The following is a 67,798-nucleotide window of genomic DNA, read 5'->3' as shown; positions in this document are numbered from 1 at the left end:
GACCCCCGCGACGCCCGCTCACACCCACACTCACGCTCAGCCCCCCCCCCCCCCGCACTCAGCGACACGCGCGCCCCCGCCCCACGCGCTGCCACGGACACGCGCGGCCCCGCTCCCACGCAGCCCCCCCCGGCCCCGTACCGCGGCGCGCGGGCGGCGGCCAGGCGGCGGGCGGCAGGACCCCGCAGCGCAGCCCGCAGCCCGCCCCGCGCAGCGCGCACCCCCCGCGGTTCGTCACGTCGTGCAGCCGCCGCGGCCCCGCCGCCGCCTCCACGCACTCGAACATGGCGGCTGCACCGGCCCGGCCCCGGCCGCGGCCCCGAGCCCGGCCCCGGCCCCGGCCCCGGCGGGTGCGGCGCGGCCCGGCCCAGCCACCGGCGCGGGGCGGGGCGGGGCCGAGGGGAGAGGGGCGGGGCCGAGGGGAGAGGGGCGGGGCCCGGCGGGGGGCGGGGCCTGGCGGGCACAGGCCGCGGGGGGGGGGCGTGTCGCGCGGTGGTACGCGGTGTCACACGCACACGCACGGAACACCCCCCCCCCGCACGGGTCCCGGGAGCGGGGGGGTGCGCTGACCTGCCCCCAGCCCCCGCCCCAGTCCCTCCCAGTGCTCCCAGTCCCCGTGTCCCCTCCCCAGTCCCTCCCAGTCCCCGTGTCACCTCCCCAGTCCCTCATAGTTCTCCCAGTCCCCGTGTCCCCTCTCCAGTCTCTCCCAGTTCTCCCAGTCCCCGTGTCCCCTCCCCAGTCTTTCCCAGTTCTCCCAGTCCCCGTGTCCCCTCCCCAGTCTCTCCCAGTTCTCCCAGTCCCCGTGTCACCTCCCCAGTCCCCTCCCAGTTCTCCCAGTCCCCGTGTCCCCTCCCCAGTCCCTCCCAGTCCCCGTGTCACCTCCCCAGTCCCTCATAGTTCTCCCAGTCCCCGTGTCCCCTCTCCAGTCTCTCCCAGTTCTCCCAGTCCCCGTGTCCCCTCCCCAGTCTCTCCCAGTTCTCCCAGTCCCCGTGTCCCCTCCCCAGTCTCTCCCAGTTCTCCCAGTCCCCGTGTCACCTCCCCAGTCCCCTCCCAGTTCTCCCAGTCCCCGTGTCACCTCCCCAGTCCCTCCCAGTTCTCCCAGTCCCCGTTTCCCCTCCACAGTCCCCCCCAGTCCCTCCCAGTCCCTCCCAGTTCTCCCAGTCCCCGTGTCCCCCCCCAGCACCCAGCCAGGGGATCAACGCCGTGGTGACGCTCTCGTGTCCCCCTGTGCCCCCCCCCCCCGTCACCTCCATCTCCCCCCTCCAGCCCCCCCGTGCCCCCTCTGTGCCCCCCCTGTGCCCCCCCCGCCCCGTGCCCCCCGCGCGTGCCCACCCTCGGGGTGCTGAGGGAGGGGACCCGCTCGTGCCCCCGGTGCCACCGGGTGACCCCAAAAGGGACCCCCCGCGCGCCCCCCCCCCCCCGCAGCCAAAGGCTCCCTGAGACCCCCGGGCGGCGACCCCCGCCCGGCTGCTGCGGCCTCGCACGGCCCTTGCACACCCCCCACCCCCCCACCCCCCCCACGGCCCTTGCACACCCCCCCACCCCCCCACCCTCACACCGCCCTTGCACACACACCCGCCCCCAAGGCCCTTGCACCCCCCCCCATCCCCTTGCACACCCCCCCACACCCACACGGCCCTTGCACACCCCCACACCCCCGGCACCTTCGCACACCCTTGCACACCCCCACCCCCTCCATATGGCTCTTGCACACCCTCCTACCACCCTCGCACACCCTCGCACACCCTTGCACTGCCCTTGCACGTCTCTCACACACACCCTCTTACGGCCCTTGCACACCTTTGCACCCCCCCACACCCTCACACAGTCCTTGCACACCCTCTTATGGCTCTTGCACGGCCCTTGCACACCCTTGCACACCGTCCTACAGCCCTCAAACACCCACGCACAGCCCTTGCACACCCTCATATGGCTCTTGCATGGCCCTTGCACACCCCCCACACCCTCCCACGGCCCTCACACACCCTCCTATGGCCCTTGCACACCCCTCACATGCCCTTGCACACCCTCGCTCTGACCTCACACGGCCCTTGCACACCCTCCTATGGCCCTTGCACACCCTCACACGCCCTTGCCCAGCCCTCACACGTCCTCGACGGCCCTCGCACACACTCCTATGGCTCTTGCACACCCGTACATGGCACTCACACCCCCTTGCACGCCCTCGCACGGGGCCAGGCAGCAGGGAGCCGTGCAAGGGGGCACACGGGTGTGCCTGGGTGTGCGTGGGGTGGGCGTCTGTGCAAGGCTTGCACGAGGGGCTGGTGCCCGGCTTGCACGGCCGTTGTGAGCTGCCCAGGGCCAGGCACCCCGCGCCCACACTCCCGCGCGTGCGAGCCGTTTGCACGCCCGGCGCACGGGCTCTGCGCTGGGCCCCGGGTCCCCCAGGGCCCCTTGCACACGCGTGTGCCAGGCCCGTGGTGTCCCCACGGCCACCCGTGGGTCACGCCATCCCCAGAGCGTCACGGGACAGCGGGCATCACTCCCGGGGCATCGTGGGACACGGGGCGTCACGCCAACGTCACGCCAACATGCGTGTGCCCCCCGTGGGGGGGGCTGGGGGTGCCGGGGGCACCAGCACCCTGCGAGGGGCCTGGTGCAAGGGGGGGGGGCAGAAAGGCACCTCCCTGCCCCCCCCCCGCACCCCTGGGTCCCTCCCATGGGCCGGGGGGGCTCTGCCATGGGGGGGAGCGTGCACGGGGGGGGGTGAGGGTGTGCAAATGGGTGCGAGGGTGCACGAGTGCGACTTGGAATGAATGAGTGTGCAAGGCCGTGCATGAGCGTCTGCGCCCACGCGTGACCGGGTCAGCACAGCGGCACGTGCGATCGCACACGCGTGTGGCCGCCGGCGTGTCCCCGCGTGTGCACGGGCGGGCGCGGGCGTGCGAGGCCGGTGCCGGCAGCACCCGCCCGGCTGCATTCCTGCCCCCCCCCACCCCCCCCCATCACCCGCCCGTGGGCGCAGTGCGTGGGGGTGGGGGGAGGGGGGGGGCTCGCTCTGAGCCGGGGCCTCGTGGAAACCCTGGGCAGGGGGTTCCCCGCCGCGGAGGTGCCCGGCTGGCACGGCCTTGCACGGGGCTGCGTGGCACCGCGTGGCACCGCGTGGCACCGCACGGCTGTACACGACATCGCACGGCTCTGCACGGCTCCACATGGTGTCACACGGCTCTACACGGCATCACAGAATCAGGATCACAGCAGGGTGGGGGTCGGAAGGGACCCCCGGGGATCCCCCACCCAACCCCCTGCCCAAGCAGGGTCACCCAGAGCAGGGGGCACAGGACCTTGTCCAGGCGGGGCTGGAATATCTCCAGAGAAGGAGACTCCACAGCCTCCCTGGGCAGCCTGCGCCAGGGCTCCGTCACCCTCAGAGGGAAGAAGTTCTTCCTCGGGTTCAGCTGGAGCTTCCTCTGCTCCAGTTTGTGCCCGGTGCCCCTTGTCCTGTCGCTGGGCACCACTGGGAAGAGTCTGGCCCCGTCCTCCTGACCCCCACCCTGCAGATATTTAGAGGCATTTCTAAGGTCCCCTCTCAGCCTTCTCTTCTCCAGGCTGAACAAGCCCAGCTCCCTCAGCCTCTCCTCGTAGCAGAGATGCTCCAGTCCCCTCCTCATCCTCGTAGCCCTGCGCTGGACTCTCTCCAGTAGCTCCTCATCTTTCTTGAACTGGGGAGCCCAGCACTGGACCCAGCACTGCAGATGGGGCCTCCCCAGGGCAGAGCAGAGGGGGAGGAGAACCTCCCTGGACCTGCTGCCCACACTCCTCCTCATGCACCCCAGGATCCCGTTGCCCTTCTTGGCACCCAGGGCACGCTGCTGGCTCATGGTCACCCTGTCGTCCCCCAGCACTCCCAGTCCCTCTCCGCAGAGCTGCTCCCAGCAGGTCCCCCCCAGCCTGTGCTGGTGCCTGGGACTGTCCCCCCCCGGGGGCAGGACCCTGCCCCTGCCCTGGCTGAACCCCATCGCACGGCGCTTTGCTCCCTCGCACGCCCTTGCACACCCCCGCCCGCCGTGTGCCAACCCCTCCTGCCCCGGCGGGGAAACTGAGGCACGGGGGGAACACACACACGAGAGGCCACGCGGGGAGGGGGACATGGGAGGGACACAGAGGTGACTGGGGGGGACACGGGAGACACGGGGGGACACACAGGTGGTGCGGGGGGACATGGGTGGAAATTGGGGACACGAAGGGGATGCAGGGGGACATGGGGGACGTGGGTGGAAACGGGGGACACGGGGGGGACACGGGGGGACACGGGGGGGGACACGAGGGGACACAGGGGGACACGGGGGGGATACGGGGGGGACATGGGGACACGGGGGGATGCAAGGGAACATGCGGGACACAAGGGGACACGAAGGGGACAAGGGGGGGACACGGGGGGACACGAAGGGGCCGGGGGGCAGGGGGGGCCACCCCGCGGGGGGCGGGGCGGGGCGGGGCCGCGGGGCCCCAGCCCGAACAAAGCCGCCATTGAGCGCCAGGGGAGGGGGGGGGATTTTCCACCCAAACCTTTTTCCATGACCCCATCGGCGGAGGGGCCCCCCCCTCCCCCCCGCCCCTCCCCCCGCCCCTCCCCCTCCCCCCGCCCGGGGGTTCGTGGGCCCTGGGGAAACTGAGGCACGGGGGGGGGCCACATGCGTGTGCGGGGCGTGGGCGGGGGCGGGCGGGCTTGCACGCGCCGGTGCAGGCCGACACGCGCGGACACGCGTGCTCGCAGCCCCCCACGCGTGTGTGCTCGCTCGCACGCTCCCAGCCCGGGGCACACGCGTGTGCGGGCACGCACTGCCACGCCGTCCCGCGGGTCTCCCCCACTGACCCCCCCCCGTGCTCACACGCACGCGCTCCGGCACACGCTTCCCCCACGCGTGTTTGTGCTCACCGCCCCCCCCCCCCTCCACGGCTGCCCCCTCCCCCCCCTGCGCACCCCACCCCTCCCCACCCGCTCACCTCGCGTGGCCGTGGGCGCGTGTGTGCGTGTGTGTGTGTGCGTGTGTGCGTGCACACGTGTGTGTGTGTGCGTGTGCGTGTGTGTGTGCACACGTGTGTGTGTGCGTGTGTGTACACGTGTGTGCGCGTGTGTGTGTGCACACGTGTGCGTGCTGTGTGCCGCCCGGGCCCTGCATGCTCCGTCATGTGACGCCGCCCTGAAACTCGCCACATTTTTTCCCAAACCGCAGGATGATGCCGGCGAGGACACGGCACGGCCAGGACACAGCATGGTGAGGACACGGGACAGTGATGACACGGCACGGCGAGGACACGGCACAGTAAGGACGTGGCACAGCACGGCGAGGACATGGCACAGCATGCGTGTGGCATGGCACGGCATGGCACGGTGAGGACACGGCATGGCGAGGACATGGCACAGGAAGGACATGGCATGGCACGGCAAGGACATGCCATGACATGGCACGGTGAGGACACGGCACGGCACGGCACAGCTCTGCCACCTCCTGACGGGGCCACGGCCACGCGTGGCGAGGGACGGGCACACCGCGCCGCTGCGGGGGCTGGGACGGTGCCCGTGCGTGGGCGTGGCATGTCCTGGGCGACACGCATGGCGTGTCCCGGGAGATGTGCTTGCACACGCATGGCGTGTTCTGGGTGACACGCTTGCACACGCATGCCGTGGCCCGGGTGACACGTTTCCGTGCTGAGGGTGGCACACACACGCAGCCGGCTGGGACACGCGGGCTGGTCACGCGTGTGCCACGCGTGGTGCGACACGCTGCCACGCACACACAGCAGCCGCGTGTCACACGCGTGAGCTCTGCAGGGGAGGCAGAGCCCGGTGCCACCCCCGGGGGACCCCAGACCCCCCCGAGCACGCCTGTCCTGTCCCCCCCGGCACCCCATGGCCTCCAGGTCCCCCCGCTTTGTCCCCCCTCCCATGTCCCCCATGGCCTGGGGTCCCCCCCCGCCACGCCCCCGTGTCCCCCCCGCGTCCCCCCACCTCTCCCCCCTCCCCCCACCTCATGCCCCCCCGTGTCCCCAGTGTCTCCCAGTCCCCTTGTGTCCCCTGTCCTCCCCCGTGTCCCCCACGTCCCCATTGTCCCCCCACTGTCCCCGTGCCCCCCCGTGTCCCCCGTGTCGCGGGGCCGTCACCACGGCAGCGCTCCCGGTCCCCACCCGGGGCAGCGCGAGCCCGCGGGACCCCTGGGACCCCCTGCCCCCCCCCCCTCCCCCGTGGGGTGTCCCGCGTGGGGCGTCCCGCGTGGGGCCAGTGACAGCTCGGGGAGGGGGGGTGTGAGCAGGGTGCCGGGGACAGCAGGGCGGCCCCAGCCCCCGCACCCATGGGTGCTGCCACGTGCGCTGCCCCCCCCGCCCCCCCGGCTCAGCGGCTTTGGGCCGTAAATCCCCGGGCGGGGGGGCCGGGGGCGGCACGGCTATGGGGCTGGGCTGGCCGGGACCCCGGCCCTGCCGCCGCGGGGGGCCCCCCATGGCCTGCCCCTGCCCCCACCCCCCCTGCTGCCCCCTCTGCCCCTGCCCCCCCGCTTGCTGCTGCCCCCTCGCCTGCCCCCACTCCCCCTGCTGCCCCCTCTGCCCCTGCCCCTCCGCCTGCCCCCCCACCTGCTGCTGCCCCCCTTGCTGCCCCCCCACCTGCTGCTGCCCCCCTTGCTGCCCCCACCCCCCTGCCTGCTGCCCCCCTACCTGCCCACCCTGCCCCTGCCCCCCCACCTGCTGCTGCCCCCCCGCCTGTTCCCGCCCCCATCCCCCTGCCTGCTGCCCCCCCGCCTGCACCTGCCCCCCCTGCTGCCCCCCGTCCCCCTGCCCCCCCGGCTGCCCCCCCCAGTGTCACCCCCCGCCTTGCTGTGCCCCCTCCCTGTGCTGCCCCCCCCCGCGCTGCCCCGCCTGCCGCCCCCGGCTGAGCATCAAGTGAGGGGGATCCCGGGCCCCCCCCGCAACCCCCCCCCCGGGGACTCCGCAGCGGCTGCGGTGAGTATGGGCGTGCCCCCCCCGGGGAAACTGAGGCACGGGCGGGGCTGGAGCCCCCCCTCCCGGGCTCCCAGTGCTGTGCGGGGGGGCTGCACGGGGCCCGCCGCGTGCGGGGGAGGGAGTGAGGGGGGGGGCGCAGAGCGGGGTCCGGCGCCGCGTGGGTTTGCCCTCACGTGCTGGCGTGCTGGGGGGGGGGGGGGGGCTACCCCCGTGACAACCCCCCCCTCGCCCCCCCTGCCACGGCAGGGCTCAGCACCCCCCGCGCCGGGCTCACGCGGAACGGCACCTCCCAGGGCACCGCCGCCCCCCCCGCGCAGCCGAGCAGAGCCGAGTCCCCCCGAGTCCTCCCGAGTCCTCCCGAGTCCTCCTGAGCCCAGCCCAACCCCGCCCCACCGAGCCGAGCCTGCCCGAGTCCTCCCGAGTCCTCCCGAGTCCTCCCGAGTCCTCCTGAGCCCAGCCCAACCCCGCCCCGCGAGCCGAGCCTGCCCGAGTCCTTCCGAGTCTTGCCGCGTCGTCCCGAGTCCCCCCGAGTCCGCCCGAGGCCCGCCAAGCCGAGTCCGCCCGAGTCCCCCCGAGCCCAGCCGAGCCGAGTCCCCCCGAGTCTTGCCGAGTCCCCCCGAGCCGAGCCCCGCCGAGCGATTCCGAAAGTTGCCGAGCGGCTCCGAAGGCGGGGGAAGAGCCGGCGGAGGAGGTGCTGCGCTGGCGGGGCCGAGTCCGGCGGCTGCAGGCGGGGGCGGGCTCGGTGCTGGGCCCGGCTCCGTTCCCGGCTCTGCTCCCGGCTCTGCTCCCGGCTCTCAGCGCCCCTGGGGGGGCCGGGGGGACCCCGGTGAGCGCAGCGGGCGCCGAGCAGGGCGGGAGCCCGAGCAGCCCCGGACGCGCTGGCAGGGCCTGGCCTGCCCCTCGGTAAACGGCTGCGGGGCCCAGCAGTGCCCAGCGCCGAGCCGGTGAGACTGGGCCAGGCCGAGGGGCTGCGGGCACCGGGGCCAGACCCTGTCCCCACAGCCCAGCAAACACACCCGAGCCCACGGAGGTGGAGAGAGAAAGGGCTTTATTGGGAAGGGTCTGTCGGAAGGGGCAGCCCCTCGCTGCGGACGGCTCCCACCACCCCTCCGGCCTGCCTGCGCCCGACGGGGCCGCGGAGCGACCGCGGAGCGACGTCTCCTCCCGGGAGCGGTGTCCGAGCGGCGCGACGGAGGCGATTGCCGCCAGCCAGCATGGCTTCACCGAGTGCGAACCGGCAGGGAACAACTGCACCCAGAAGAGGCTGGGCAGAAGGTGACTGCCCTGGACCTGGCAGTGCAGGACATCCTGAAGAACATCAGCTCCTCCTCCCGCTCCCCCTGCAAAGGCAAGGAGATGCACCGGGGGCTGCGCTGGTGGGAGGCCCTCCTGGCTGGCTTGGTGAGGTCCTCCTGCTCCCTCCATCCCTGGTCACAGCACTCAGGGGACTCCGGGGTGCGGTGGGGTGATGCACTGTGGCTCCCTGTGTCCCAGGAGCTGGGCCACCTGCCTCCGCACCTGGACCTCCTCTGCAGGATGGCCCAGCTGTACCACACAGAGCTGCAGCACATGGAGCACATGGCCTCAGACGCCCTCAAGTCTGTGCAGGTCACCAAGGTGAAATGGTCCGGGGCACCTCAGGGCCCTCTGCCACTCTCCAGAGCCCACAGACGGCACAACGCGCCCGCGCTGCTGAGTCTTCCTGCACTACAGAGCAAAAGTTCCTGAGCTGGACTCGAGGGGCGACAAACATCCTTGCAGCAAGCCAGGTACGAGGTCCATGAGGACTTCCCGCTTCTGCAGCCGGAGGAGCCGCTGGTGGGCGAGTGCCTGGTGGGATGCAGAGGCAGGGATGCGGGCACAGCCGCAGGTGTCCATCCCTGCCGCTTCCCTCCCACCCCAGGCGCCAAACTGGAGGCCGCCAAGTCCCAGCAGGAGCATGAGGCCATGGTGATGGAGAAGATGGAGAAGGCCAAGGCTGCGGCACAGTGCTCCTGCCTCTGGGTAAGGGAAGAACCTTCCTCTGGTAAAACCCAGGGCAGGGATGGAGCTGCTTTTCTCCAGGCCGTCGGCCTGCAGAGGTCCATGGTGCAGAAACGTCCCTGAGGCCACAGCCTGCATCCTGCAGCAGGGCCACGAGCTGAGTCCACGTGCTCTCCCCTGGGCAGGACATCCCCGGCAGGCTCCTGGCGCAGCAGAAGTCCTCACTGGAGCAGGATCAGTTCCTCCATCAGTGCATGGAGAAGGAGCAGACACTGTAGGTGACGCTGGAGCTGAAGCGGGCTGAGCTGAAATTTCGCCAGCCCCCCAACACCACCAGGTGCTGTTGGCTTTGTGACAGCCGTGTCCAGCGGGCCACCACCCTTGGGGGGGACACATGTGCATCATGAGTGGGCCAAGAGGGCCCTCGTGCCTCTGTCCCCCTGTAGCTGCCAGTTTTCGCAGGAGGGCCCTTGCTCTTTGCTTGGCATGGGCAGCGGTCCCAGCATGGAGCTGGGCTGCAGGCAGCACCTCTGCTCTGCAGGCAGTGGCGGGGGGCAAGCTGAGTGGCTTTTGCAACAGCCTGGGGGGCTCTGCAGCCCTGTGCGGTTGCAGGGATGTGACTGGGCTTGGCTCCAGGCTGCTGGAGGAGGAGCTGCGGAGGAAGCTGGAGCAGGAGGTGGCTCGGCTGCATCAAATGTGAGCCCAGGTGAAGAAGAGCCAGGAGCTCCTGCTCGAGTTTGAGGACGCCCTGGACCACCTTGTCGCCCGTCTGCACGGCATCCCCGTGCCTGGCCAGGTACGTGTGCGGCCCTGGGGTGAGCACAGCCCCAGCCCGGGCTTGGTGGTGCAACGGCACGGCACGGTGACCCTTGGTGCAGCCTCCATCCCCCCCGAGTTGCTCATTCTCCCCACCGAGGCTGTTCTTTCCTCTCCGGCTCCAGGACGATTCTGCCAAGGCCAGCGGGGTGCAGGAGAAGATCCAGCTCTGTCAGCAGAAGCTGCGGTACCTGGTGCAGCGCGTGGCCAGCTTGCTCCCTGACATGCAGAGCCTCGATGAGGACAACGAGGTGCGTGGGGCTCCATCCCTGCTGTGGCCTTTGGGGACCCACGGATGGCCCATCCCAAGCCGTCCTCCCAGCTGAGAGGGTGGAGGTGGCCCCAAGGAAGAGCCATGGAGCAGCTCAGCCCCGGCTGGCCCTGGGCACTGCAGGGGACATGGAGGTGCGGCACCGCTTGGCTTCCAACACCCACCTCCCCTTCAGCAATTAACCAGGGGTGTCTTTCACAGACTTTCGTCAAGGTGAGACTGTACCTGGAGAAATCAATTGCGAACCATCCACAGAACCTGAGGGTTATCTTGGAGGACACAGGCAGTAGCATGCAAGGTAGGAGAGCACAGTGGGGACACGTCCCACAGGCACTGTCCCAGCCCCTGCTCGCTGGCATTTCTGGGCGTCCTTGCCTGTCTCACACTGTCCCAGCAGAGCCCAAGCCCTGCGTTGTCTCCAAACCTTGGGGCTGACCCTGGCTCTCAAGGGCTCACCGTGATGCCACCGGCCTTCCAAAATGTGCCAGCTCTCCCTTTTCTCCCGGAGGTGGCCCCACAGCCTCTCCTCAGCCTGTTCCCCTCTCTTCTCTTCTCCAGACCCCTTTGACTTTGGGGAGAAAGATGATGGCCTGGTCCCCATGTGGGAAGGCATCAAGAGGCAGGGGCTGCAGCTGATTAAGAGGATGAAGAGAAAGAAGAAGCAGTAGCCATTGCTTCAGAGGACCTCTGGGTGCCCCAGCCCACCCCGTTGCCCTTCGCATGCCCCAGACCCCCCTCCCCCGTTGCTCTCTATATGCCCCAGACCACCCCGTTGCCCTTTGCATGCTCCAGACCCCCTGTTGTACTCTTGGATGCCCCAAACCACCCCATTGTTCTCCGCATGCCCCACACCACCCTCTTGTACCCTGGTTCCAACACGTTTAATAGAGCTGATCTTTTTCATTCCTCCCACGCCTGTGGTGAAGCTGGAATGGGGGCTCCTAGATCCCATCTGCCACCCGCGATGCGCAGGGGGCAAACCCTGAGGGGTGCTGAGCTGCCTTTGGAGGCAGCCCCAGCCCCACGCCTTGTGCCCCTGCCCCTCGCCCAGCTGCTCTCCCCGCAGAGCTGGGGATGGGCTGCGCTGGCGACAGCTTTCCCGGCCAGAGCACAGCTGGGGGCAGGCTGGCTTTCTGCCCCTTGATCCCGTGGGGCCAACACCTTCCTGGCACCTCTGCCGCCCAGACAGCTCAGGGACCCCCGTGGGCTGGCACGCGTGGCAGGCAGCTCTGGGGAAACGTGGGGCAGGGCCTGAGACCCGTCCAGGTACCTCAGGGTGGGCGTCTTCGTGGCCGTGCGTGGCAGCGGAAGGGCAGAGCCTGCCTGGAATGGGAGAGCCGGCTCTGAGGTGGAGCCCCTGGCCTGGGGCTGTCTGACCTGGCTGTGGACCCGCCGGGCCTCTCCCCTGCCCTGCTCCCTGCACACACCTTGTGCAACTCGCACTCCCAGCCTGAAACTCGCAGCAAGCTTCAGGCCTCCGCTTTGGGCTGCGGGCAGGGGCCGGGAGGGAAGCTCTGACCCAGCGGGGCCCAGGGCCGCAGCGGGTGCTGCACCAGCCCCGGGGCTCGGCGATGGCTCCCCAGCCCTGCGGCTGGCTCACGCACATCCAGCCGTGGAGCCCACGGTGCCTTCTCCACGAAGGCACTCGTCCCCCAGCGCTGCACACGGACGGCGCTCCTTCCCCCGCTACAGCCCACCCTGAGGCCTTCTGCCAGGGACCTGCCCTCCTGCCTGGACACCCAGGAGACTCGCACCTCGCCCATGTCCGCAGGGGCACACCAGCCTCAGACCAAGCTTTCCCTGCCTTTTCTGCTCGCTCCCTCTGCTTCGTGCTGACATCACTTGTCACATCAGCGTTGCAGGGAAGGAGCGGCAGTTTCTGCCAAGCCTCCCAGCAGACTCGCTGGCCGCCCCAAATGCTCTTGGTGCCTTTGCTGAGACCACAGCTATGGGGGATCTATTGCCCAGCTACAGCACTACTTGGGTCTTGGAAAAGTCATAATGAAAATAGTTGAGGTTTCGGTGCTTTAAACGGATGAACCTGGCATCTGCCAGACAGCGCTGTGTGGTCCTTTGGCTCAAACATCCATCCCCACCCTGGCAGAAATAGGGAGGCTGCAGCTCGTGCACTTCCCGCGGCCCCTGCACTCCCCGAGTCCGAAATGACTGACGTGCCACAACAGCCCATTTCTGCTGCGGCACAGAATGGAAATTCTGAAGTCGCAGCTGATGAGGAGGAAGGAGAAATGATCTCCAGCACCCAGCCCCCATCTAACTCACCTGCCTGGCCAGCTGGGAAAGCAGGGGGGGGTGGTGGTTAATCACTGATTACCGGCACCGGAATGCTGGCACAGCCCCGCTAACAGCGGCTGCACCAAACCCTGCCAACTGCCCAGCTCCTTTGCAAGCAGCTGCACAGCCGTGGAGGCCGGCGCTGGCTGTAAAGGGGATGCTCTTGATGGTGCCCTTGCGGGTGGAGGATCCAGAGAAGTTTGCTGTCACTGGGGAGGGAATGCAATATCCCTTTAAGAGCCTCCCACAGGGGCACAAACCTTCGCCCATATTTGCTCCTGCCGCACTTGCTCAGCTTTGACAGACAGTCTCCCTGCCCCAAGAGGTGAAACTGTACCAGCCCCTGGGTGTTGTTCTCCATGGAGGAACTTCCCTGGAGAAGGTGGGGGAAGCGGCAGCCACAGTACGGCAAGCACCAAGGAAAGCAGAACTGGAGATTCCGCTTGGAAAACGTCGGCGAACGAGTAAAGCACCAGCATTTTGGTGTCAATAGAAACCAGAAATCAGTCTGGAAGACTGACTTTTCAAACTCTTCCACAACAGCCACAAAATGACAAGCTCCAAGTTGAAACCAAGTGTTGTGGCTGACCTGAATGTTTTTCTCCTTTGTCTTTCATCCACTGGTAGTTACAGGAGGGAAAAGGGAGATTTCTTTCGGAACAGAACATGTCTTTTCCTCTGTCCTTCTTCTTTACCAGTGACCTGAATGTTGGTGGGTTAATGTGAGGGTGTTTTAGTGCTGTGTCACTGTCGTGATAGCTGTGCTAGAGGCACCAGGGGCTGCAGGACAGGTAGAAACAGCCAGTGGAGATCAAAAGGGCTCAACTGTCTCTCCCAGTGCCCTTCTGGAGAAACTGCCCAGCACACGGCTAGACAAGTCCACAACACGTTGGGTGAGCAACTGGCTGACGGCTCGGCCTCAAAGGGTTTTAGTAAATGGGGTGACATCAGGCTGGCGGCAGTCACCAGTGGCTCCCCAGGGCTCGATTTAAATGCCACTCTCAGTATGATTCTGCTCTTCCTGTTGAAGAAAAGGGGGAGAAAAGGGGAGAGATCGTTCTGGGCACTGTTGGCAGACACGGAAAGAACAACGTGGTCATCAGGCCCAGTCAACAGGGGTTCACAAAGGGAAAGTCCTGCCTCACTAACCCGAGATCCTTGATCAAAGGATAAGGTCAGGACACAGGAGGTGGATGCACCAGTAGCAAGTTTGCTGATGATCCCAAATTGGGAGGTGCTGGTGATGCTCCTGACCGACAAGAGGCCTTGCAGGGACATCTAGAGAGACTGGAGCATTGGGCAACCTTCAATGGCACGAAATGCGTCCAGAGGAGGACAACAGAGCTGGTGAAAGGGCTGGAGGACATGTCCTAGGAGGAGCAGCTGAGGACTCCGGCTTTGTCTGGTTTGGAGAGAAGGAGGCTGACGGGAGACCTGACGGCTCTCTGCAGCTTCCTGAGGAGGGGAAGTGGAGAGGGAGGTGCTGAGCTCTTCTCCCTGGGACCCTGTGGCTGGATGCGTGGGAATGGCTCAAAGCTGCATCAGGGGAGGTTCAGACTTGATGTTAGGAAGCGTTTCTTGACCGAGAGGGTGCTCAAACACTGGAACAGGCTTCCTAGAGAGATGGTCAATGTCCCCTCCCTGTCACTGCTCAAGAGGCCTTTGCACAGTGCTCTTAATAACATGCTCTAACTTTTGGGCAGCCCTGAAGGGGTCAAGCAGTCGGACTGGATGATCGTTCTAGGTCCCTTCCAAATGAAATACTGTATTCAGTGCTACGCTGTGCTTTAAAGAAGACAGCCCGGGTTGATGGTGTCAAAGCCTGCAGGGCTCACGGAGGAGGCCAGGTTGGAGTCAGGGGTCTCCCCTGGGTGCTGGTGGGGCTGCGGCTGGCCACAGGGCTGTTGTCCCCCTCCCCAGCAGCGCAGGAGAACTGCATCCTCCGGGCCTCTCAGAGCAAAGACTCTGATGAGAAACCCAACTGGCTCCCTGCAGCACCTGCCACAACAGATACCTTGCCCTGCTCACAGCGAAGGCTCCCTCAGCACGTCAATGCCTCGGTCCGTCACTAATGCTTTGGCCCTTCTTTTTGCATGGCTGCTTCTGCTTGTTATCTGCCACGGGATCTCATCCCTCTCGCCCCTCTGCTCCACAGCAAAGAAGTCTCAAGCTCCCACAGCCCCCTCTGGGATGGAGGAGGAAGGAGATGAGTCAAAGAGTGCTCCAAGGGGCACTAAGCCAGAAATAAGGCCCCAGGGATTTTGGCTCGGCCTCAGTATTCTCGTATTCTGCTGCCCCGTGCTCATGGTTGGAGCTTTCCTTGCTCTGCTTCCCCGCAGATTTGCACTTCCCTTTCTTGCACTTCCCACTGCAGGGCTTCTTTGCCTCTCTGCAGAGGGCCTGCAGCCGACCGAGGCACTTGGCTTTCCAGGCTTCAAAGTCAGCCTCAATGCTGCCAGGCGTGCTCTAGGCCACGTTGCAGTCCCCCTCGGCACGAGCCACGATACGGCTGGCACTGAGCACCCACAGCCACCTGGCAATGTTTCTTCCCACCTAGGACAGGACAAAGGTGAGAGGGAAATTAAAGAAAGCCCGACGTAAACAAAGCAGGCAACTACGAAAGCAAGGGCCAAGCCTGGAAGCAGAGCTCGTGAGCTGCACAGGACTGCGAGGCAGGGGCTTCGGGGCTCCCTCTCACCTGCTGACGCAGAGCACAGACGCAAGGCAGGCTGAGCACCCTCACCCCCTCAGGCTCCCATTTGAAAACCCCTCTGCTGTCGCACCGATGGGGTAAGAGATGAGCCCTGGCCACAAGCGCCTTTGTGTGACGCTTGTTGCTCAGAACAGCCACGTGCTCAGCGCATGTCCTGCGGCCCCAGCTCTGCAGACGTAACAGCCTGGTCGCCAGTCACGCCCATCTTCTGACTGATGAAGATGAAACTAATTACCGGGCTAAGACATTGTCATATTTCACACCAGGAAATAAATAACTCAGTAAGGATTTATCAAATGTGTCGCCGTACCTCCCAGGCTAACGCAGTGCTTCTGGTGCTCCTCTCCCATTTCAGAGGGCAGCACAATCGCTGCACAGCTGCGCTTCGGAACACTGGACAGCAGGAAGAGAGCTGTAACACACGGACAGTCGCAAGAAGTCCAAAGACAAGATTTTTGCTTAGTGGGTTAAGAACCTTTGGTGGGGGATGCTGCAGGTGATAATCCCAACGGTGGGGAACAGCCATCCGCCCGGCAAAACCATCTCAAACTAGCCAAGGGAGGTCAAGCTGTCCCCCCTCCCATCCCGTCCCCCCCCACCTAAGAGAGACATGGGAGTAAACCAGAACTGGAAGTATCACCGTCTGCTTGTGCTAGTTTTGAACCCTTCCCCAGGTGCACGCTGGCAGAGACAGAGCAGGGGGTCGTGGTGCGGCCACTCTCACCCCAGGTACAGAACTGGCTGATACAAAGCCACTGCCAGCATCAACACATCCTACCTGATCCTCGCCTAGTAAGTTACAACATTCAGGTATTTTCTGCTCAGGGTTGATGGGCCAGGCTTGCTTAAGTAGAAGGGAAGCAATTTTCAACACACAGCTTTGGGGGTTTCCAGCGTAACAAGAGAGACGTGCAAGCAAGGAGAAAACAGCCTTCACAACCCCAGCAAAAGCTTGTCTTTATTATTGACATTGATGAGGTACCTCCCTCCTCTGCTAAACAGCCACCTGGGTCATAGTCTCCCATGCTAATGGCTTCCACAGGCCAGTTCAGGGAAAGAACTGCTCCAGCCAGGCCTTTGGCAAATCTCGGGGAGGGAAAAAAAAACAAAACAGAGGTGTAGAAAGTTATCAGTTGCTTCAACCCCGCTACCATAAGGGTCAAACAAACCCTGCCCCGGCCAACAGTCACAAGACGTCTCCCAGCACGGGCAGAACAACAACACATGAGAACCAGACACTGGACCTATAATTCTTTGCAGTTAAAAAAGGGAAGTCCGCTGGCTGAATGAAAAGAGTTACGGGAGTTGGAAGGACTCATGATTGTCCTGGGTTCGGCCAGGACAGGGTTAATTTTCACCAGAATCCAGGAAGGGGCACAACCGGGTGGGCTGACCCAGCCCCAACCTGGCCAAACAGAGCCCGGTATTCCATACCATGTGCCATCACGCTGGGTTCCGGTGGGGGGGGCGGCACGATGGGAACTCACTCGTGGCTTGGGAGCGCGTGGTGCCGGTCCTGTTCAGGAGAGCGGGTCTGTTGTGCGAGTTTGTGTGGTATTTTCTCCTTATCTGTATCGTTGTTGTTGCTGTTCCCTTTGTTTGCTGTTCTGTTAAACTGCCCTTATCCCGACCCACCAGTTTCTGCCTCTTTCTTTCCATTCTCCTCCGCACGCCAGTGGGGGGAGGGGCGGCCGCGTGGCGCTTTTGTTGCCGGTGGCAGCCGAAACCAAAACATTAATTTGGCGCCCAAGCGTGGAGCAGGGATAACGGCAGGGCTGAGCAGCGGGTGTTAAAACTGCTTTCTTAGATTTTTGTTATAATTTGTTGTACGTATTTACTGTGTTAAACAGTCACTGGTAAAAATGTTTCTGTCTTTCATCAGATGGTTGTGGTTTTTGAATCCGTACTTGCTGTACTTGTTCCCTGTGGTGCTGTTCATCATCACGGGGAAAAGGATCAGGATGATGATTTTACTGTACTGTACGATATCGACTTATGACATGATAGCATCACTGTTCATGAAATTAGGCTTGTGTTTGCATGCGGCACTGCGGTCATTTCCGTACCTCGGATCCTATGTCTTAGAATTTGTTAATAATCAAACCCAATCTGTGAGGAAAACCGAAGGGGATACCTTCCCCCACTCTTTCGCCCCCCCTCTCTCCTTCAGGCTGGTGCTAAGGGCTTTTGAGAATTTCGAGTACCCGTGGGATGCTCAGGCCAGCACTCTCCTTTTGTTCTGCCTCCTGAACGGGTTGTAGGTCTTGTTTAGGGTTAAGCAAGTCGTTAAGAACATCGTGCAGAGACCTGCCCCGGGGCTGGATAGCTGTGAGTGGCTGGGTGTGTGGGACAGCATGGGCAGGTGTCTAGAGCAGTGGGCACCCCCGGTGTGTTTTAAACTCACCCCTGAACAAATACAGAATCCGGACAATCTGGTAAAATATCTGCAAAAAGTGTGCTGCCACCCTGGGAACTCCAGAGAGACACAAATCACCGCAACATGCTGGGGTCTGGCCCACGCCTACCGAGCCCTGTTCAACACTGTTCAGTGCCCTAAAGGGGAAAGGGGGGGAAGCAAAGCGGCAGGCACTGCGACAGGCGCTGCCCCCCCAGCCGGCCCTGCAGCCCCTCCAGCCCAGCAGGCAGTCACAGCCCGACTGGCACTGCCGCTGCCACAGCTGCAGGGTCTGCCTCGGTTTCCCTGGCAGGCACAGCAGCAGCTCCAGACCCAGTTCCAGCTGCAGGCATCACGGCTGAGCCCAATGACCAACCTGTGCTGGTAGCAGTTGCCCCCGTAAAACTAAAGAAAGATGCAAAGAGAGCAGATCGCTCCGGGAGGGATGACGATGAGCCAGGGTCATCACGGGAGATAGGGACAGAGATCATCACCCGGTCCCTGTCCCTGGGTGAGCTGCGAGACATGCGGAAAGATTTCAGCCGCCACCCAGGCGAGCACATTGTCACCTGGCTGCTGCGGTGCTGGGATAACGGGGCCAGAAGCTTGGAGTTAGAGGGCAAGGAAGCCAAGCAGCTGGGATCCCTGGCCAGGGACAGGGGCATTGACAAGGCCATTGGGAAGAAGGAACAAATCCTCAGCCTCTGGAGGAGACTTCTGTCAGGAGTGAGGGAGAGGTACCCCTTCAGTGACGATTTTGTATGTTATCCTGGCAAGTGGACCAATATGGAAAGGGGTATTCAGTACTTGAGGGAATTAGCTGTGTGGGAGCTGGTTTACTGTGACATAGATGATGACCAGGTACCCACAGACCCAGATGAAGTCCAGTGCACAGCATCTATGTGGAGGAAGTTTGTGCGGAGTGCACCATCCTCATATGCCAACTCACTGGCAGTAGTAGACTGGAAAGGTAAAGAGGCACCAACAGTGGATGAGGTGGCTGTCAGACTCCGGCAATATGAGGAAAGTCTCTCTTCCTCCCTTGTCTCAGCCGTGGAGAAACTGGTCAAGTGACTAGAAAGGAATATGTCCTGCTCCCCACCTGTGCGGGCCCGCGTCTCAGCTATTAGAGGCAAGCGTTTCTCTGCTCAGGAGAGGGAATACAGAGGCTATACACCCCAGGGCACCCTGTGGTTCTACCTGCGTGACCACGGAGAGGACATGAGGAAGTGGGATGGAAAACCCACCTCAAGTCTAGAGGCACGAGTGCGTGAGTTGCGAGGTAAAACAATCACAAAAGGGGATTCTGTTAGGAAAAATGCCGCTCCAGTTTCCAGGAGCCAGCTCTCCAGACCAGGTAGACAGTTTGATCTTGATTCCGATCCTCTGGAGGGGACCTCCAAGTCATTTTTACAGCAGGTGAGCAGCAAATTCTCTGACGAGGATTAGAGGGGCCCTGCCTCCAGCCAGGTGGAGGAAAGGGACAACCGCGTTTATTGGACGGTGTGGATTCGGTGACCTGGCACATCAGATCCACAAGAGTATAAAGCTCTAGTGGACACTGGTGCACAGTGTACTTTAATGCCATCAGATTTCCAAGGGTCAGAGTCCATTTGCATTTCGGGAGTGACAGAGGGGTCCCAAGAGCTGAGTGTACTGGAGGCTGAAGTGAGCCTCACTGGGCAGGAGTGGCACAAGCACCCCATTGTAACTGGCCCCAAGGTTCCGTGCATCCTTGGCATAGACTATCTTAGGAGAGGATATTTCAAGGACCCAAAGGGGTATCGGTGGGCTTTTGGCATAGCTGCTGTGGAGACGGAAGAAATTAAACAGCTGTCCATTTTGCCTGGTCTCTCGGAGGATCCTTCCGTTGTGGGGTTGCTGAGGGTGGAAGAACAGCAGGTGCCAATCGCGACCACAACGGTGCACCGGCGACAGTATCGTACCAACCGAGACTCCCTTCTCCCCATTCATCAGCTGATCCGCCAGCTGGAGAGTCAAGGAGTGATCACCAAAACTCGCTCACCCTTTAATAGTCCCATATGGCCAGTGAGAAAATCTACTGGAGAATGGAGACTGACAATAGACTACCGTGGCCTGAATGAAGTCACACCACCGCTGAGTGCTGCCATGCCAGACATGTTAGAACTTCAATATCAGCTGGAGTCAAAGGCAGCCAAGTGGTATGCTACAATTGACATCGCTAATGCATTCTTCTCCATCCCTTTGGCAGCAGAGTGCAGACCACAGTTTGCTTTCACCTGGAGAGGCATCCAGTACACCTGGAATCGACTGCCCCAGGGGTGGAAACACAGTCCCACCATTTGCCATGGACTAATCCAGACTGCGCTGGAAAAGAGTGAAGCTCCAGAACATCTGCAGTACATCGACGACATCATTGTATGGGGCGACACAGCGCAGGAAGTTTTTGAGAAAGGGGAGAAAATAGTTCAGATCCTTCTGAAAGCCGGTTTCGCCATTAAGCGAAGTAAAGTCAAGGGACCTGCGCAAGAGATTCAGTTTTTGGGGATAAAATGGCAGGATGGGCGCCGTCAAATCCCAATGGATGTCATCAACAAAATAGCAGCTATGTCTCCACCAACCAGCAAAAAGGAAGCACAGGCCTTCTTAGGTGTTGTAGGTTTTTGGAGGATGCACATCCCAAATTACAGCCAGATTTTAAGCCCTCTGTACCACATGACCCGGAAGAAGAATGATTTTGAATGGGGCCCTGAGCAACGACAGGCATTTGAACAGATTAAACGGGAGATAGTTCATGCCGTAGCCCTTGGTCCAGTCCGGTCAGGGCAAGATGTTAAAAACGTGCTCTACACCGCAGCCGGGGAGGATGGCCCAACCTGGAGTCTCTGGCAGAAAGCACCAGGGGAGACTCAAGGTCGACCCCTGGGGTTTTGGAGCCGGGGATACAAAGGATCCGAGGCCCGCTATACTCCCACTGAAAAAGAGATTCTGGCAGCATATGAAGGCGTTCGAGCTGCTTCAGAAGTGGTGGGCACTGAAGCACAGCTCCTCCTAGCTCCACGATTGCTGGTCCTGGGCTGGATGTTCAAAGAGAGGGTCCCCTCCACGCATCATGCCACTGATGCTACATGAAGTAAGTGGGTCGCGCTGATCACCCAGCGCGCCCGAATGGGAAACCCCAGTCGCCCAGGAATTCTGGAGGTAATCATGGACTGGCCAGAAGGCAAAGATTTTGGAGCTTCGCCAGAGGAGGAGGTGACACGTGCTGAAGAGGCCCCACTGTATAACAAGCTGCCAGAAGATAAGAAACAGTATGCCCTGTTCATGTTCACGGATGGGTCCTGTCGCATTGTGGGGAAGCAGCGGAGGTGGAAGGCTGCCGTGTGGAGCCCTACACGACAAGTCGCGGAAACTGCCGAGGGAGAAGGTGAGTCCAGCCAGTTTGCAGAGGTGAAAGCCATCCAGCTGGCTTTAGACATTGCCAGTCGAGAGAAGTGGCCAGTACTCTGTCTTTACACTGACTCCTGGATGGTGGCCAATGCCTTGTGGGGGTGGCTGCAGCAATGGAAGAAGAACAACTGGCAGCGCAGAGGCAAACCTATCTGGGCTGCCCATTGTGGCAAGATATTGCTGCCCATCTGGAGCAGTTGGCTGTAAAAGTCCGTCACGTGGACGCCCACATCCCTAGGAGTCGGGCCACTGAAGAACATCAAAACAACCACCAGGTAGATCAGGCTGCTAAGATTGAAGTGGCTCAGGTGGATCTGACTGGCAACATAAGGGTGAACTGTTTATAGGTCGGTGGGCCCATGACACCTCGGGCCACCAAGGAAGAGACGCGACATACCGATGGGCTCGTGACCGAGGGGTGGACTTGACCGTGGACACCATCGCACAGGTTATCCATGAATGTGAAACGTGCGCTGCAATCAAGCAAGCCAAGTGGGTAAAGCCGCAGTGGTGTGGAGGACGACGGCTAAAATATAAATATGGGGAGGCTTGGCAGATTGACTATATCACACTGCCACAAACCCGCCAAGGCAAGCGCTATGTGATCATAATGGTGGAGGCCACCACCGGATGGCTGGAAACCTACCCTGTGCCCCATGCCACTGCCCAGAATACCATCCTGGGCCTGGAAAAACAAGTCCTGTGGCGACATGGCACCCCCGAAAGAATCGAGTCGGACAACGGGACTCATTTTCGTAACAGCCTCATAGACAGACACCTGGGCCAAAGAACACGGTATTGAGTGGGTGTATCACATCCCCTACCATGCACCAGCCTCTGGAAAGATCGAGCGGTACAATGGGCTGCTAAAAACCAGTTTGAGGGCAATGGGGGGTGGGACTTTCAAAAATTGGGATACCCATTTAGCAAAGGCCACCTGGTTGGTTAACACCAGAGGATCCACCAAGCGGGCTGGTCCTGCCCAGTCAAAACCTCAGCGCCCCGTAGAAGGGGATAAAGTCCCTGTAGTGCACATGCGGAACATGTTAGGGAAGACAGTCTGGGTTAGTCCTGCCTCGGGCAAAGGCAAGCCCGTCCGCGGGATTGCTTTTGCTCAAGGACCTGGGTGTACCCGGTGGGTAATGCGGAAGGATGGGGAAGTCTGATGTGTACCTCACGGGGATTTGATTTTGGGGGAGAATAGTCCATAAATAAATTGTATAAAGTTAATTGTTAAATAACCCTGTTACTGTCTGTTATCACTGTTATAATTGTTATGTGTTGTACCAGTAGTAGCATAGTAAGAATTGTCCAGATTAAAGAAGGATGGACTTTTTGATGAACCCTAGCAGAGCACAGCGATGATGGAACTGGACCTGGTTTTCAACAACTGGCATCCAGCAACTTCATCGAGATTGATGTCTCCAACCTGCAGACTGTGGGCACGGGCCGCACCAGATACATCAGCCGTGAGCTCCGGATGCAGCAAGTGACCGCCCATCACCACATATCACCTCTCCTGCCACGGAAGACCATTACGACAGATGGAGCCTGAAGTCATGGATTAAATGAACTCAACGGACACTTTAGAGTGATGATCCATAGACTAAGGGAATGATATCTGGAGACAGGAGAAGTGGTGGTGATCAACTGGACAACGGGGGACCTGGGCACGAGGTAGATGGTATGGAATAAGGGGTGGATAATGTCCTGGGGTCGGCCAGGACAGGGTTAATTTTCGCCAGAATCCAGGAAGGGGCACAGCCGGGTGGGCTGACCCAACCCCAACCTGGCCAAACAGAGCAGGGTATTCCATACCATGTGCCGTCATGCTGGGTTCCGGTGGGGCGGGTGGCACGGCGGGAACTCACTCGCGGGTCAGGAGCGCGCGGCGCCGGTCCTGTTCGGGAGACCGGGTCTGTTGTGCGAGTTTGTGTGGTATTTTCTCCTTATCTGTATCGTTGTTGTTGCTGTTCCCTCTGTTCTGTTAAACTGCCCTTATCCCGACCCACCAGTTTCTGCCTGTTTTTTTTTCCATTCTCCTCTGCACCGCGGCGGGGGGAGGGGCGGCCGCGTGGCGCTTTTGTTGCCGGTGGCAGCTGAAACCAAAACAATGATTTTACACGCACACACACAAATTCAATTTCTTGGAGGAAGAAAGCTCCCACACCAGAAGTTCCCTCTAACAAAACCTGCTAGCAAATTCAGAGTATATTGCAGGAGTAAACCTTAGGCTTCATCATCACTGTCGCTAGTGTGTGCCCCGCTTCAAACAAAGGCACTAGAATAAGTGGCATTTTTCTGTAATTTTCACTCATCTTTCCCGTTGGGCAGTGACTTCTCATGAACATTCTGAGGAGCGTTCAGACATTTACACACTGCGGTGTGGTGTTTCTAAGACAAGCAACACAGTCGAGTCTCAACAATATTTCAAATCAACTTCATGTATGTGGAAAAAAAAAAAGCACCTTGTACCCCTGCTGTGCCAGGCTGAAACCCACAGAAACTCTTCACCCCAGCAGCACAGACCGCCTCAGCCTGCGGGCCGCCGTGTCCACTCACTGCTTTGTCTCCTGTTCCTTCGGGATTCCAGTCGGATTTCTCACCCTATGAAACACGCGCTGCCTTGCATTCAATCCCTTCTCAAAGCGATGTTCACCCCATTTCCCCCAAAGCATTTCAAACTCAAATGCTGTGACCAGACTCTCAGAACTACGCAACTGCAACAGGCAAAGCATTTCAGCTCCCCTCCCACCTCCAGAAACACACTCACGGAACGGCTTCTCGGGGCTGGGCTCTGCTACAAGAGCCTCAGCTCTCACACTGGGGAGACAACAAGAGCTGATTGCCAGGAGCCTGGTGTTTCCGAGCTCTGCTGGGCACCTTAGCAGCTCGGGGCGGGGGGGGCTGTGTGTGTGAAAAGCCAACCCCCAGCCCTTGTCTGCTGAGAACCAGGCTGCTGGCTGCCTCTCGCCTAGCACTGTCCTTCCTCCGGTGTCATCCCTGCCCGGCTGGGTAGTACAGCAGGGAGGAAAAGGCACTTGGCCCTGCAAAGACAACTGCTCCCCTCAAAGCCGACCCTCCTCCTCTGCTCCAGCCATTCCCGATTCCCTTTCTACAGGCGATAACTCCTTTCAGCCTCCTCCCCAAACCAGCTGCGAAGCAGCCAGCCGGAGCTTTGCGCTGAGAGAACCGTGAAGGGGAACCACTCTGGCTGCCCCAAACCTGCAAAGTGAGCGATGCAAAGCTCAGCATCCCTTTCCCAGCCCAGTTTTGACCGTCTGATGTTTTCCAGGTGGCTGTCGGCAGTGGAGAAGGACAGAGAGGGAGGGCAAAGCATCTGCAAGTGCTGGTGGCCATGCGGGGATGGGAGAAGTTGCTTTCGGGAGGCATCTCACCTTCCTGCTCCACCCCATCCCAAGCCGACGGGTCCACAACCCCGCAGCTCTATGAAATCCTGAGACCGTGCAGCAATTTCCTGAATGGAATAACCACTCCGAGTTGGTCGGAGTGGCCATCGGGAATGCTGCAATGGCCGGGGAAGGGCGATGGGATGCTCGGAGCATCTTGCCGCGAAGCTGGAGGGGAGTAAAGAATGTCGCTGATCTGGGCATTGGCGTACCATGCGGGGAGCTGGTCAGGCTAACGAGGGTTTATTGAAGCACCCGAGGGCTGGAGGCTGTGCCAAAGGCAGACCTTCCTGAAACGCCCTGATGTTCTCCAGGAGATGTGGATGGAAGTCGGTGCCGCCCCGTAAGGTGCCTTTTCCCCGTGGTTTGCACCCCAGTTTGCATTTTGGCAGCTTGTGCTTTTCAATACCCCCAAACGCTGCAGAGGCCTTTGGCCCCGGCAGGACGTGGCGTTTCGAGCCCAGTTCTCTGTTTGCAGAGTTTTGCTGGAAAACAGCGCTGGTTTGTCCCCATCCGCTAAGTTTTCCAAGCGGGCAGAGTCTCGGGGCGTGTCGCTTTGTGCGAGCGCCTGGGTGTGCATCAGAGCTGGTGACTTCATAAAGGGTCCCGCTCTGTGTCCCTGGAGTCGGAGCACTCTGGGTGCCACTGAGCTCCTCTCGGTGAGGGCTGTCCCAGTGTCACGGAGGAATCCGGCCCCTGACTGATCTTTTGCGTTCTGTTATACCCTCAAACCGGTGGTGGACGTGAGGATGGACCGGAGCGGGGGTCGCCAAATGACCCTTCTGGAAGAGTTACAGGTGGGACGGCCAGGGCTCTGCTGAGGGGCCGAGTAGCCCCCAACCCTGGGAACACTCTCCCCCAGATCCCGTTGGCATTTCTGCGGAGCGCAGGAGGCTGGGCAGGGGGAGATGCTTTGTGCCGGGGAGGGCATCCGTGGTCAGGTTTGGCGTCGCTGGTCGTGGGACGGAGGCAAAAGGTTTTGTGAGAGAGGAGGAGACTTTCCCTGTGTGGCCTGCGGGGCGTTGGAAAGCTGCAACTCCCAAATCGCTGCATGGATTCCCAGTCTGACACCCATGTGAGGTGCTGGAGGTTCCTGAGGGCCTTTGGAGGCTGTTGGTGACCATGTCCTGTGGCCAAGTGGCATCTAGTGAGCCCTGCAGGTACCGTGTCTGGAGACGGAAGCTTGGTGTCCTCCAAAGCGCAGTTTTGGTGGGGTTTTTTTCCCAGTTTGGAAATCTGCTTTTGTGTTAGTTTTGTTTTATTTGGGTTTTGTTTTTTTTTTTTTCAAAAAGGAACTGGAAAAACAAAGCAGGAGCGTTGTCTTTGGTCTCAAACCCGGAGTCTTCTCCTCCTGTAGCAGAGACTTCCAGACTCCCATTGTGTTTATCATAGGTGATGTTGTGGGCTGTTTTATTTGGGTATGGGAAGAAAAACCTGCACAAATCCATGTTTTTAGAGGTGTGCCTGGAGGAGGAGGCAGGTGGAGACCTGATGCTCATGGACTGGTGTGGTCGCAGGGGTGTTGGATGGCCGGGAGGCCGTAAGGGAGCTCTACACCCCGAGTCCCACCTCTTACCTTCTTCTCATTGCTGCACAGAGACCTGACGAAGAGGCAGTGATTGACCAGGGAAGAACGAGCGCTCTGGTCAACATCCACTATGAAACGGAGGCATTGGAAGGTGAGTCTGTGCCGAGATGCTGGCAGAGGGGCCACCAGCCCAGCGCCTTTTCCCGTTGCACAAAGTCCCTACAACGTCCCTTGCTCGGTGTCACAGCATGTGCAGCCAGGCGTGCCGTGCTTCTTCATAGAGCAGCCCAGTTATTTCACGTTATCAATACCGTGGGTTTTAAAGAGAGGGCCAAAGCCCCTCCGGAGGCCACGGTGTGAGTTTCAGCCACGGGGCTGGAGCACTGAGGGCTTGTTTTCTCACAGAGGCTGCTCCTGGCTGGGAGAGGTCAGGAGAAGAATCTGACGGCTGCAGGCATGGGGCTGTGGTTTTCTTTCTTTGTTGTGGAGTTCATTGTCACGGGACTGATTTGATCTTCTCTCGTTGGCTTGTGCCATGGAAAGATTTTAAAAAGCCTGACCTTGTGTGGCTGCGTAAGGAGCAAGTGTGGGTGTTGTCCAGCCGAAGGTGGAATTGGAGGAGAGGTTCGATACTTTCAGGGCCCTTTTAGATGACCCGGAGCCATCGCTCGTGGTCGCTCTGTTGCTGCAGAGCTCGAGTCAAACAGGCTTGGCAGAAAGGCCAGGTCTGTGGCATTTGGGGGTCCAGTGAACATCAAACGAAGAGCGGTTGGTGCTTTGTCCTGGGATGGCTGCACTGATTTAACCGTGGCATCTGCGTCAACCATCTCCGCAGCACCGAGAGCGCTGCAACTGCTGCTTTTTCGCAGGCCACCGGACCCTGTGCACGGGCGTGCGGATGCCGGTGGAGAGGCAGAGCCAGCGGCATGAGCGAGCCCACAGCCAGCAGCGTCAGCAGCTGGAGCGGGAGAAGGACTCTGCCCCGACGAAGCAGGGCTACCACCGTAAGTCCCGCCGTGGCCATCTCTAAACTCCTCGGGGCTACTTTTCTATGTCTTTGGTTTCTTTTTTTTTAAGGCAGTTAAATGCTTCCTGCATTTAGGCTGATCTTCCTTAGAAGGATCCATGCTTGAAAGTGGAAGCGTGGGGAAGGAAAGCTGCCCTCCCTTCTGTGGAGGTGGAATAGATGCTTCTCCTTCAGTGTGGCTGTGTGCAAGCCCGGACAGAGCCAGGGGAGAGGGCCCAGCCCAAGATTTCGGGCTGAGCTGGTGCTGCTCTGATGCCCACTTTGCCTGTGAGTGTGACGGGCCATATTAAAGCGCAGTAACGGGACGAGGCTTTGCCTTCTGCCCCCAGACAGCCCGTCCCAGCGGGTGCAGTTCATCCTCGGGACCGAGGAGGACGAGCAGCACGTTCCGCACGACTTGTTCAGCCAGCTGGATGAGATCTGCGTGAAAGAGGGCGAAGAAGCCGAGTGGAAGGAATCGGCAAGGTAAATGCGTGCTGCCGGCTGTGGTGGGACAGGGGTCCCCTCACCAGCAGCGCCCACGGGCTCTGCTTTCCGCTCTCACGGGCACGAAGCTTTTGCAGGTGCAGGTGTCGATACGAGCAGCCTTCTCCTCTTGCCACCCCGTAGCTCTGTTCAAGGGGTTGCGGAGCTGGGGCTGTTTCCTTGCAATGGGGCTGATGGCACCCGATGTCTGCAGGTGGCTGAAGTTTGAGGAGGACGTGGAAGATGGCGGCGAGCGCTGGAGCAAGCCCTTCGTGGGCACGCTGTCCTTGCACAGCCTCCTGGAGCTGAGAAGCTGCATCACCGACGGCACGGTGCTGCTGGACGTTTGTGCCACCAGCATGGGAGAGATTGCAGGTGGGCGCTGCGTCCCTGTGGGAACGGCCGAGCTCGGCTCGCCGCGGTGCCCTTCACTCCCGAATCAAACCCTGTCCCAGACGCGCGTCCTTTTCCAGAAGTCCCACTGTGTTTTGAAGTTGTGAGATGGTTTTGGGTGTCGACTGGTCGTGCAGCAGTCGCACCAGCTTTTTCTTCCAATATGGGATGGTTTTGAAAGCCATTTGTGGGGTTGGAGAAGCGATTAGAGAATATTCTGCAGCCAGATGGGGCCTGAAAATGGCATTATTCAGAATGGGAAATGATTCTCTTAGCGCAGTGATGAAGAAGCAGCAGGATGGTGGGTTTTAGCAAACAACCATTGCTGCTTTCACTGCAGAGGCTGAACTGTAGTGAAATGCCTTGCTAAGCAAGGCTGATCCTGCGTTAGGGTATTCTGCGTGGCACAGCCGTCCCGGGGGGCTTTGCGGGTCAGGACCTGAGGGGGGTTTCTGTCCTGACGGCTTGGTTTCCCTTTGCCATCCCCAGACGTGATCCTGGGCCAGCAAGAGCACTCGACAGAGTTTGACGAGCACATGCGGGCGAGAGTTCGGGAAGTTCTCCTGAAGAGGCATCACCATCAGAAGGAGAAGAAAAGAAACCTTCTCCTGAGCATCTGCTCATATGTTGATGTGAGCAAGAGGCGGTCAGACCAGCAAATGCTCGCCAAGCCGGGTGAGGATTCCTGCAGGCGTTGGCCCCAGGAGAGGGTTTCTGCCAGGCTTTGGCCCCATTAGACTTGTAGTGGCAAAGAAGCAGCAACCCCATTACACCCTGTCCCTCTCTCTGAGCGTGCGTCTTTTTCTTTCTGTCTGTCTGTCTGTCTGTCTGTCTGTCTGTCTTGCTTCCTGCCTGCCTTTCTTTCGGCCTTTCGTCCTTTATTTCTTCTTTCCTTTCTTTCTTTCTTTCCTTTCTTCTGTTCTTCCTTTCTTCTGTGAGCCCAAGCACTCACCCCTCATCCTTCTCCCACCTCCGCAGGAGCTGAAAATGGGGTGAACCAGGAGGCGAGTGCAATGGATTTAAGCAAGGTGAGGCACTGGTAGCTGTCTTCCGCCTTTAGGGCCAGATTTGGTCTTGCAACCTTGTCTGCAGAGTGCGCTGCAGAGTGCTTGTGGGCTTTGTTTTTGGGGTAACTGCCTGAGAATCGCTTGTCGTGCCCAGGCGGAGCTGCACTTCCTGAAGAAGATTCCCAGCGGGGCAGAAGCGTCCAACGTGCTCGTGGGAGAGCTGGCTTTCCTTCGCCAGCCCATCGTGGCGTTCGTCCGCCTGAGCCCGGCTGTCCTCCTCCCGGGCATGGCGGAAGTTCCCATCCCAACAAGGTCGGAATGAGCAGCACAAAGTTTGCCTTTAAAACATCCTAAGCAAGCATCAGACTGCAGGCATCAGTTTGGCGTCCCGAGGGAACGAGGGCCGTGGGAGCAAGCACGTTTCTCCCACCCACATGTGCTCGCCTTTGTTTGTCCCTTCCCTGCTGTAGCCTTGAAAGCCATGGGCCAATTTTAGTGAAAGCTGGCCCAAAACTGAAATTTGTGGTTGATGTTGATGAATTTCAAATTCATTGCTGGAGTCGTTGAGCCCACCTGTCCCCTCTCGAGCCGTGCTCTGGGCTGGGAGCTGCCAGGGCTTTCCTTGGGTGCTCTTTCAGCCCGGGCGTGGTGCTCTCTCTCATTTGACTTTTCTTGTCCAGGTTCCTGTTTGTTTTGCTTGGGCCGGAAGGAAAAGCCCAGCAGTACCATGAGGTCGGCAGGTGCATGGCTTCTATCATGACAGATGAGGTGCGATGAGATAAGAGAAATCAGCGGGTGCTTTTTGGCTTTCTTCACCTCTCCCTGTCTCTGTAGGAGTGAAGGAGAGGATGTGCTGTCCCAGCTGCCCGCAGCTTTCCAAATAGCCCAGCCCTCCTTTGCAGCCCAAAGCAAACCCATGGATTCGCATCACCACCCATCCCGGAGGCTGCAATCCCGCCCGGGGTGCATCCTGCCCTTAACCCTGGGGTGCCCAGCACGCTGTCCCCAGGGGTGGCATTGGCATGGCCAGCAAAGGCTCTGCTCTCTCAGCAGAGGTGTGCCACAGGGGATGGGAGCCTGGTGGAGGTGATTCCAAATACCAGGATGCACAGCCTTTTCCTTTTGGGGGAACCTGTCCTGCCAGTTCCAGCAGGAAATCTGGGGAGAATTGTCTTGCCTTTAGGCAAGAGCTTATTGCACGGGTGAGGACATCTGAGATGGGTTGTCTTCTCACCAGGCTGTCTCCTATCGGCAGGTTTTCCATGCCGTTGCCTATAAAGCCAAGAACCGGGCTGACCTCGTGGCTGGAATCGAGGAGTTTCTGGATCAGGTGATGGTCCTGCCACCAGGAGAGTGGGACCCGTCAATCCAGATCGAGCCCCCGAAGAACGTCCCTTCGCAGGTGGGTGCTGCGGCGGAGGGAGGCGCGAGGGGGCCGGGCAGGATGGCCGACGGCTGGGGATGCTGCTCAGGGTCCCAGATTCACCAGGTCCCAGTTTGGCACAGTCACACAGCCGGAGCAGAAGCAGAACGAGCCAGTGGTTACAAATACATAGCTTTATCTTCTTGGTGTTTCCACAGGAAAAAAGGAAGATGCCAGGAGGTGTCAACGACAGTGCTTCTCGCAGCGATGTGGAGAAGCATGGTGGTCCTGAGCTGCAGCGGACGGGAAGGTGTGAGCTTGAATAGTTTGGGTTTTTTATCTGTTTTCCTCTACAATGTGAGCATGCCCCTCCGTTCTGGCTGTTTTTTGGGGGTTAGTTGGTTCAGAGAAGGGGCTGCACATCACCAGCTTGGTCCCCTGGGCTGGGCAGGTGGGAGATGTGGGCAGCTGGGCTCAGGCGCAGCGTCAGTGCACGCAGGGTTTCTTGCTCTGGGGTGGAAGCAGATGTGTGAATGCGTCCAGGTCGAGCTCTGCTGCTTCGTGGACATGGCACTGTGCATTTTTTCCCCTTCCTGCAGGCTGTTTGGCGGTTTGGTGCTGGATGTGAAGCGGAAAGCCCCATGGTTCTGGAGCGACTTTCGGGATGGTCTGAGCCTGCAGTGCCTGGCGTCCTTCCTCTTCCTCTACTGTGCCTGCATGGCTCCCATCATCACCTTCGGGGGACTGCTGGGGGAGGCGACCGATGGCCACATAGTGAGCGCCTCTCTCTGTTGGGTGGCATGGGGCAGGACACAACTCGTGCAGAAGTCCTCGCTGCAGTCACTTGGCTTTGCTTGGGTTTTATACTCCGTGCTGATCCATTGAGTCGCTGCTGCCTCTCTTCCCCGGACAGAGTGCCATGGAGTCGCTGCTGGGCGCGTCCATGACCGGCGTGGTGTATTCGCTGTTTGCTGGCCAACCTCTGACCATCCTCGGCAGCACCGGGCCCATCCTTGTGTTTGAGAATATCCTCTACAAATTCTGCAAGTAAGGCTGGCTGCCATGCCTGGGTGCTGCGAGAGCCTTTGGAAGAAGGCAGTGATGGAGAAAAGATGTTTTTCTTGTATTTTTCTTTGTGGTCCTTGTTAGATCGAAGTTGTCTTTTGTGTCACAGACATTGCCGGCTGCTGCTTTAGTAGGTGATGGTGCGAGAGGCCTCGGTCTCTGCAGAGTGGATGGGGTCGTTTGGGGTTTTCAGGGTTAAAGCAAAGCAGCAGGAGGAGGAGAAGGCCCAAGGATGCGGCTGCCCAAGTTGGGCTGCCCAGGGAAGATGCGAGCAGTTGCTCCTTTCCAGCCTTGCTTTTCTCTTGGTTTCCCAGGGAGCACTCGCTCTCCTATCTCTCTCTGCGGGCGTGCATCGGGCTGTGGACCGCCTTCTTGTGCATAGTGCTGGTGGCCACCAACGCCAGCTCTTTGGTGTGCTACATCACCCGCTTCACCGAAGAAGCCTTCGCCTCCCTCATCTGCCTCATCTTCATCTATGAGGCTCTGGAGAAGCTGGGTCACCTGCGAGAGACCTACCCTGTGCACACACCCAGCAAGCTTGACCTCCTCACCATCTACAGGTGGGTTTTTTCCTCCTACAAGGCTGCAGTGCCTCGGCAGGAGCTGAGGGCTGCACCTCCCTCGCCTTTCCCTTACCCCTGTCTTGGCTTGTCTCCTGCCAGCTGTAAGTGTAAGGCACCGGCCCAGCCCAGCAACGAAACGCTGCGTTTCTGGGAGAGCAACAAGATCAATGTGTCTGGCGTCACCTGGGAAAACCTCACGGTGACAGTAAGTGCCCCGAGCCACTGCTTCCTCGCGCCGCGGCCATGGGGTGTGGGGTTGTGGTGCAAAAGTCAGAGCCCTTTGTGTGATGATGGGCTTCCAGCTGTGGTAGTGCTGCTCTGGAAAGTCATTGCTTCAACACAATGCTTGGCTTTAACGTGCTTGGTCCACCTTGTCCAGAGCACCTTGTCCCCAACATGGTGGGTAATACCTGTCCTCCTCAAGTCGGTTCAGGACAATATTTCTGACTGGGAGCAAGGTGAAGCAGGTGGTTTGGTTGTTGTAGCGGTTGTTGGACTGGAGTTCATGCTTGAAGGTAGTAATTGGCTTCCTTACTGGGTTGGTAAGATCTCCAGGCCTTGCTCTCTGGTTCAGCGCTGTCTCTGGGTATGGGCAGAAATGTGCCCATCTGAGCAGGCTCTGGGACTGTTGTTGCTGGAAGCAGAGGCCAGGCATAGGATGGGAGGCTCTTCTGGACTTCTTCATCCCCTCTTGGCCATGTCCTGTGAGCCCTCCACCGGGAAGGGCTGATTTGTCTCTTCTCCTTTCCTATCACGGTTGTCTTAGCCCTCCTTCCCTGTTCCCTCCTTCTCTGTCCCCAAGAGTTTGCAGCATTTCCTTCCCCTCTGGTGTCGTCTTCAGCCACGGTTCCCGGCCCTTCAAGCGGAGGATGTGCCATGGGTCTGTGACATGGTGTCCCATCACATCTCATCTCTCCACTCTCCTCTGTCTAGTTGGGTGTGTCCCTTGTTCGGCTGCTGCTGCTCATGAAATAGAAATCTCCATCGGCAGCAGCAGTTACAGGATCATGGATCTTGGACGGAGATCCTGAAAACACCGCAGTTATCCGAGGTTTCCTTGCTGCACGTGCACTGCCTTTGTGTCCTGACGCTCTGTTTCTCCAGGAATGTCAGTATTTGCACGGAGAGTTCCAAGGAGCTGCCTGTGGGCACAACGGCCCCTACGTGCCTGATGTCTTCTTGTGGTGCTGCATCCTCTTCTTCTGCACCTTTGTCCTCTCGAGCTTGTTGAAGAAGTTTAAAACCAGCCGCTACTTCCCAACCAGAGTAGGTAGAAGACGGTGGCCAGCAGCAGTCTCCACCTTTGTCTTTCAACTGCTTAGACCACGAAGCAGGATTTGCCAGTACTTGGTCAAGCTGGGCACCGTTGACCTTGAAGGCCAAGCTCTCCATCAGCTTGGATGTCCCTCGCTCATTTCCAGGAGGGCAAAACGACTGTAGCATTTCCCAGCTGCCTCGCAACCTGCCCCAGAGTGATGTTTTGCTCTGGCAGTGGGAAATCAGGTCTTCCAGAGGGTTGTTTTTTTTTTTTTCACCTTCTGTGCATGATGTTCTCACGGGGAAAGTTGATTCAAATGCGGAGCTGGCATAGAAAAAGAGACTGTGTCTTCCTTTTGAGGAAGAAAGAGTGCCACAGTGCCTTTCTCCCGTTTTAGCTGTGAGTCTGGCTGTAGTGGCCGACATCTGCTTCCTTATTTTTGAATATTTTTTTGAAGGTTTGAATGAAAACATCCCTCTTCCACCAAATTAAACTTTTGTTGTCTTCTGACGGCAGATCTCAGAATGACAAACGCAGCAAGAGAACGTAAGCAAGGGATTTGGCTGCATGTCCTCTGAGTGGTGGGATTCTGTTACCCAGCCTTCATGTTGCTGATGTCCCTAAGTTTTCCGTCTCATGTTATGGCCTCGTTTGCGATGCCCCTTTCAGCTCTGGTTCTTGTCCCAGGTGCGGTGCACAGTGAGTGACTTTGCTGTTTTCCTCACCATCGTCATCATGGTGCTCATCGACTTTGTTACTGGGATCCCATCACCGAAGCTCCAGGTCCCCGATATGTTCAAGGTAAGGGGGTGTTTTTAGCATGGAGCGGGTTTTGGCCCTTGGGACTGCCGGGGCGCGACACGGCTGTGTCTGGAGGAGATGCTGTCGGTGTGACCATCTCCTCTTGCATGTGCAAGTGCCTTGTCTCCTTCTGGACAGGAGAGGCCCACCCCCAAAGTAGATACCTCCAGGAGAAGTATGTCTAGGTGCTTGCAAAGAGGCCGCTGGCACTGCTGAAGCCCGTGGGAGAGGGTGACCTGGAGGCAGGGCTGGGAGGTGCTCTGACCCCGGGATGGAGAGGAAAACGCAGGCGAGTGAAGTGGCTGGGCCAGGAGAGGATGCTGATGTGTGTGCTTTGTTGCAGCCTACCCGAGACGACCGCGGGTGGTTCATCAACCCCGTTGGACCCAACCCTTGGTGGACGGTGTTGGCTGCGCTCATCCCAGCTCTGCTGTGCACCATCTTGATCTTCATGGACCAGCAGATCACTGCCGTTATTGTGAACAGGAAGGAGCACAGGCTGAAGGTAAGGGGCTGCAAGAGATGAGCCCATCCCCAACCCACTCGGGGCTGCAGGTGTGGGGAGAAGCTCCTGTTCCAAATGCTTTGCGAAGGCATTGGTTTGGGACAATGTCAGGCTGCGTGGCCGGAGGCCCTCCTGGCTTGCTGATGACACAGGGAGCAAATGACAGGGGAGTTCAGAGGAGCGATGTCTGGGGGCGACAAATTAATCTTTGAGCAAGACTGAAGAGTCCCATCTTACTTGCAAGTGGTGGAAATTACTTTTGGAATGAAAAAAATAGTGGGTTGGGGTTTTTTTGAGAAGTAGCTAGCACACCAGCTCCCCAAATGCACTTTGTCTGCACTCCTGCCAGATTTTAATTGCTGTAAGTTTTCAAGGATGCGACCTGCGCTGGAGTAGGGTTTGAGCGTGAGCTGCGACGCTGTCCTTGCTCTTGTGCTGTGGGATGCTCTGTTTCTTGTTTTGCTTCCCCCAGAAAGGATGCGGGTACCACCTGGACCTCTTGATGGTGGCCGTGATGCTGGGGGTGTGCTCCGTGATGGGGCTGCCCTGGTTCGTGGCCGCGACCGTGCTGTCCATCACCCACGTGAACAGCCTGAAAGTCGAGTCTGAGTGCTCCGCTCCAGGAGAACAACCCAAGTTTCTGGGGATACGAGAGCAGAGAGTCACGGGCTTGATGAGCTTTGTGCTGATGGGCTGCTCGGTCTTCCTCACCTCTGTGTTAAAGGTAAGAGGAAAACGCAAAACACCCACCAACCACGAGCTTTCTGGCGGTTGTAGAAAAATAGTGTCCTCTCTGCAGGCCAGAGTGGTTGTGGAGCGGAGGAGGAGGCGATGCCAAACCCTGGGGCTTGAGGCATGGTGGGAACCAGCCTTGGTTCTGCTTCCCAGCCCTTCAGCCCCAGCGTGGTGTGCTCGAGGCAGGCCAGCACACAGCTGCCTTCATTTGCAGGTGTCTTTCAGGCCCATCCGTCTTGATGGGTTACAGCTAAGCGTATTCAGAGCAGTACATCTGCTCTCTTTGGGACAGGCAGCGCTTTATCCGTTGCCATTTGCTCCCCCCAGTGCCTCAGAAGAGCCGTTCTCAGCAGCTAAAGAGGCTGCGATCATCCCCGTGGGCTTCCTTGCCCGTTCCTCCCTCAAAGTAATCTCATCTCTAGGCTCCAAGGAGGCACGGCACGTTTGTGTGTTGCCACAAGAATATGTAGAAATGCTTTTCTGCCGTCACAGAACACGGCATACGGTAGCATGGGTGCAATGCCTGATTTTCCTCCAACCTAAGCCCAAAGTTCAGCTGAAAGCAGAGCATTATCGCACTCGCTCACACAAAATCTCTCTTGGTTCAAATCTGACGCATCTCTAACCCTGTGGAAGCTGGAAAGCTGTGGGCAGTTTTAGGCAGTGGCTGTAGGAGAGAGGGGTAATGCTACAAATGCAATTTAAAAAAAGAAATGGTTGCCTTCCTTTTTTCAGTTCATACCAATGCCCGTGCTTTATGGCGTCTTTCTCTACATGGGGGTGTCGTCGCTCCGAGGAATTCAGGTACGGCCATTCTTACAGCGCGCAGCGTGTCGGCTCCCCGGTGTTTCACCTCTGTAGAAGCAGGAACAAAGCAGTGGTGTGGGAAGAACCTCCCCGAAAGCAATCCGTGACAATACTTTGTGTAAGAAAAAGCTTGGTGGAGGCACGGGAGGTCTGCAGGGCTGGGAGGACCAGGCCAGTTGATCCCTCTCGGTCTCACGGTTCGGGGCAGGTCACTGTTTGGCTAGGTGAAAATGAGGGAGTGGAGGTCAAAGGGAAGATAGTTCCTACCACCGCTGGAAATCCTTGCTGGGGGACTCAGTGGGCCGAGAAATGCTAGTAATAGAATACCGTGGAATAATTGCTGTTTGGTGGGCAGCTCTGATGAGCAGGCCGGTGAATAGCTGGAGCGAAGGGAAAAGGGGTGCTGCTCCCAGGAGGAGGATGGAGGGATCCAGGGTTTCTCACGGCAAGCCAGATCCTGATGACTCCCTGCGCATCTCCACGGGGCCAGAAGCTTTCCGCAGTGGCAAGGCGGCAGCTTTTCCCTCTTCTTTTGCAGTTCTTCGATCGCTTGAAGCTGTTTTGGATGCCGGCCAAACACCAGCCGGATTTCATCTACCTGCGGCACGTCCCCCTGCGAAAGGTGCATCTCTTCACCTTGATCCAGCTGATCTGCCTCGTCCTGCTCTGGGCCATCAAGGTGTCCCATGCCGCCATCGTCTTCCCCATGATGGTAAGAGCCGCTGTTGCTGGGCAGCAGGAGGTTTTCAGCATTGGTGGGAGGTGTGGCATCATCTCAGGCCTGATCGCATCTGCCCTTTTCTTGGTGAAGGTTTTGGCTCTCGTTTTTGTCCGCAAAGCGATGGACTGGTGCTTCTCAAAGCGAGAGCTCAGCTTTCTGGATGACCTGATGCCAGAAGGGAGGAAGAAGCAGCTGGCCGATGCTGAAGAAGCTGCCTAATGCTGAAGAGAATGCCCAAGAAGAAGAGGTAACACTTGGCGGGTGCTGGGGACTGGGCATCATCTCCCTTGATCTGTGAGATTGCCTGTTTCACCCGGTCAGCTGGGTGGTCAAATGCCGTTCATGGGCAGCAAACCAGCTCCTCTCTGCCGGGGTGGTCCCAAGAACGGGGCCGCAGCAGCAGCAGCTGGCAGGTCCTCCACTGATGCTGCTCTCCCTCTTTTTCTCTTTTTCCCTCCCCAGTTTTCACGTTGAGGACTGCTGACCTGGAAGGAGAGGAGTGAGGACGTGACTCAGGGACGTGCCAGCACCGAGCTGGGGAGAAAGCGCTCTTTTTCAGCGGGAGGATTGGCATGAAAGCCGTGCAGACGTCGTCAGTTCTCTGTGGTGTGGTTCAGTGTCTGTGGATGTGGTGGTGCAGCCCCCCCGGTGGGCCACCTGGCGATGTCAGGAGAAGCCAATGTTGTGTTCCTGCCTTGGTTCAAAGAGCCGTGAATTGGGACCATCAGGCGCTGCCTGACCGTCCCTGGAGCTCCTGCTGCCTGGACTGTCTGGTAGTCTGTCTGGTAGATGCCAAAACTGTACGGTCTGGGAAGTACTGGAGTTGTAGGGTTGCTGCTAAGACAGCAGAACCGCCTGACACAAGTTGTGTTCGGCAGAACGGAATAAAGTGCTGACCAAAGTCAGTCGTCTCGCGATCCTATAAATAGCCATGCTGAGTGAGACCCTTGGAGCTCTCCAGGATCGCAGTGGGCTGGGACCCAGTGTCTCGTCGTGAGCTGGGATGCCTCTCCGGGTAGATTTTGTCAAGTTCAACGGTTGCCCGCTGATAGATGCCAATGAAGGAGAAATGTTGCCTCATCATTCGCTGGTAGATGCCGACAAAGGAGAAAAGTCAGTAATTGACTACAAGTAGTAGTGCAGAGGGAGATTCTGCTCACAGGTCAACCTCTGTGTCTGTGCTTGCGTCTGTGCCCTTTTTTCTCTGTGTGTGTGTCTGTGTGTGAGATTTGCTGTGAAGACCCTGCTGTGAGTCTTGAGTGAACCCCTGCGCTTTGAAATGTTTAAGTCGCTGTTTTGATTATAGCAAATTTTATCAGCCTTTAAATTGGCCGATGATTGTCATTAAATAATCTTGGAAGTTATATAAAATCTGTAATCTTCAACAATTTTCCGTAGTTGTCAGGATTCTGAAGTACCCCTGCGTGACACTCGCGCAGCAATCTGAGGGGCACATCACAGTCAGTGGGAGCTGGGTGTTGTGAAGCCTCTGTGTGTACGTGCGTGTGTTCTTGCGGTCTGGTAGTGGTAGAGGGTCTGCTACCGCTTTCTCATTCAGTGCTCTGTTTTTAAGATCTAACACCTCCTCTCCTGTTCCTTTTTCCAAATATAAACTTTTCTGTTCTATTTGACACATTCTCCACTTTCTCCTTCCTCATGACTGGATTCTTCATCTGGTTTGGGATCCTGGCTGTAACTGCCTCTTCTGTCTCTCCCTGGAACAAGAGCCATGACCTGCGTGGTGGGAGAGTGTAGAGAGCGTCCAAAGAGTTGGGCCAAGGGGAAGAAAAGCATTTGCTCCCTGCGCTGCAGTTTTACATTGGATTTCTTTGGCTTTGGCTCTGCCAGCAGCCTGGAAGCTGCCAAACGCAGAAATGCCACCTGCTTGTCCCCTGGCTGTCAGCCGAATATCAGGGAGCACTTAAACACTTTGGAATACACCGTATGGTGACGGCAGTGGCCGGGTGGACCTGGGGCTCTGGGGCCCTGAGCTGCCCCCTCCGTTGTTCCTCTGCTTTCCTTCCTTTTCCCTGGGTGTGGTTTTTTCTTCTCCCCTGTGCTTACAAAGTCTGTCCTCTCGCAGGCTGCGACCAGCCGGGAGGGCAGCGGGAAGACGCCTTTTCCTCCTCCCTTCCCCTGCTGCTGTGCAGGAAGAAGCTGTTCAGCAGAGGTGGTTCTGGCGCGCTCTTCGCATTCTGGGAAAAAGCAGCAGGAGAGCCCTGATCTCTCCACCACCTGGAAAATCACCTTTAATTCCCGTGGAGGTAGAAGCACTAAGCCTGTGAACAGAACTTCCACCCCAGAAGGAAGATGGCGCCGGTGTTCACGGAGAGCGGGCTGGGTCCAGCTCCGCGAGGGTCTGCATCTCCCTGCCTTGGGGGGCTGCAAATCGTTGGCAGCCGCCTTGGCAATCCCTTGTCTAAAAAGTGAACCAGGCTTCCTCGGTATGCCTGAGCACGGCCGTCTTTTGCCTTTGAAGCTTTGGTTTTTCTCTTTACAGCGCTACAATTTTTTCTTTCTATATTCTATTTTTCCTTTAAATGAAATGAAAGCTGAGGGCTTGCTTAATAACATGACTCGGGGTGATCCAAATGGAGCTGCAACCCCCTGGGCTGGCTGCAAGACCCAACGCTACGGCTGCCTGCCCCCTTTAGACACCATAAACCCAGGGATGGCTCCTTGTTTTGGGAGGATTTCGTGTTTCCCTGCGCAGAGGGAAATTATGTGCGTTTGTGTGTGGGGGAACCCTCTGAAAGGTATTCCTGGAGTCACTTTAGGACTAAAAAAACATCCTGGAAGTGGCTGGTGACACTTTAGTTGGCAACAAAGCCCCTTCCCAGCAATGTGAGATGGGGGCTGGGCGTTCTCCTCAGCTTCGGTGCCTTCAAACAGCTCCCAAAATCTCCTGTGGGCCCCTTCGAAGGAAGTTTCCTGAAATGAAGTCCACGGGAATCCCTAAGGGCACAAAAAACAATGTACAAAGGTAATAAACGAGGTGCTGGCGCCTTGTAAAGAGCCCACCCAGATGGAGGATTACAACCATCAGGGGAACTGAACGCCCTTTGGGGTTTGTAACAACCTCGGTGGGCCCACAGTGAAGCTGCACGTGTCACGACACCAGTGCGGACCCGGCAGCTGCTCCCTTCCACACACAGAGTTTTGGAGGCCTCTCACAGAAAAGTGCTTACGGGCTCAGTGACTTTCGTCTGGCTTTTGGTGGTGGTGAACGGAACAACGATGCAAATGCCGATCCCAAAAGCAACAGCAGAACAGATGCAAACTCTGTGCAGCCATACGGTCACCAGGCAAGTAGAGAAGCAGCTCCACGGATCCAGCGAGACATGGAAATCTAGAAGAAATCACAGATTTCGCAAGGGCAGAGTCCTACAGCGGGAATTTAGAACGAGCACACCACAACAAAGAATCACCCGGCACCCACGGCCCCGTGCCGTCAGCGATTGCTCGGGCTCTGCAGCGAACAGCTTTGGGCTGAAGACCAGGCCCCAAAATGCACCAAGGAGCTCCACCCCCGCAGAGCTGTGTGAGCTGGGGTTCATCTGCGCACCCAAAGGAACGCTTTGGACTGCCTCATGGGAACTCTGGGTTCTCCTCAGCTAGGTCAGGTTCTGCCAGAAGGAAAGGCAGCAGAGCCGTGTGCTGTGTGCGCGTCCCAAAGTCACGAGTCCTTGTGAAGCACCCACCGGGCCGCAGGGGCCTCCGCTCTGCACAGAGCCGACGCCTGCAGAGCTCCGGCGCTGCAAAGCTCCACGGCGAGGGACAAAGCATCTCCACAGCGCTTGCTGCTGAGCACAGCCCTCGCTCGCGGCCGCCGCCCTGGCTCCAGCAGCTCGGACCCAGAGCTTCGAGGCCGCACTGAAAGCCGGGCCCAGCAGCCAGCGCTTTGCCAGCACGCCGTCGCCTGGGCCAGGCCGGGCTCGGCCCAGCTGAGGTTCTTGGCGCCGGTTCCGCACGTCGGGGTCCGTCCCGCTGCAGCTGGCGCTGCCCGTCTCCGGTGGAACATCCCGGAGCTGCAGCCGGGCTGCTCTGGGGCACCCCCGGCCAGACACAGAGCCAGCCCCGGCCACCCCTCCCTGCAGCCCCCTCGGGCCTGGTTTGGGCAGGCCTCGGGCAAGAGCAGCCAGAGCCAGCCGTGCCCAGAGCCTGCCGACTCGGCCGTCTCGCTCTCCCCGCTCTCCCATATTGTTGAAACCCCCCGCAGCGAGCAGGGCCGTCTGCAGCTGGCTCCGGTTGGTCGGAGCCCCAGGCGGCCCGGCCTGGAGCGTTCCCCCGCCGCCGGGCAGCCTGTGCCAGGGCTTCCCCGCCCTGGGCGTCGAGCAGTTCTTCCTTGCGGCCGCTCTCCGCCTGCCCTCTGGTCGCTGACAGCCGTTGCCCGCTGTGCTCTGGCGACAGGCCCTGCTCAACAGCCCGTCCCCATCTTTGTTCTCAGCCCCGGCGTCCGCCTTTCTGCCCTTGTTCAAAACGGGCACAACGTTCCTGTCTTTCCAGTCGGCAGGGACTTCCCCTGCCTGCGTGCCAGGACTTTACAGGTATCGTGGAGAGTGGCTTGGCAGCTCCATCAGCCCGTTGCCTCAGGACTGTGGGGGGCATCTCGTCAGCTCCTGTAGACTTCTGTCTCCTGTACGTCGAGGCTCCTCAGCTGGTGCCGGGCCTGATCAGCTTCTCTGGCGGTGGGAGGGACTCTGCTCCCCAGTCGCTGTCTGGCGGTCCATCGGCTCGAGAGGTGTGGGCAGAGAGGCTGCCAGCGAAAGCAGAGGCAAAAGAGTTGTTGAGTCCCTCAGGCTGCTCCTGGTCCGTTGGTACCAGTTTGGCAGCCTTGCTCCTCGAGGGGGGGGTGGGGTGGGGTGTGTCGCTTTCTTTGGCCTTCGTCTTCTGGCTGCCGTACCTGTAGGAGCCCTTCTTGTTATCTTCTTGGTATCTTCTGCTGTCTTCTTACAAGTTTCCTAACCCCATCCTGGTCTGTAGGGAGAGAGATCTCGACGAGGTCCTGTAGACGCAGACGGTGTTTGTCACCATCTCCAAAGGCCAGGTGGCGAAGAAGGAAGATCTCGCGCGAGCGTCTGGGACGGATGACCCAACAGAAATCTGTAGGACCGTAGGTTTCACCCGCTTTGCATCAGAAGAGCTTGGAGAAGGCTTTGCGACTGGTTTACGTAAGGCTTGCGCAGACCTGGAAGGCTGTCTTTTTACTGGAAGGTTTTTGTCGAACGCAGCGCTGGTGCAGGCCACAGGGTTGTTTGTCTGCTGAGAAATGGGTAGAAAGTGGTGGGACCGCGGTGGTATCGTCTTGCATTTTGTACCTGCATCTGGCTGGAGGAGTTCCGAGTGTCCTGTAGAAGACTCGGCTCCTGTGCATGGGTGTCTCCGGACACGGAGAAAAGGTGAGGCAGCGCTGAAGAGTTTCTCCCCTCCGATCTCTTGTGAAGGGTGCAGGGAGAGGCAGGGGGCGGTTGCTCTGCTTTGGACAGTTCAGTTCAGCGGTAAGGGCAGATCTGGTTTCTTGGTAGGATCGGAACTGTGGGGCTTGTTTTGGGCAGTGAGAATTCCAGTAAAGCTGCGCTTCTCTTTCTGCAGTGCAGAGTTTCTGTGGTGGGTGTTTTGTCTGAAGTCTTCCCGGTGTTGTCTGTCGTAATGATGTGCATTGTTCATAGGGTTCTTCTTTTTGTGAACTTCACGTTGTTATAAAGGCTAAGAGCCAGTTTTATTTATTAAAGCCAAATTTATTTAAACAAGCAAAGCAGGCAAGAACAGCGCTGGGCGACTAGGGAGTCTCTTGCTCTACCAATGGCATGCGCCGCCCAGTCCCCTTCCCCAGTTTATATATGGTCTGCTAATACATATTCATAGAGAAATTTCTGGACTCTGCCATAGGTTCTCCCTGTCCCTAATACATATTCATAGAGAAGGTTCTAGGTGGTCTATGTAGCCCATCCTGGTATCCTCCTGCGGCTGCGCGTACTTGTTGCTAGGGGTCGTCCTGCTTCCTCCGGCGGCCGTGAGGACGAAGGTTGCAGCCCCCTGCTCCGCGCCGTGGACCAGCCTCCCCCCCCCTCCCGGCCATGCCAGCCCAGCACAAAGCAGGAAGCCGCGGCACCCTGCCGAGCAAACAAGTCCCAAAACTTCCTCACCCCAAGGTTCTATGTTTTAAGAACATTTATGAAGTGGTTTTTACAACCGTTGCACAACAGTAATAAAGCTAACACCAAAGGAAAGGGAGGGGCCTCTTCTTCTTTTCTCCATCTGCTGATTTGAGAACACATTTTATATGTATACATTTATTACAATTCCTCCCTTCTAGTTTTTACCATTTTGTTCCTCAAACCGAGCGACAGTCTCTCGGGCTGAAGAGAATTAGGGTCTCTCCTTTACTGGTTTCATCATCCTCTAGGTATTTGTATTGTCTTTTTAACAGCATTAAATGGGCCGCCTCTAATCTATTCTTTAGTAATCCAATCACTCTGTTTAAGATGCAAGGCCCAAAGGTTAGAGTGAACATCAACAATATTAAAGGTCCGGCAACGGTTGACAACAGTGTAGTTAACCAGGGGGAATGATTAAACCACGATTCATACCATCCTTGTTGAGCCTCCCTTTCCTTTTTGCGTTTTTCCAGACCTTCCCGTAGTTTAGCCATAGTGTCTCGTACTACTCCTGTGTGATCAGCATAAAAGCAACATTCTCCTCCTAGAGCAGCACACAGAGCCCCCCTTGCTGTAGAAAAAGAATATCCATTCCCCTTCTATTTTGTAACACTACCTCTGATAGTGAAGTTAGAGACTTTTCTAATGCGGTAATTGATTTCTCTATTCGTTCTAAATCCTCGTCTACCCCTGCTCGCAAGGAGTTGAAACCCTGTTGTTGTTGAATTAGAGACGTTATTCCCGTCCCCGCCCCCACTGCCCCAATGCCCAACAATGTGGCTATTGTGATGGCGGTTATGGGCTCACTTTTTATGATATGGGGTGTTCCTATATCCCAGTGATCATAGACTGCTTTCTCCAAATGATATAATATTCTTGGGACAATGATAACTTGGATGCAATATTCACTAGAAGCATCAAACACCTGTGGGAAGGAAAGAGCTGCAAAGCCTTCGTTTTGGCCCCTGTATGTTGCCTATGCAGGCCCCTGTCCCCGAGACGTGTTGCACAGTTATTCCGTTTTTCCTATCTCCCCATGAGCACTGGGGAGGTGCGGTTTTAGTGCTAAAATTATATGTACTATTTACCCCTATTGCCTCATAGAAAGGGGGTTCTAAATCATAACATAACCAGCACTTATTAGTTCACTCGGGGTTGGTTCTGTTCAGGGTATCATATGTAGCTTGCATTACTTTCCAAAGAGGAGGGTCCTGCTTCCCACCGGTAGGGGGTGCTATAGCACTACTTATATAATTTCCTGGTTCTGTAATACTTGTCCGACGCAGAGTCGGCTTTGGTAAGGGTAATATCTCTATTTTAGGTCCTTTAGGGGTCGACTTTGGTAAGGGTAATGTCTTTATTTTAGGTCCACTAATGATCCTATTGGGACCGACCTCTTGGGGAGGGTCTTCTACTTTTTCCTTCTTTATGAAAATCGTTCCTCCCTTATCGGTTCCAGGTTCCCAATACCTTATCCCCCACGTTCTTCTGATTATCCACCCTCTATCCGTGGGCTGGGTAACATTTAAAAAGAGGTATTTACAGTTTCCACGTCCTTCCCACCCCTGCGGTGGGATGCACCCATATGGGCCCCACTGGACCTTTAGGTATTTATCTATACCATCCCCCGGTATCCAGCTAGGGGCTATGGTCTCACAACCCCAATAACTACAGTAATATTGATTAGGGGAGTTGCAGTACCCCTTTCCAGGATTTGAACTAGGGCACATATAAAATCCCATATATTCCCAGCATCGGGGCCTCGGGACCAGCTGACATAGAAAGCTTGGTCCCCCTCCCGATGTTATCTGGGTTGCGATAGTATCATTAAGGGGCAGCATATCCAAAGTATTAATACCCCTTTTAGGAGAACTGGTGGGTTGATGGTAACCATTTCAGAGTGGGGGTCGCTATTCTCGGGTAGTTTAGTTTGGGAGGTTTGGGTTCGAGTGTATTGTGCCATCCCGGACCTAGATTTAGGGGGCTTTCTCGCAATTGTATTGAAGGTTTTAGTTCCCCACGATTTCCTTACGTCTCTGCCTCCTTTGCCTACTCCGTTGCTTGGAGCAGCAAGGTGTTCCATCGTCTCAGCAGCAGTCGTAGTCTTCAGGGGTTCTCCCTTCTCTCCTTTTGAGAGTTCTATATGCCTCCCAATTTTTATTCTTTATTTCTGGGGCTAAACACGCCAGGTGTTTTAATTGTTTTTGGCACGCCACTCTAATTATTTCAGGATTGGCTTCCCTATGCTCATTAAAGTGCACACAACCAGGCTCTGGATTTACGCCCTTTGTGTATACTTCCCACCACTCTTTAGACTTCCAGACAATTTGTCTGGGTTTTATCACAAATATCTGGGGTGAAATCTCCCTCTTTACAATGAACCCACCAATTGTCCTTACACATTATTATTATTATTATTATTATTATTATTATTATTATTATTATTATTATTATTATTACCGTTAATCACAGAACCACAGAACCACTATAACAGAGACTTGAACTGATTGAAATGAAATAAGCTGCAGAAGTTTGGAAGAGGCCCTTTTGGAGACAGCCTTCTATCATGGAAGCTCATGACTTTACATTTAAAACAAACAAAAGGGTAACATATACAACCAGAAACTGGGCAGAATGCAGTCCCATTCATTAAGTCCTTCGCGTGATAACTTTACTCATCAGTCCTCCTCCGGAAGGTGACCTTCAGGTTGTCAGGGTTCCCTATTGCCTCCCAATGAGATTCTTGAACAGGTCCTTTTATTCTGGTAGTGTGAGTCCAACCTCGTTCGGCCGTTCGAACCGCAGTATCTGTGGTAAGTAACACAAGAAAGGGTCCCTCCCAACGAGGGATCAGAGAGGATTCTTTCCAGGTTTTAATCAACACTTCGTCTCCGGGCTTGACCCTGTGTATTGCTATATTTAGAGGTGGTCTTTGTACCACCAATCCTTTCTTTACTAGTTTTCGCCTCCGCTTCATCAGTTCAATAATATACTCTTGTAACACCCTTTCTTCAATTTTGGGGTGTTCGGCTGGTATTTCTATGTCATAGGGCATCCCATACAACATTTCAAAAGGGGAGATTCCTGTATCTGTCCGGGGTTGTGTAAGGCATCTTACCCAGTTCATCTTAGTTTCAATCATCAGTTTAGTCAATTGTTTCTTAATTTCCCCGTTCGTTCTTTCTACTTTTCCCGAACTTTGTGGGTGCCACGGGGTATGATATTCCCGTCGCGTTCCCAGAGGATCCAAAGCTTCCCTAATAATCTTAGAGGTGAAGTGTGCTCTGTCTGAATTTATTACAGCTATATTCCCATATCTTGGTACAATGTTTTCTAATAATGTTTTTACCAACCTGCCTAGGTCCCCTCAAGGCCTTCAAAGTTTGCCTTATTAAGGTTTCATGTACCAGATTCTTTCCTTGTGTATTTATTAGTCCCCGTTCTTCCCAGATCTTCCCAAAAGTATGGACCACTCCATACGCGTATCTGGAATCAGTGAATATAGACCCCACCTTTCCCTTTAGCAGCTGTAACGCCCTTAGGACCGCAAATAACTCGCATGCCTGGGCTGACCAGGTTGTATCCAAAGGGCCAGATTCTTTCACCTCTGAAGTGTTCCCATCTATTATGGCATATCCTGATTTTCGTTTCCCATTTACTACTCTCGATGATCCATCTACAAATAATTTCTCTCCGCTGGGCAATTCCTCCTCCTCTAAATCTTCCCTTATTTTGGTGTGGGATTCTATTAATCGGACACAGTCGTGCGTCAGTTCTTCACTTGGTTCCCCATATAAAAATTGGGCTGGATTTTGTAGACTGGTTGTTTCAATTTCTGGTTTGGGAGAGTGTATTAATATACCCTCATACTTTAATAGTCTAGCATCAGTAATCCACTTTTCTGCTTTTTGCTGTAATACCCCCCTTATATTATGAGGTGTATATACCTTTAATTCCCCCCCTAGGGTAACCTTCCCAGCTTCCTCAACTAGAAGGGCTGTAGTCACTATAGCCTGTAAGCAGGTGGGCCAGCCTCTACTAACAGGGTCCAACAACTTTGAAAAATAACCTATAGGTTTTTTCCTATCTGCCCATTTTTTTGGTTAGAACCCCATATGCCGTTCTCTCTTCTGTATTTACGAATAGATAAAAAGGTATCTTGGTATCAGGTAAACTTAGCACCGGGGCATTCACTAAATCTGCTTTTAAATCTTCAAAACACTTCTCATCTGTTTGGCACCCTTTTATTAATCCTTCCCTAACTAATTTTTGATATAGGAATTTTACCTTTTGGCTATAGTTTTCAATCCATTGTCTACAATAACCAAGCAACCCCAACAATTGCCTTACTTGTCTTTTACTCTTAGGTGCCTGAAGTGACAAGATGCCTTTTACCCGCTCGGGATCTAGTTTCTTAGTCCCGTTACTTAGCCAGTGTCCCAGGTATTTCACCTCCTCTTCAGTGAACTGTAATTTGGACTTAGATACTTTTAGTCCCTTTAGACTTCAAAAATTCAGTAGTTTTGCACTTTCCTCCCTTACAGCTTTTTGGCTTTCCCCCCGCTGATAATAGGTCGTCTCCAGGGCCTGCCCAAGCAAGTTTGGCGACTCTGTAAATCCTTGCGGGAGCACAGTCCACCTTAACTGCTGCTTCCGATGAGTCTCGGGATCCTCCCATTCAAAAGCAAAGTAGTTTCTGCACTCCTCCTTCAGAGGACAAGCCCAAAAAGCGTCTTTTAAATCTATAACACTGTACCACTTCAGCTCTGGAGAGAGCTGGCTCAACAAAGTATACGGATTGGCTACCACTGGGAATCTAGTAAGTGTTCTCTTATTTACCTCCCTTAAATCCTGCACTAGATGATCGGAGCCATCCGGCTTCTTCAGCAAGGCTTTCGACACAGTCTCCCATGATATCCTCCTAGGGAAGCGCAGGAAGTGTGGGCTGGATGAGTGGTCGGTGAAGTGGATAGAGAACTGGCTGAATGGCAGAACTCAGAGGGCTGTCATCAGCGGTGCTGAGTCTAGTTGGAGGCTGGTGACAAGTGGTGTCCCCCAGGGGTCAGTACTGGGCCCCAGTCTTGTTTAACTTCTTCATCAACGACCTGGATGAAGAGTTAGAATGTACCCTCAGCAAGTTTGCTGACGACACCAAACTGGGAGGTGTGGTAGATACACCAGCAGGCTGTGCTGCCATTCAGCGTGACCTGGATAGGCTGGAAAGCTGGGCAGAGAGGAACCTGATGAGGTTCAACAAAGGCAAATGCAGGGTCCTGCACCTGGGGAGGAACAACCTCATGCACCAGTACAGGCTTGGGGTGGACCTGCTGGAGAGCAGCTGTGCGGAGAGGGACCTGGGTGTCCTGGTGGACGACAGGTTAACCATGAGCCAGCAGTGTGCCCTGGCTGCCAAGAAAGCCAATGGGATCCTGGGGTGCACCAAGAAGAGTGTGGCCAGCAGGACGAGGGAGGTTCTCCTTCCCCTCTACACTGCCCTGGTAAGGTCTCATCTGGAGTACTGTGTCCGGTTCTGGGCTCCCCAGTTCAAGAAGGATGAAGAGCTACTGGAGAGAGTCCAGTGGAGGGCTACGAGGATGGTGAGGGGACTGGAGCATCTCCACTACGAGGAGAGGTTGAGGGAACTGGGCTTGTTCAGCCTGAAGAAGAGAAGGCTGCGAGGGGACCTTATAAATGCCTACAAATATCTGAAGGGTGGGTGTCAGGAGGATGTGGCCAAGCTCTTTTCGGTGGTGCCCAGTGACAGGACAAGGGGCAATGGGCACAAACTGAGGCACAGGAAGTTCTGTCTGAACATGAGGAAGAACTTCTTCCCTCTGAGGGTGACGGAGCACTGGAACAGGCTGCCCAGGGAGGTTGTGGAGTCTCCTTCTCTGGAGATATTCCAGCCCCGCCTGGACAAGGTCCTGTGCAGCCTGCTGTGGGTGACCCTGCTTCGGCAGGGGGGTTGGACTAGATGACCCACAGAGGTCCCTTCCAACCCCTACTATTCTGTGATTCTGTGATTCTGTGATTCTTAACGGGTAGCATAGGGGTGTTGCGGGGTGACATGCAAGGTTCCAATAGTCCTTGCTTTAACCCCTTTTTACCCTCCTGGGACATTGGATACTGTTTTACCCTTATGGGGATCTCGGGGTTCATGATAGTAATTTGAAAAGGAGTAATTTCTAGTTCCCCGACTGACTCAGGGGTGTACCACACTTCAAGATTGATTCTTGCCTCGTCCTTGTCTCTTACTTCTAAGTTAATTCCTAGCTCAATCATTAGGTCTCTTCCTAACAGATTATAATCTGACTTGCAATTTCTCTGGGGAAGGAGAACATCCCCGGGGCACTATTTGGACTGTGGAACTTTCATCCCCGGAGTCCACAAGGAACTCCACTTCTTGGCGCTGGGGACCCAATTTCAACTTTATCAAGGGCTCTGTTTTCCTACGAGTCCCCAGCAAATAGAGCCCCTGACTCCCCTAATCTTCCTTAAACATTTGCTCATCTCATATGCGTTTTCTGCAACTCCTTTTCATGTGCCCTTTTCTCTGACAATAAAAACACTCAACCTGTCTCCTGTCCCTCGAATCACCTTGGTCCCTCAGGGGTTTTTCCCTAGGCCCTGAAACACCCGCTTCCCCTGTATGGGTTGGAGCCACCTTTTGTCCTTCTCAGACTGCCGCCACCAAAATCCTTGCCTGTTTCTTTTGAGTCTCCTCCTCCTTTCGCACATACACCTTCTGAGCTTCCCTCAGTAATAACAATATGCCCAAAACTGCCAGCGGTTCTTCCCAGGTATACACATTAGGACCCAGGAACTGATCCAGCCTCTCAGACACTCCCAGGGGGTAACTCAGGGGAACTGATACAAACCCCATCCCTGGCTGCGGACCTCCCATCGCCATCTCCCTTAAGGGATATAATCCTTCCTGGATGACTGGGGAAGGAGGAGGAGAGGCATGATCCGGCACCGGGACAGAAGGAGGGGACGAAGGGGGAGGAGTGGGATCTGGGGACGGTGCGGGAGGAGTATAAGGAGGAGGAGAAAGGGGGATCTCTTCAGGACTTTTAGTCTTTTTTTCTTAGAATTCTTTTCTCTCAAAGTAAAAACATGAATCGTAGTGTCTGATCTGATCCACAAACTAGCATATTCGCTCTCCTCTAAGCTAAAAGGTTCTTTGGAATTCACGTATATGTTCAGAGCTTGACAAATCCAATCTTCAAAGGAACCAAAAATGGGCCAATATAGGTGGTCCCTTCTTATTTGTTTCCCACTCCATACCTGCATACAATAATATACCATCTTTTCTTTACTCTTTCCTCGCCTAGACATCCAATCTCCCCAGTGGGCAATCATTAACCCTAAGGGACTGTCTGGCAGTATACCGGGTAGGCCTATCCTTCCTCCTCGGCGAGGTAGCCCAATACTTCATCATCAGCTCTAGAGGGCATCCTGGGGGTATTCCTCCCCCCCCTCATGGGTCCAGAGGGCTTGCTTTTCCCCTGTCCCATCTTCCGAGGTGCCTCCGTACCAGTCGCACCTTGGGAAACTCACCCCGACCGAAAGGAAACCTTTAATAATACTCACGCGTCCTGGAGCCTTCGTTCGGCTCTTTGTGCACAAAAATTGCGGGGTACTGCAGTTTCTTCTTGCCTGCTTCCTTAATTTAGGGTTCGGAGGTACAGGTGTTGGAAGAGGGAATGGTCCACCCAGGGGCCATCCGAAGATGGGATGGGACGCTTCCCCAGAGTTTGGATTCCCGAACCAAGTTAACCTGTATCCGAGTCACGGCACCAAATTGTTATAAAGGGTAAGAGCCAGTTATATTTATTAAAGCCAAATTTTTTTAAGCAAGCAAAGCAGGCAAGAACAGCGCTGGGCGACTAGGGAGTCTCTTGCTCTACCAATGGCACGCGCCGCCCAGTCCCCTTCCCCAGTTTATATATGGTCTGCTAATACATATTCATAGAGAAATTTCTGGACTCTGCCATAGGTTCTCCCTGTCCCTAATACATATTCATAGAGAAGGTTCTAGGCAGTCTATGTAGCCCATCCTTGTATCCTCCTGCGGCTGCGCGTACTTGTTGCTAGGGGTCGTCCTGCTCCCTCCGGCGGCCGCGAGGACGAAGATCGCAGCCCCCCGCTCCGCGCCGCGGACCAGCCTGCCCCCCGCTCCCGGCCATGCCAGCCCAGCACAAAGCAGGAAGCCGCGGCACCCTGCCGAGCAAACAAGTCCCAAAACTTCCCCGCCCCAAGGTTCTATGTTTAAGAACATTTATGAAGTGGTTTTTACAACCGTTGCACAACAGTAATAAAGCTAACACCAAAGGAAAGGGAGGGGGCTCTTCCTCTTTTCTCCATCTGCTGGTTTGAGAACACATTTTATATGTATACATTTATTACAACGTCTAACCAGAGCATTCAGGCAGCTGTTAAATTTAACAGAGCGACTAGAGTTTTCACTCCGTAGTCAGATGGGAGCTGTTTATGAACTGGTTTCTTTATTTTGACTCTGCATCTTTTATCCAAAGGGGAGCTGCTGCAGGTATGGGACAAGGAAGGACAGACACAGCTGGAGCAGATGTTTAGAGACATCGCCACCACTGTGGCTGAGAAATGTGTGAATCCTGAAACAAAGCGGCCGTACACTGTGATCCTTCTAGAAAGAGCCATGAGGGATATTCACTTCTCGGTCAAACTGCACAAGAGCACGAAGCAGCAGGTCAGGCGAGTTCTCTTGCACAGTCAGCTTCTGCGGAGAGGTGGGTGGTGTCTGCAAGTGTCGTTTCTGTGTGAGCAGTCAGCGAGGGATCCGCACCGCCCCAGGGCCTCAAGCCCGCCGAAGGAGCGCTCAGCCGGCTGGCAGTCGAGTGCTGGACCCAGGCGGCCTCTGAAAGTCGTGCCGTTTGTTTTCTGACCGTTGCGGGAAGGGGGGGGAAAGAAACTGCCTGCAGCAGCAGCAGCGCTGTGCCTGGAGCAGAAATAAAAGCCTGATGGTTTATTTTAAGTGAGGGAGCAGATCAGGCTTTGCACCTGAGCCCCAAGGCTGTTGGTGGTTCTGCAGTATCGCTGCTCCTTCACCTGCAGCAGAGTGGCGGGGGTCAGTACCCAGCGCTGTGTCGGCAGCTCATGCCAAGGCTTGGAGATCTGGACGTGGGCGGTGTTTGTGAAGCAGGTGTGTAAATGCTCTTTCTTCTGCATGTCTGTGCAGGCCCTGGACATGATCAGACAGTTGAAGGAGACCATGCCAAGGAACATGAGGAAGAATTTCTTCCCTCTGAGGGTGACGGAGCACTGGAACAGGCTGCCCAGGGAGGCTGTGGAGTCTGCTTCTCTGGAGATATTCAAGACCCGCCTGGACAAGGTCCTCTACAGCCTACTGCAGGTGACCCTGCTTCGGCAGGAGGGTTGGACTAGATGACCCACAGAGGTCCCTTCCAACCCCTACCATTCTGTGATTCTGTGATTCTGTGAAGGTGCTGGCATGAGGCTGCGAGTTCTTCTTCCAGCCAAGGAGGGGAAGAAACTGGAAGAGAAGCTGAAGCCCCTGATGAAAGTTATAGAGGGTGAAGAGTTCCAGGAGCAGCTGGAAATTGTAAGCGATAAAGCAGTCCGTGGGTTTCGTACGTGATTTGGCTCCACCTGTACGGGTTCCTAGAGGATGAATTAATACAGGGGAGTGGTTTAGAGAAGCTGCAAGTTTACCAGAGGTTCAAAGGGAGAGGTGTAGTTTTTAGTGATGAAGGCTTGTCAGTAGCCTTTGTTGCACAGAGATGGCTGCTCCAAGCTGAGGAGAAGCACAGCGTAATTTCCCTGAGCAGTGACTCTGCTGCAACACTGAGAAGTTTCTCGGGAAGTGTGGAATGTTAGTGTTCAGTGTTTGGTGGGTCAGGGCTGTGTTTTGGCAGTGGTTAATGAGTTTTTTACTAAACAGTCTGCCGTAAAGCAAAATTTGGTATTGGTAAAAATCTGGCAGAGAACAGATTAGAATGGAGCAATCCCAACGCTGCGAAGACCTGTGCAGCATGGGTGAATGGAACTGCAGAGCCTCTGGGGAAAGGCTCCTCGGTAGAAATGGCTTACCAAGTCTGCAAAGTCCTGCTTAGTACCTAGGGTTTGGGATTGTTTGTTTTTTTTTAATTTTTAAAATAACTTTTTTTTTATTTTTTAACTTTATTTTTTAATTTAATTTATTTCCTTTTTTTTATTTGCCTGTGCAAGTCACTGTGCTGAGCTCTGTGTTGCAGGAGGCAGAGGACAGCAGAGTCACACTGCTCACCTCTGCCAGATGCAGGGCTGGGCAGGCAGCTCCGAAATGGGACTGGGGGGTGGATGAAGGTGGCGGCACAAGAGAGAAAACCCTTTAGGTCCCTCAAGCTGTGGTAAAAGCCTCATGCAGAGCCAGCACTTGTTTGATTTGGGAAACTTGCTTCGCCACACTATAAAGATGATGGATTTTCAACGGGAACAAAAGAACCAAAACTGAACATGGGTTTGTCTGCACCCAAAAGTGAGCAGCTTAGATTTGAAAACTGGGCCACAGAGTTACAGTTTTATCCCTCTCTTCCATGCTACAACCATCACAACTAAAATCCAGGCAACGCGATTGAGGAAGTGTCCTGAGCTGCCCAGCCCAAAACCAGTGAGATTTGCCACTGCTGCCTATTCTGCTTTCTCTCACACAGAGCAGGCAGTGCACATCCTTTCACAACGTTCTAAAGCCAGAAGGAAATTGCCCGGTTTCTACCATCCTCAATCTGCAGTGACTGTCAGAGAATGTAAACTGGTTGGTCAGGAAACCAGAGCAAGAGAGACAGCCAAGAGCCCTGCAGAGCATCCCTCGAGAGCCAGAGCTCCACTTCCCAAAATCACAGGCCAGAGAAGGGTCAGAAATGACTCGGTGCTTCATCCTCTCAAGGGGGACACAACACAGCTCCGGGCGCCCAACCGCCCCAGCTGCTTTGCCAGCAAAGCCTCGTGCTTTGAAGGAAGCCACCAGCTTCATTGCCCTTGTCTGGACGTGCTCCAGCACCTCAAGGTCCTGCTTGTAGTGAGGGGCCCAAAGCTGAACACAGGAGTCGAGGTGCGGCCTCAGCAGTGCCGAGCGCAGGGGCCCGATGCCTGCCCTGCTCCTGCTGGCCACACCATTGCTGATACCGGCCAGGCTGCCGTTGGCCTTCTTGGCCACCCGGCCACACTGCTGGCTCAAGTTCAGCCGGCTACAAAATTCTTGAAAGAGAAGTTAGTCAGATGTTTATTCAGCATGAGCAACAGTTTAGTGCTTTCCAGCAGCATGGGGAGCAGAAACCTGGACTGGTTTCACAAGCTTCTGCTTAGGTGCTGCCTTTGTGGGAGCCTTTGCAGCAGAAACAGCCGTTTTCTTGGTTGCCTGCTCAGCCTTCTTGGCCACATTTTGGCACGTTTGGAAGCTACAGTCAGTGTACAAATCGGACCGCAGGATGCACCTTCCTGCTCCACCCCATCCCAAGCCGACGGGTCCACAACCCCGCAGCTCTATGAAATCCTGAGACCGTGCAGCAATTTCCTGAATGGAATAACCACTCCGAGTTGGTCGGAGTGGCCATCGGGGATGCTGCAATGGCTGGGGAAGGGCGATGGGATGCTCGGAGCATCTTGCCGCGAAGCTGGAGGGGAGTAAAGAATGTCGCTGATCTGGGCATTGGCGTACCATGCGGGGAGCTGGTCAGGCTAACGAGGGTTTATTGAAGCACCCGAGGGCTGGAGGCTGTGCCAAAGGCAGACCTTCCTGAAACGCCCTGATGTTCTCCAGGAGATGTGGATGGAAGTCGGTGCCGCCCCGTAAGGTGCCTTTTTGCCGTGGTTTGCACCCCAGTTTGCATTTTGGCAGCTTGTGCTTTTCAATACCCCCAAAAGCTGCAGAGGCCTTTGGCCCCGGCAGGACGTGGCGTTTCGAGCCCAGTTCTCTGTTTGCAGAGTTTTGCTGGAAAACAGCGCTGGTTTGTCCCCATCCGCTAAGTTTTCCAAGCGGGCAGAGTCTCGGGGCGTGTCGCTTTGTGCGAGCGCCTGGGTGTGCATCAGAGCTGGTGACTTCATAAAGGGTCCCGCTCTGTGTCCCTGGAGTCGGAGCACTCTGGGTGCCACTGAGCTCCTCTCGGTGAGGGCTGTCCCAGCGTCACGGAGGAATCTGGCCCCTGACTGATCTTTTGCGTTCTGTTATCCCCCCAAACCGGTGGTGGACGTGAGGATGGACCGGAGCGGGGGTCGCCAAATGACCCTTCTGGAAGAGTTACAGGTGGGACGGCCAGGGCTCTGCTGAGGGGCCGAGTAGCCCCCAACCCTGGGAACACTCTCCCCCAGATCCCGTTGGCATTTCTGCGGAGCGCAGGAGGCTGGGCAGGGGGAGATGCTTTGTGCCGGGGAGGGCAGCCGTGGTTGGGTTTGGCGTCGCTGGTCGTGGGACGGAGGCAAAAGGTTTTGTGAGAGAGGAGGAGACTTTGCCTGTGTGGCCCGCGGGGCATTGGAAAGCTGCAACTCCCAAATCGCTGCATGGATTCCCAGTCTGACACCCATGTGAGGTGCTGGAGGTTCCTGAGGGCCTTTGGAGGCTGTTGGTGACCATGTCCTGTGGCCAAGTGGCATCTAGTGAGCCCTGCAGGTACCACGTCTGGAGACGGAAGCTTGGTGTCCTCCAAAGCGCAGTTTTGGTGGGGTTTTTTTCCCAGTTTGGAAATCTACTTTTGTGTTAGTTTTGTTTTATTTGGGTTTTGTTTATTTTTTTTTTTCAAAAAGGAACTTGAAGAACAAAGCAGGAGCGTTGTCTTTGGTCTCAAACCCGGAGTCTTCTCCTCCTGTAGCAGAGACTCCCAGACTCCCATTGTGTATAACATAGGTGATGTTGTGGGCTGTTTTATTTGGGTATGGGAAGAAAAACCTGCACAAATCCATGTTTTTAGAGGTGTGCCTGGAGGAGGAGGCAGGTGGAGACCTGATGTTCATGGACTGGTGTGGTCGCAGGGGTGTTGGATGGCCGGGAAGCAGTAAGGGAGCTCTACACCCCGAGTCCCACCTCTTACCTTCTTCTCATTGCTGCACAGAGACCTGACGAAGAGGCAGTGATTGACCAGGGAAGAACGAGCGCTCTGGTCAACATCCACTATGAAACGGAGGCATTGGAAGGTGAGTCTGTGCCGAGATGCTGGCAGAGGGGCCACCAGCCCAGCGCCTTTTCCCGTTGCACAAAGTCCCTACAACGTCCCTTGCTCGGTGTCACAGCATGTGCAGCCAGGCGTGCCGTGCTTCTTCATAGAGCAGCCCAGTTATTTCACGTTATCAATACCGTGGGTTTTAAAGAGAGGGCCAAAGCCCCTCCGGAGGCCACGGTGTGAGTTTCAGCCACGGGGCTGGAGCACTGAGGGCTTGTTTTCTCACAGAGGCTGCTCCTGGCTGGGAGAGGTCAGGAGAAGAATCTGACGGCTGCAGGCATGGGGCTGTGGTTTTCTTTCTTTGTTGTGGAGTTCATTGTCACGGGACTGATTTGATCTTCTCTCGTTGGCTTGTGCCATGGAAAGATTTTAAAAAGCCTGACCTTGTGTGGCTGCGTAAGGAGCAAGTGTGGGTGTTGTCCAGCCGAAGGTGGAATTGGAGGAGAGGTTCGATACTTTCAGGGCCCTTTCAGATGACCCGGAGCCATCGCTCGTGGTCGCTCTGTTGCTGCAGAGCTCGAGTCAAACAGGCTTGGCAGAAAGGCCAGGTCTGTGGCATTCGGGGGTCCAGTGAACATCAAACGAAGAGCGGTTGGTGCTTTGTCCTGGGATGGCTGCACTGATTTAACCGTGGCATCTGCGTCAACCATCTCCGCAGCACCGAGAGCGCTGCAACTGCTGCTTTTTCGCAGGCCACCGGACCCTGTGCACGGGCGTGCGGATGCCGGTGGAGAGGCAGAGCCAGCAGCATGAGCGAGCCCACAGCCAGCAGCGTCAGCAGCTGGAGCGGGAGAAGGACTCTGCCCCGACGAAGCAGGGCTACCACCGTAAGTCCCGCCGTGGCCATCTCTAAACTCCTCGGGGCTACTTTTCTATGTCTTTGGTTTCTTTTTTTTTAAGGCAGTTAAATGCTTCCTGCATTTAGGCTGATCTTCCTTAGAAGGATCCATGCTTGAAAGTGGAAGCGTGGGGAAGGAAAGCTGCCCTCCCTTCTGTGGAGGTGGAATAGATGCTTCTCCTTCAGTGTGGCTGTGTGCAAGCCCGGACAGAGCCAGGGGAGAGGGCCCAGCCCAAGATTTCGGGCTGAGCTGGTGCTGCTCTGATGCCCACTTTGCCTGTGAGTGTGACGGGCCATATTAAAGCGCAGTAACGGGACGAGGCTTTGCCTTCTGCCCCCAGACAGCCCGTCCCAGCGGGTGCAGTTCATCCTCGGGACCGAGGAGGACGAGCAGCACGTTCCGCACGACTTGTTCAGCCAGCTGGATGAGATCTGCGTGAAAGAGGGCGAAGAAGCCGAGTGGAAGGAATCGGCAAGGTAAATGCGTGCTGCCGGCTGTGGTGGGACAGGGGTCCCCTCACCAGCAGCGCCCACGGGCTCTGCTTTCCGCTCTCACGGGCACGAAGCTTTTGCAGGTGCAGGTGTCGATACGAGCAGCCTTCTCCTCTTGCCACCCCGTAGCTCTGTTCAAGGGGTTGCGGAGCTGGGGCTGTTTCCTTGCAATGGGGCTGATGGCACCCGATGTCTGCAGGTGGCTGAAGTTTGAGGAGGACGTGGAAGATGGCGGCGAGCGCTGGAGCAAGCCCTTCGTGGGCACGCTGTCCTTGCACAGCCTCCTGGAGCTGAGAAGCTGCATCACCGACGGCACGGTGCTGCTGGACGTTTGTGCCACCAGCATGGGAGAGATTGCAGGTGGGCGCTGCGTCCCTGTGGGAACGGCCGAGCTCGGCTCGCCGCGGTGCCCTTCACTCCCGAATAAAACCCTGTCCCAGACGCGCGTCTTTTTCCAGAAGTCCCACTGTGTTTTGAAGTTGTGAGATGGTTTTGGGTGTTGACTGGTCGTGCAACAGTCGCACCAGCTTTTTCTTCCAATATGGGATGGTTTTGAAAGCCATTTGTGGGGTTGGAGAAGCGATTAGAGAATATTCTGCAGCCAGATGGGGCCTGAAAATGGCATTATTCAGAATGGGAAATGATTCTGTTAGCGCAGTGATGAAGAAGCAGCAGGATGGTGGGTTTTAGCAAACAACCATTGCTGCTTTCACTGCAGAGGCTGAACTGTAGTGAAATGCCTTGCTAAGCAAGGCTGATCCTGCGTTAGGGTATTCTGCGTGGCACAGCCGTCCCGGGGGGCTTTGTGGGTCAGGACCTGAGGGGGGTTTCTGTCCTAACGGCTTGGTTTCCCTTTGCCATCCCCAGACGTGATCCTGGGCCAGCAAGAGCACTCGACAGAGTTTGACGAGCACATGCGGGCGAGAGTTCGGGAAGTTCTCCTGAAGAGGCATCACCATCAGAAGGAGAAGAAAAGAAACCTTCTCCTGAGCATCTGCTCATATGTTGATGTGAGCAAGAGGCGGTCAGACCAGCAAACGCTCGCCAAGCCGGGTGAGGATTCCTGCAGGCGTTGGCCCCAGGAGAGGGTTTCTGCCAGGCTTTGGCCCCATTAGACTTGTAGTGGCAAAGAAGCAGCAACCCCATTACACCCTGTCCCTCTCTCTGAGCGTGCGTCTTTTTCTTTCTGTCTGTCTGTCTGTCTGTCTGTCTGTCTGTCTGTCTTGCTTCCTGCCTGCCTTTCTTTCGGCCTTTCGTCCTTTATTTCTTCTTTCCTTTCTTTCTTTCTTTCCTTTCTTCTGTTCTTCCTTTCTTCTGTGAGCCCAAGCACTCACCCCTCATCCTTCTCCCACCTCCGCAGGAGCTGAAAATGGGGTGAACCAGGAGGCGAGTGCAATGGATTTAAGCAAGGTGAGGCACTGGTAGCTGTCTTCCGCCTTTAGGGCCAGATTTGGTCTTGCAACCTTGTCTGCAGAGCGCGCTGCAGAGTGCTGTGGGCTTTGTTTTTGGGGTAACTGCCTGAGAATCGCTTGTCGTGCCCAGGCGGAGCTGCACTTCCTGAAGAAGATTCCCAGCGGGGCAGAAGCGTCCAACGTGCTCGTGGGAGAGCTGGCTTTCCTTCGCCAGCCCATCGTGGCGTTCGTCCGCCTGAGCCCGGCTGTCCTCCTCCCGGGCATGGCGGAAGTTCCCATCCCAACAAGGTCGGAATGAGCAGCACAAAGTTTGCCTTTAAAACATCCTAAGCAAGCATCAGACTGCAGGCATCTGTTTGGCGTCCCGAGGGAACGAGGGCCGTGGGAGCAAGCACGTTTCTCCCACCCACATGTGCTCGCCTTTGTTTGTCCCTTCCCTGCTGTAGCCTTGAAAGCCATGGGCCAATTTTAGTGAAAGCTGGCCCAAAACTGAAATTTGTGGTTGATGTTGATGAATTTCAAATTCATTGCTGGAGTCGTTGAGCCCACCTGTCCCCTCTCGAGCCGTGCTCTGGGCTGGGAGCTGCCAGGGCTTTCCTTGGGTGCTCTTTCAGCCCGGGCGTGGTGCTCTCTCTCATTTGACTTTTCTTGTCCAGGTTCCTGTTTGTTTTGCTTGGGCCGGAAGGAAAAGCCCAGCAGTACCATGAGGTCGGCAGGTGCATGGCTTCTATCATGACAGATGAGGTGCGATGAGATAAGAGAAATCAGCGGGTGCTTTTTGGCTTTCTTCACCTCTCCCTGTCTCTGTAGGAGTGAAGGGGAGGATGTGCTGTCCCAGCTGCCCGCAGCTTTCCAAATAGCCCAGCCCTCCTTTGCAGCCCAAAGCAAACCCATGGATTCGCATCACCACCCATCCCGGAGGCTGCAATCCCACCGGGGTGCATCCTGCCCTTAACCCTGGGGTGCCCAGCACGCTGTCCCCAGGGGTGGCATTGGCATGGCCAGCAAAGGCTCTGCTCTCTCAGCAGAGGTGTGCCACAGGGGATGGGAGCCTGGTGGAGATGATTCCAAATACCAGGATGCACAGCCTTTTCCTTTTGGGGGAACCTGTCCTGCCAGTTCCAGCAGGAAATCTGGGGAGAATTGTCTTGCCTTTAGGCAAGAGCTTATTGCACGGGTGAGGACATCTGAGATGGGTTGTCTTCTCACCAGGCTGTCTCCTATCGGCAGGTTTTCCATGCCGTTGCCTATAAAGCCAAGAACCGGGCTGACCTCGTGGCTGGAATCGAGGAGTTTCTGGATCAGGTGATGGTCCTGCCACCAGGAGAGTGGGACCCGTCAATCCAGATCGAGCCCCCGAAGAACGTCCCTTCGCAGGTGGGTGCTGCGGCGGAGGGAGGCGCGAGGGGGCCGGGCAGGATGGCTGATGGCTGGGGATGCTGCTCAGGGTCCCAGATTCACCAGGTCCCAGTTTGGCACAGTCACACAGCCGGAGCAGAAGCAGAACGAACCAGTGGTTACAAATACATAGCTTTATCTTCTTGGTGTTTCCACAGGAAAAAAGGAAGATGCCAGGAGGTGTCAACGACAGTGCTTCTCGCAGCGATGTGGAGAAGCATGGTGGTCCTGAGCTGCAGCGGACGGGAAGGTGTGAGCTTGAATAGTTTGGGTTTTTTATCTGTTTTCCTCTACAATGTGAGCATGCCCCTCCGTTCTGGCTGTTTTTTGGGGGTTAGTTGGTTCAGAGAAGGGGCTGCACATCACCAGCTTGGTCCCCTGGGCTGGGCAGGTGGGAGATGTGGGCAGCTGGGCTCAGGCGCAGCGTCAGTGCACGCAGGGTTTCTTGCTCTGGGGTGGAAGCAGATGTGTGAATGCGTCCAGGTCGAGCTCTGCTGCTTCGTGGACATGGCACTGTGCATTTTTTCCCCTTCCTGCAGGCTGTTTGGCGGTTTGGTGCTGGATGTGAAGCGGAAAGCCCCATGGTTCTGGAGCGACTTTCGGGATGGTCTGAGCCTGCAGTGCCTGGCGTCCTTCCTCTTCCTCTACTGTGCCTGCATGGCTCCCATCATCACCTTCGGGGGACTGCTGGGGGAGGCGACCGATGGCCACATAGTGAGCGCCTCTCTCTGTTGGGTGGCATGGGGCAGGACACAACTCGTGCAGAAGTCCTCGCTGCAGTCACTTGGCTTTGCTTGGGTTTTATACTCCGTGCTGATCCATTGAGTCGCTGCTGCCTCTCTTCCCCGGACAGAGTGCCATGGAGTCGCTGCTGGGCGCGTCCATGACCGGCGTGGTGTATTCGCTGTTTGCTGGCCAACCTCTGACCATCCTCGGCAGCACCGGGCCCATCCTTGTGTTTGAGAATATCCTCTACAAATTCTGCAAGTAAGGCTGGCTGCCATGCCTGGGTGCTGCGAGAGCCTTTGGAAGAAGGCAGTGATGGAGAAAAGATGTTTTTCTTGTATTTTTCTTTGTGGTCCTTGTTAGATCGAAGTTGTCTTTTGTGTCACAGACATTGCCGGCTGCTGCTTTAGTAGGTGATGGTGCGAGAGGCCTCGGTCTCTGCAGAGTGGATGGGGTCGTTTGGGGTTTTCAGGGTTAAAGCAAAGCAGCAGGAGGAGGAGAAAGCCCAAGGATGCGGCTGCCCAAGTTGCGCTGCCCAGGGAAGATGCGAGCAGTTGCTCCTTTCCAGCCTTGCTTTTCTCTTGGTTTCCCAGGGAGCACTCGCTCTCCTATCTCTCTCTGCGGGCGTGCATCGGGCTGTGGACCGCCTTCTTGTGCATAGTGCTGGTGGCCACCAACGCCAGCTCTTTGGTGTGCTACATCACCCGCTTCACCGAAGAAGCCTTCGCCTCCCTCATCTGCCTCATCTTCATCTATGAGGCTCTGGAGAAGCTGGGTCACCTGCGAGAGACCTACCCTGTGCACACACCCAGCAAGCTTGACCTCCTCACCATCTACAGGTGGGTTTTTTCCTCCTACAAGGCTGCAGTGCCTCGGCAGGAGCTGAGGGCTGCACCTCCCTCGCCTTTCCCTTACCCCTGTCTTGGCTTGTCTCCTGCCAGCTGTAAGTGTAAGGCACCGGCCCAGCCCAGCAACGAAACGCTGCGTTTCTGGGAGAGCAACAAGATCAATGTGTCTGGCGTCACCTGGGAAAACCTCACGGTGACAGTAAGTGCCCCGAGCCACTGCTTCCTCGCGCCGCGGCCATGGGGTGTGGGGTTGTGGTGCAAAAGTCAGAGCCCTTTGTGTGATGATGGGCTTCCAGCTGTGGTAGTGCTGCTCTGGAAAGTCATTGCTTCAACACAATGCTTGGCTTTAACGCGCTTGGTCCACCTTGTCCAGAGCACCTTGTCCCCAACATGGTGGGTAATACCTGTCCGCCTCAAGTCGGTTCAGGACAATATTTCTGACTGGGAGCAAGGTGAAGCAGGTGGTTTGGTTGTTGTAGCGGTTGTTGGACTGGAGTTCATGCTTGAAGGTAGTAATTGGCTTCCTTACTGGGTTGGTAAGATCTCCAGGCCTTGCTCTCTGGTTCAGCGCTGTCTCTGGGTATGGGCAGAAATGTGCCCATCTGAGCAGGCTCTGGGACTGTTGTTGCTGGAAGCAGAGGCCAGGCATAGGATGGGAGGCTCTTCTGGACTTCTTCATCCCCTCTTGGCCATGTCCTGTGAGCCCTCCACCGGGAAGGGCCGATTTGTCTCTTCTCCTTTCCTATCACGGTTGTCTTAGCCCTCCTTCCCTGTTCCCTCCTTCTCTGTCCCCAAGAGTTTGCAGCATTTCCTTCCCCTCTGGTGTCGTCTTCAGCCACGGTTCCCGGCCCTTCAAGCGGAGGATGTGCCATGGGTCTGTGACATGGTGTCCCATCACATCTCATCTCTCCACTCTCCTCTGTCTAGTTGGGTGTGTCCCTTGTTCGGCTGCTGCTGCTCATGAAATAGAAATCTCCATTGGCAGCAGCAGTTACAGGATCATGGATCTTGGACGGAGATCCTGAAAACACCGCAGTTATCCGAGGTTTCCTTGCTGCACGTGCACTGCCTTTGTGTCCTGACGCTCTGTTTCTCCAGGAATGTCAGTATTTGCACGGAGAGTTCCAAGGAGCTGCCTGTGGGCACAACGGCCCCTACGTGCCTGATGTCTTCTTGTGGTGCTGCATCCTCTTCTTCTGCACCTTTGTCCTCTCGAGCTTGTTGAAGAAGTTTAAAACCAGCCGCTACTTCCCAACCAGAGTAGGTAGAAGATGGTGGCCAGCAGCAGTCTCCACCTTTGTCTTTCAACTGCTTAGACCACGAAGCAGGATTTGCCAGTACTTGGTCAAGCTGGGCACCGTTGACCTTGAAGGCCAAGCTCTCCATCAGCTTGGATGTCCCTCGCTCATTTCCAGGAGGGCAAAACGACTGTAGCATTTCCCAGCTGCCTCGCAACCTGCCCCAGAGTGATGTTTTGCTCTGGCAGTGGGAAATCAGGTCTTCCAGAGGGTTGTTTTTTTTTTTTTCACCTTCTGTGCATGATGTTCTCACGGGGAAAGTTGATTCAAATGCGGAGCTGGCATAGAAAAAGAGACTGTGTCTTCCTTTTGAGGAAGAAAGAGTGCCACAGTGCCTTACTCCCGTTTTAGCTGTGAGTCTGGCTGTAGTGGCCGACATCTGCTTCCTTATTTTTGAATATTTTTTTGAAGGTTTGAATGAAAACATCCCTCTTCCACCAAATTAAACTTTTGTTGTCTTCTGACGGCAGATCTCAGAGTGACAAATGCAGCAAGAGAACGTAAGCAAGGGATTTGGCTGCATGTCCTCTGAGCGGTGGGATTCTGTTACCCAGCCTTCATGTTGCTGATGTCCCTAAGTTTTCCGTCTCATGTTATGGCCTCGTTTGCGATGCCCCTTTCAGCTCTGGTTCTTGTCCCAGGTGCGGTGCACAGTGAGTGACTTTGCTGTTTTCCTCACAATCGTTGTCATGGTGCTCATCGACTTTGTTACTGGGATCCCATCACCGAAGCTCCAGGTCCCCGATATGTTCAAGGTAAGGGGGTGTTTTTAGCATGGAGCGGGTTTTGGCCCTTGGGACTGCCGGGGCGCGACACGGCTGTGTCTGGAGGAGATGCTGTCAGTGTGACCATCTCCTCTTGCATGTGCAAGTGCCTTGTCTCCTTCTGGACAGGAGAGGCCCACCCCCAAAGTAGATACCTCCAGGAGAAGTATGTCTAGGTGCTTGCAAAGAGGCCGCTGGCACTGCTGAAGCCCGTGGGAGAGGGTGACCTGGAGGCAGGGCTGGGAGGTGCTCTGACCCCGGGATGGAGAGGAAAACACAGGCGAGTGAAGTGAGCCAGGAGAGGATGCTGATGCGTGTGTTTTGTTGCAGCCTACCCGAGACGACCGCGGGTGGTTCATCAACCCCGTTGGACCCAACCCTTGGTGGACGGTGTTGGCTGCGCTCATCCCAGCTCTGCTGTGCACCATCTTGATCTTCATGGACCAGCAGATCACTGCCGTTATTGTGAACAGGAAGGAGCACAGGCTGAAGGTAAGGGGCTGCAAGAGATGAGCCCATCCCCAACCCACTCAGGGCTGCAGGTGTGGGGAGAAGCTCCTGTTCCAAATGCTTTGCGAAGGCATTGGTTTGGGACAATGTCAGGCTGTGTGGCCGGAGGCCCTCCTGGCTTGCTGATGACACAGGGAGCAAATGACAGGGAGTTCAGAGGAGCGATGTCTGGGGGCGACAAATTAATCTTTGAGCAAGATTGAAGAGTCCCATCTTTCTTGCAAGTGGTGGAAATTTCTTTTGGAATGAAAAAAATAGTGGGTTGGGGTTTTTTTGAGAAGTAGCTAGCACACCAACTCCCCAAACGCACTTTGTCTGCACTCCTGCCAGATTTTAATTGCTGTAAGTTTTCAAGGATGCGACCTGCGCTGGAGTAGGGTTTGAGCGTGAGCTGCGACGCTGTCCTTGCTCTTGTGCTGTGGGATGCTCTGTTTCTTGTTTTGCTTCCCCCAGAAAGGATGCGGGTACCACCTGGACCTCTTGATGGTGGCCGTGATGCTGGGGGTGTGCTCCGTGATGGGGCTGCCCTGGTTCGTGGCCGCGACCGTGCTGTCCATCACCCACGTGAACAGCCTGAAAGTCGAGTCTGAGTGCTCCGCTCCAGGAGAACAACCCAAGTTTCTGGGGATACGAGAGCAGAGAGTCACGGGCTTGATGAGCTTTGTGCTGATGGGCTGCTCGGTCTTCCTCACCTCTGTGTTAAAGGTAAGAGGAAAACGCAAAACACCCACCAACCACGAGCTTTCTGGCGGTTGTAGAAAAATAGTGTCCTCTCTGCAGGCCAGAGTGGTTGTGGAGCGGAGGAGGAGGCGATGCCAAACCCTGGGGCTTGAGGCATGGTGGGAACCAGCCTTGGTTCTGCTTCCCAGCCCTTCAGCCCCAGCGTGGTGTGCTCGAGGCAGGCCAGCACACAGCTGCCTTCATTTGCAGGTGTCTTTCAGGCCCATCCGTCTTGATGGGTTACAGCTAAGCGTATTCAGAGCAGTACATCTGCTCTCTTTGGGACAGGCAGCGCTTTATCCGTTGCCATTTGCTCCCCCCAGTGCCTCAGAAGAGCCGTTCTCAGCAGCTAAAGAGGCTGCGATCATCCCCGTGGGCTTCCTTGCCCGTTCCTCCCTCAAAGTAATCTCATCTCTAGGCTCCAAGGAGGCACGGCACGTTTGTGTGTTGCCACAAGAATACGTAGAAATGCTTTTCTGCCGTCACAGAACACGGCATACGGTAGCATGGGTGCAATGCCTGATTTTCCTCCAACCTAAGCCCAAAGTTCAGCTGAAAGCAGAGCATTATCGCACTCGCTCGCACAAAATCTCTCCTGGTTCAAATCTGACGCATCTCTAACCCTGTGGAAGCTGGAAAGCTGTGGGCAGTTTTAGGCAGTGGCTGTAGGAGAGAGGGGTAATGCTGCAAATGCAATTTAAAAAAAGAAATGGTTGCCTTCCTTTTTTCAGTTCATACCAATGCCCGTGCTTTATGGCGTCTTTCTCTACATGGGGGTGTCGTCGCTCCGAGGAATTCAGGTACGGCCATTCTTACAGCGCGCAGCGTGTCGGCTCCCTGGTGTTTCACCTCTGTAGAAGCAGGAACAAAGCAGTGGTGTGGGAAGAACCTCCCCGAAAGCAATCCGTGACAATACTTTGTGTAAGAAAAAGCTTGGTGGAGGCACGGGAGGTCTGCAGGGCTGGGAGGACCAGGCCAGTTGATCCCTCTCGGTCTCACGGTTCGGGGCAGGTCAGTGTTTGGCTAGGTGAAAATGCGGGAGTGGAGGTCAAAGGGAAGATAGTTCCTACCACCGCTGGAAATCCTTGCTGGGGGACTCAGTGGGCCGAGAAATGCTAGTAATAGAATACCGTGGAATAATTGCTGTTTGGTGGGCAGCTCTGACGGGCAGGCCAGTGAATAGCTGGAGCGAAGGGAAAAGGGGTGCTGCTCCCAGGAGGAGGATGGAGGGATCCAGGGTTTCTCACGGCAAGCCAGATCCTGATGACTCCCTGCGCATCTCCACGGGGCCAGAAGCTTTCCGCAGTCGCAAGGCGGCAGCTTTTCCCTCTTCTTTTGCAGTTCTTCGATCGCTTGAAGCTGTTTTGGATGCCGGCCAAACACCAGCCGGATTTCATCTACCTGCGGCACGTCCCCCTGCGAAAGGTGCATCTCTTCACCTTGATCCAGCTGATCTGCCTCGTCCTGCTCTGGGCCATCAAGGTGTCCCATGCCGCCATCGTCTTCCCCATGATGGTAAGAGCCGCTGTTGCTGGGCAGCAGGAGGTTTTCAGCATTGGTGGGAGGTGTGGCATCATCTCAGGCCTGATCGCATCTGCCCTCTTCTTGGTGAAGGTTTTGGCTCTCGTTTTTGTCCGCAAAGCGATGGACTGGTGCTTCTCAAAGCGAGAGCTCAGCTTTCTGGATGACCTGATGCCAGAAGGGAGGAAGAAGCAGCTGGCCGATGCTGAAGAAGCTGCCTAATGCTGAAGAGAATGCCAAGAAGAAGAGGTAACGCTTGGCGGGTGCTGGGGACTGGGCATCATCTCCCTTGATCTGTGAGATTGCCTGTTTCACCCGGTCAGCTGGGTGGTCAAATGCCGTTCATGGGCAGCAAACCAGCTCCTCTCTGCCGGGGTGGTCCCAAGAACGGGGCCGCAGCAGCAGCAGCCGGCAGGTCCTCCACTGATGCTGCTCTCCCTCTTTTTCTCTTTTTCCCTCCCCAGTTTTCACGTTGAGGACTGCTGACCTGGAAGGAGAGGAGTGAGGACGTGACTCAGGGACGTGCCAGCACCGAGCTGGGGAGAAAGCGCTCTTTTTCAGCGGCAGGATTGGCATGAAAGCCGTGCAGACGTCATCAGTTCTCTGTGGTGTGGTTCAGTGTCTGTGGATGTGGTGGTGCAGCCCCCCCGGTGGGCCACCTGGCGATGTCAGGAGAAGCCAATGTTGTGTTCCTGCCTTGGTTCAAAGAGCCGTGAATTGGGACCATCAGGCGCTGCCTGACCGTCCCTGGAGCTCCTGCTGCCTGGACTGTCTGGTAGTCTGTCTGGTAGATGCCAGAACTGTACTGTCTGGGAAGTACTGGAGTTGTAGGGTTGCTGCTAAGACAGCAGAACCGCCTGACACAAGTTGTGTTCGGCAGAACGGAATAAAGTGCTGACCAAAGTCAGTCGTCTCGCGATCCTATAAATAGCCATGCTGAGTGAGACCCTTGGAGCTCTCCAGGATCGCAGTGGGCTGGGACCCAGTGTCTCGTCGTGAGCTGGGATGCCTCTCCGGGTAGATTTTGTCAAGTTCAACGGTTGCCCGCTGATAGATGCCAATGAAGGAGAAATGTTGCCTCATCATTCGCTGGTAGATGCCGACGAAGGAGAAAAGTCAGTAATTGACTACAAGTAGTGCAGAGGGAGATTCTGCTCACAGTTCAACCTCTGTGTCTGTGCTTGCGTCTGTGCCCTTTTTTCTCTGTGTGTGTGTCTGTGTGTGAGATTTGCTGTGAAGACCCTGCTGTGAGTCTTGAGTGAACCCCTGCGCTTTGAAATGTTTAAGTCGCTGTTTTGATTATAGCAAATTTTATCAGCCTTTAAATTGGCCGATGATTGTCATTAAATAACCTTGGAAGTTATATAAAATCTGTAATCTTCAACAATTTTCCGTGGTTGTCAGGATTCTGAAGTA

At 56.5% G+C, this 67,798-nt stretch overlaps 4 protein-coding genes across 4 annotated transcripts in view; 3 read left to right on the top strand and 1 right to left on the bottom strand.

The window, feature by feature from the left end:
- The window catches only part of LOC142365128 (retinoic acid receptor gamma-like), an 8,951-nt gene extending 8,665 nt beyond the window's left edge, over positions 1-286 (bottom strand). Inside the window, 1 exon segment of the mRNA XM_075445608.1 lies at positions 142-286. Within this exon segment, the coding sequence (XP_075301723.1) occupies positions 142-286 (145 nt within the window).
- Positions 287-7,905: 7,619 nt separating this feature from the next.
- Positions 7,906-16,910, top strand: CCDC183 (coiled-coil domain containing 183; the record flags this gene model as incomplete). The annotated part of the gene is given in 7 exon segments (XM_075445719.1): positions 7,906-8,682; positions 8,719-8,961; positions 9,126-9,215; positions 9,299-9,736; positions 9,882-10,007; positions 10,229-10,325; positions 10,586-16,910. Coding segments are annotated over 7 exon segments (1,881 nt in total), but the record flags the coding sequence as incomplete, so codon positions are not given.
- Positions 16,911-26,680: 9,770 nt separating this feature from the next.
- Positions 26,681-37,046, top strand: LOC142365106 (electroneutral sodium bicarbonate exchanger 1-like). Its single transcript, XM_075445556.1, has 21 exons — positions 26,681-26,801; positions 27,154-27,289; positions 27,504-27,664; positions 28,172-28,357; positions 28,622-28,710; positions 28,844-29,001; positions 29,370-29,457; positions 29,945-30,091; positions 30,271-30,362; positions 30,652-30,826; positions 30,966-31,099; positions 31,432-31,677; positions 31,780-31,885; positions 32,785-32,946; positions 33,626-33,739; positions 34,083-34,244; positions 34,717-34,968; positions 35,715-35,783; positions 36,325-36,498; positions 36,598-36,754; positions 36,970-37,046. The coding sequence occupies exons 1-20, from the start codon at positions 26,696-26,698 to the stop codon at positions 36,724-36,726; spliced, it is 2,886 nt and encodes a 961-aa protein (XP_075301671.1). The 5' UTR covers positions 26,681-26,695; the 3' UTR covers positions 36,727-36,754; positions 36,970-37,046.
- A 15,681-nt stretch (positions 37,047-52,727) lies between these two features.
- LOC142365161 (electroneutral sodium bicarbonate exchanger 1-like) lies at positions 52,728-66,604 on the top strand. Its single transcript, XM_075445718.1, has 23 exons — positions 52,728-52,757; positions 55,748-55,829; positions 56,548-56,686; positions 56,836-56,849; positions 57,035-57,170; positions 57,385-57,545; positions 58,053-58,238; positions 58,507-58,595; positions 58,728-58,885; positions 59,254-59,341; positions 59,828-59,974; positions 60,154-60,245; positions 60,535-60,709; positions 60,849-60,982; positions 61,315-61,560; positions 61,663-61,768; positions 62,668-62,829; positions 63,509-63,622; positions 63,962-64,123; positions 64,595-64,846; positions 65,593-65,661; positions 66,203-66,376; positions 66,476-66,604. Exons 1-23 carry the CDS (start codon positions 52,746-52,748, stop codon positions 66,602-66,604), a joined length of 3,027 nt encoding a protein of 1,008 aa, XP_075301833.1. The 5' UTR covers positions 52,728-52,745.
- Positions 66,605-67,798: the final 1,194 nt, after the last annotated feature.

The sequence above is a fragment of the Opisthocomus hoazin genome, chromosome 32, assembly GCF_030867145.1.
Source record: "Opisthocomus hoazin isolate bOpiHoa1 chromosome 32, bOpiHoa1.hap1, whole genome shotgun sequence".
In the NCBI taxonomy this organism is placed as follows: domain Eukaryota; kingdom Metazoa; phylum Chordata; class Aves; order Opisthocomiformes; family Opisthocomidae; genus Opisthocomus; species Opisthocomus hoazin.
This window is presented reverse-complemented; position numbering and strand designations above follow the sequence as displayed.

Bases quoted from the DNA above. Each gene is read 5' to 3' on its own strand.
- LOC142365161 (XM_075445718.1), top strand. The intron at 58,886-59,253 runs GTCGGAATGAGC...TTTCTTGTCCAG, and splicing joins GAAGTTCCCATCCCAACAAG to GTTCCTGTTTGTTTTGCTTG. The intron at 62,830-63,508 runs GTAGGTAGAAGA...TTCTTGTCCCAG, and splicing joins GCCGCTACTTCCCAACCAGA to GTGCGGTGCACAGTGAGTGA.
- LOC142365106 (XM_075445556.1), top strand. From the start codon at position 26,696: ATGCCGGTGGAGAGGCAGAGCCAGCGGCATGAGCGAGCCCACAGCCAG. The intron at 26,802-27,153 runs GTAAGTCCCGCC...TTCTGCCCCCAG, and splicing joins GACGAAGCAGGGCTACCACC to ACAGCCCGTCCCAGCGGGTG. The intron at 27,665-28,171 runs GTGGGCGCTGCG...TGCCATCCCCAG, and splicing joins CAGCATGGGAGAGATTGCAG to ACGTGATCCTGGGCCAGCAA.